General features: G+C 40.9%; 1 protein-coding gene and 1 long non-coding RNA gene across 4 annotated transcripts; one reads left to right on the top strand and one right to left on the bottom strand.

The window, feature by feature from the left end:
- Positions 1-30,038: 30,038 nt before the first annotated feature.
- LOC111091215 lies at positions 30,039-36,821 on the bottom strand. Its single transcript, XR_005374450.1, has 3 exons — positions 36,725-36,821; positions 31,773-31,821; positions 30,039-30,202 (listed from the first exon to the last, which is right to left on the bottom strand). It is a non-coding gene; the product is annotated as an uncharacterized LOC111091215 (long non-coding RNA).
- A 23,097-nt stretch (positions 36,822-59,918) lies between these two features.
- Positions 59,919-68,463, top strand: CCR2 (C-C motif chemokine receptor 2). Of its 3 annotated transcripts, none has more exons than XM_038566666.1 (3): positions 59,919-60,003; positions 60,152-60,259; positions 64,467-68,463. In XM_038566666.1, the coding sequence occupies exon 3, from the start codon at positions 64,478-64,480 to the stop codon at positions 65,594-65,596; it is 1,119 nt and encodes a 372-aa protein (XP_038422594.1). In that variant the 5' UTR covers positions 59,919-60,003; positions 60,152-60,259; positions 64,467-64,477; the 3' UTR covers positions 65,597-68,463. The 3 variants fall into 3 exon arrangements, with proteins under 3 accessions (XP_038422594.1, XP_038422593.1, XP_038422595.1); XM_038566665.1 differs by having other exon boundaries at positions 59,930-60,003; positions 60,106-60,259; XM_038566667.1 differs by lacking the exons at positions 59,919-60,003; positions 60,152-60,259 and adding an exon at positions 62,424-62,553.
- The last annotated feature ends 3,626 nt before the right edge of the window (positions 68,464-72,089 follow it).

Genomic DNA, 72,089 nt, shown 5'->3' with positions numbered 1-72,089 from the left:
CATCACCAAATTACTAAGCTTTCCTTTCTTTATCTCTCGTGGTTATCAACCAAGGTTTATCTCTTCTTCAATTCCTGGAATTAAAGATACCATCACTGGTGATAATGTAATTTCATCAAGCACTGTTTGAAGAAGATGCCTTTGGAACAGTATTCTCAGAAGCCGACTACCTGAATACCTTGTAAGAACCAATTCCAATCTTCTCAGCTTTTTCTGCTGGGGGCTCCAGTCTACCTCACAACAGGTGCAGCCTGGTGGCACCTGGTCCAGGCCAAGGCCATGCCTCTCCCCACCTATCCCAGGACATGTCCATCACACAAGGCACCCACACACGTGCAAGCTGGAAGTGCAGGGGACTTGGGGTCCAGCAGGAAGAGCTTTGAACAATGGGAGAAAGAATTTGGTAGAGAAATGTGTCTGCTTCTATCCCCCAGATGGACAATCCTGAGAAGCACCTTGAATTCCAGCACCCATGGCAGTGGCCACGGTGCATCCTTGTACTAATTGCTCCCTCCCTGCTTTACCTCTGTCCCTCACCTCTGTCACCTGAGATCATGTACTCTGATGAAGTTCTGGCTCAAAAGCCTGGACCTCGGGCTCTGCCTTCTGGCGAACCCAAGTGAAGACACAGGATTGTGATTACCTTCACTTTCATTTTTAAGTTTCTAATATTTTCCCATGCACTTGGAGTTACATATGAGCACTTGAGAAGACTTTGTTCTTAAATCTTGAATCTAATAATGTGCCCTGAAACGATGTGACCACTATTCAATATTTTAAAAAATTGTCTCAGATTCTATTTGCATCTCAGCTCTCATTTGCAAACACAGCTCTGGAGTGGAAGGATAGGACTTTACAACATGTTGAGTCCAAAATACTCGTGCTTTCAAGATGACTTCTTCAGTGGCTTCCAGTAAATCAGTTATTTTTCCACAAGCAACTGATTGTTAGCAAGTTCTACTATGTCGGTACTGTTATCTGTCAAGTATATGATTACACTTTTTTTTCTTTTTTTGAGAGAGAGAATCCTAAGCAGACTCCATGCCCATCAAGGAGCCCAGTGTGGGCCTCAATCTCACAGTCCCAAGATCATGACCTGGGCCAAAATCAAGAATCAGACACTTAATGGACTGAGCCATCCAGACACCCCCTGATTACACGTCTTTTGATCAAGCAGCCTTTCTAACACGTTATGGATGCTATGCTATTTGTTTGAGCATTTGGGATAAATGTGTATCAAAGCAATTTCACTGTTTTGGAGATGCCATATAATTTACTTTTGGCTAAAAACTGAATAATATGGGATGCCTGGGTGGCTCAGTAGTTGAGTGTCTGCCTTTGACTTAGGTCATGATCCTGGGGTCCTGGGATTGAGTTCTGCATCAGGTTCCCCACAGGGAGCCTGCTTCTCCCTTTGCCTATGTCTCTGCCTCTATGTGTCTTTCATGAATGAATAAATAAAATCTTTTTAAAAAAACTGAATAATACAAGCAGTCTTCTATCATTTTGTTTATGCCCAGGATTCTGCTGCATTATGCTGCGTTGTGGTTACTCGGTGAAAGGTGTGAACAAAACATGATATGCTTGTGATCCCTAAACCACTCATAGCACTACCTCATGTTTTGTTACCACTGACAGTTACTTAACACTTGGCATCAATAAAAGTTTTCCATTAAATATGTACTTTTTCCTTCAGATTCACTTTTTTATTATCTGTACAAGACCCGGAAATCTCTTGACAAGCAAACAAAATAAAAGCATAAGAGACTTCAGCGTGATTCCACTGAATCTCCATGACTTCCATTCTTTCTCATCTGCCTTTTAATGTTATTTGTATGCTAATAAATATCTCTCTGCCTAAAGCTGACAGTGTGCTTACTATATTGTCCAAAGGACATATACTCATTACTTGTTTTAACTGCATTTTATTTTGCCTATTTGGGGTTTTTTTTTTTTTACTCTAGAACCCAGGTGTTTATTTATTTATTTTTGTATTTTTTTTATTGATGTTCGATTTGCCAACATATAGCATAACACCCAGTGCTCATCCCGTCAAGTGTCCCCCCCAGTGCCCATTTGTTTAACCATTTGAAACATCTTAATTTTTTACTTAAAATTGACAGCTGGTATTATCATTAGTTTTTGCCACATTTTACTCTTGCAATAGTCAACATACGTCCATATTTCAATTGGTTAATAGGACTTCAACACATAAAGCAGATGAGATTTTTCACTGTCAGTGACACCCAAATGCTCCCTTATATTGGAAGTGAATGTCCTATTATTTACAATGAACTTGTGTTTCTACTGCATTTATTGCTCCAATGGGAACTGGCATGATCACATGGCCACTAAGCAGCCATAAGTTCAGAAATCCCCAAAATGACACTGAGGCAGGCATCCAGATTTTTGCCCTTCCGGTAACTAAGGTCAAAGTTGAAGTCAAAATTAGGTTCTTTTAACCAGGCTTTTTACCCACCCTGTAGTACCTCAACTACATTTTTGAATGGCATTGAATTCTCACCTAAACCATATCCATCCTGGGTACTCGTCAAAAATCTCTATGTGCTGTTTTGTTTCTTGTGACTCAGAAGGAGTTAAAATAGAAAAAAGGAGAGTACCATCTGTGTGGTTATTTCAAGAACTATAGATGTATCAGGAAGTCCTAAAAGATGCATTGGTAGAATGCCTTTCTTTTCCTCACTATGCCTGAAAAATCACTAGATTTTTAAAACTTGGATAAACATTCAACTGAGTTCGCAGCTGAGACAATATCTTGATGATTGAGATAGTCTAACCTCAGAACCAAAGCCAGAAGGCAGAGGTCCAGGAACCACAAGGTGGAGATGGGTGGAGAGAGGTGGGAGATGGTGACACATCTCATGTTTTCACCTAATGATCCACTCATAAATGTGACTTCCTGTCCTCACACCTCCAGGCCCTGCTGGTCTCAAGGTGTTAGTGCCCAAATGACCCAAAAAAGTTCCCCTTCATTGGAAACTGAGAATGCCACCTGACCTTGTCATCATTTCCTTGCACAATTAGAAAAATGCCCCACCCCCTAAAAAGATATGCATTCTGGAAGATTATATTTGCGAAATCTGGGGGAACATTTTATGTATCTTGCATTATTATATCCCCCAAAAAGAGTTAACCAAAACTACTATAGTTCTATACACAGTCTAGGGATGTCTCAGATCCTCCCTGACTGAGGAATGGCACATTAGGCCACTCCAAAGGAAGAGGTGGTGGCCAAAGGAAAGGGGAACATGAAGCATTTGTGGAGGAGGGTCTTAAATACCGGCTTCAAAAATAAGTCTTGTTTCTGCCTATGCTCCTCTTCTTTCTTTACTACTCACTGTATTGTATATCAGTTATGTTGGTTATGGTTAACACCTGTTTTCCAGGCTGCAGATTATCAACAGGATCACAGTGAAACTCCAGTAGAAACTGGCATCACTGGGACAGCACGGACAGTGAACTCAAGAACGTATTTCTAAGTACAGTAGTGGGTGGCAACTTTGGGCAGTACCCTGCCACCGCCATGGAGGAGCTGAGTGCTTTTGAGGTTGACCTATCACCCAGGGTCACCTCTGGATAATCAGGAAGAAAGGCCAAGTGTGTGTCTGCATGTAGCCAATGAGTGGACTATAAAGACCTCCCAGAGAGGGGTCAGTCAGCTCACAAAAAATTCCCACAGTGACTGTGGGCATGCCAGCCAACTCTACTTGCTGGCCATGGAACTGACCCATGCTGCATGACCAGATTTGAGAATTTCAAACAAAATTGTTTTAAACCTTCAAATGAAACCATTCTGGTTTACCATAAGCGGGTAGAAGTGAGTGATCTCAAGGCTCTGGAGAGCATGTCCATGAACTCCAGCTACTGAGGACTCCAGAGTTTTCCCAGTTGCTGTTCTTCCCAACACCAGGCTGCTCAGCTCATGCTTCCATGCTGTAAACTTCCTGTGCATTCTTCCAACAAATCCATTTGGAGGAGAAATGTCAGTATCAGTAGGTTTCTGAAGACACTTAACTGATGCGAGTTATTTCAGGAAGTTTGAGCTGATAACAGAGGATACCAGATTGGACTGGCGGTAGTAGATTCAGAGAAACTGTAGAGTTTTTGTAGGATAAGAAACAAGGACGTGGTCAAGCATGGTGCTCAGACTAGAGTGATTTCAGGACATGTAACTTCTGAGGAACAAGTGTTGAGTGGGGTGTGTGTGTGTGTGTGTGTGTGTGTGTGTCTGTCTGTGATGTGTTTCAGGGCTCCACAACAAAACTCCAAACCTGAGTGGATTTTTTTTCCTGAGTGGATTAAGACAACGAACACTGTCGTATCTCACAATTTTGTGGGTCAGGAATTTGGTAAAGTCTTGGCTGAGCAATTCTTCCCCATGTGGCACTGACTGGGATTACCTGGTGATGTTCAGCTGGTGGTGAGGCTGGTCTGGAGGACCCAGGATAGTTTCACTCCTAGCCTGGCCTCTTAGTAGGGATGGCCAAGAGGCCAGGTTCAGCTGGGCTTTCTCTTCCCAGGCAGTTTCCTGGGCTTCTGTGCATGGCATCTTCAGCGGGGCAGCCAGACTTCTTATATAACTTCCCACAGCTCTGAGAGCAAATGTTCCAAGAGATAAGCCTCCAGTTCCTGAGGCCGAGGCCCAGGAACTGGCACGGCATTACTTCTGCCATAGAATAATGGTCAAGGCAATGACAGAGCCCATTCAGACTCGGGGGAGGGGGGGGGGACATAGAACTCACGTCTCAGTGGGAAAAATGCCAAAGAATCTGCAGCTACCTTACCTGCCATGGTGTGTTTGTGTGTGTCTCTGTGTGTTTGTGCATGTTTCCCAGTATGTGTGCATATGTATGTTTGTAAGTGTGTTTGTATGTTTATGCGTGTTTGTATATTTGGGTGTATTTATGTGTATGTTTGCATGTTTGTTCATGAGTGTTTGCATGTTTGTATGTTTGTGTGTGCTTATGTTTGTGTGTGTGTGTGTGTGTGTGTGTAAAGACTAAATACTGACTTCTGGGGCAGCCCCGATGGCGTAGCGGTTTAGCGCCGCCTGCAGCCAAGGGCATGATCCTGGAGACCCGGGATCGAGTCCCACATCAGGCTCCCTGCATGGTGCCTGCTTCTCCCTCTGCCTGTGTCTCTGCCTCTCTCTCTAGCTGTGTCTCTATGAATAAATAAATTAAAAAGAAACAAATACTGATTTCTGCCACAGCAAGATGACCTAACCAGTAGAGTCCTTAAAATTACTATTGCAATCAAATAGTAGAGGAGAGGGCATTTCTCTTTCTATTTATTAGTCCAGCTAATAGATAAAGAAGAAACAATAGGATGATAATCTCACCACTTTGTAACCCATAATGAATCAGTACATGCAGGCAATAATCATCAGTGGCTGCTAACATCACAAGAAGAGGGACAACCTACTCCTATCAAAAAGTATCCAACAGTCTTTTATAATAAAGGACCAGAAGCGTATATTTTAAAATATTAATAATAATTACAGATTAATTTTTCTTTCTCTTTTTGTGCTTTTCTTTTCCATTTTTGATGGTTTACAGATCACAAAAATAATACATACATGCTGTAGCAAGTGAAATCTTAATATATAATGATGTATAAGGACAATAATAGCAAAGGTGATCATCTCTCCTTCTGCCCTCCCCTTGCTCATACAAAAAAAGGCACAACCATATGCACACATACAGCATTCTCTTTGCCTGCTTTCACGGATATACCATTGTATGGTACTTATTTTGCTTCAACTTTCTAATTTTTCACTTTATTGTAAATTACGGGGATCTCTCCATTCAACAGATAGATATTTAACTCTCCATCTTTCTCCTAGTTTCTTTGTAAAAAAAAAAATACACGTTTGCACATGTAATTTTACATTTATGGTTTCACATTATACATGCAGAGTGAGGGTGTGTTTTCCTTTTAAGCATAGTTTTTGCTTCTCTCTTTTTCCTACCAGTTTCTCCATCCCCTATCTTTGCACCTAGAGTCCTCACGTCTCACGGAGGACCACGTTCTCTGTCTCAATGCCCCACTTCCATACACAGGGTTGTTTGTTTTGTTTTGTTGCCATTGTTTAAAACCATAATACATAGTTATTTGCAACTAACTTCTTCATCCAATAATACCTTGCAGAAAATTTTTCCAAATCATCTGGTTTAGCTTGAATTCCTTCTTTTTAATGGCATAATAATACTTCTGGGGTGGATGGGCCATAATTTATTAAACCTTTCTAGAATTTAGAATTAATCACTTTCCAGGCTTTTTTTTTTTTTCCCTACTTAACTAACCTTACACAAATTACTGGTACTTTTATTTCTGTGGCATCAATTCCAGGAGTGGGATTGGGGGTGGGGAAAGGACACAGGATATGTGTTCTAAATTTGAAAGACCCTGCCCCATTATTTTCTGAAACCATTGCAATAATTTACTTTTTCTACCGATGGTGTATGAGGAAAGCTCCCACTTCTGACTCCCTTTCATACTCTCCTTACCCCAGACATTTCTACCCCTTCCAGTGTGTTTAGGCTGATAGGTATAAAATGGTGTTTTGCTTTTAATGTAACGTTTTGTGTGTTTGCACATGTTTCAGTATTTATTTTTAGCCATTTGAATTTGCCGTTCTGTGCTAAGAAAAGAGACACACCCACAATTGGGAAGGGGATTGCACAGTTACAGGTGAATTCTATATACAGCACCATGGTAACACATTTGAAAATCTTGAGGATGTAGAAAAACTACCTAGAAAGTTTTAAATTATCAAAATTCAGCCAAGAAGAGGGAAATATGAATAGATCAATTAATGATAGAAAATTTGGAAGGTAAAGTAATATCTACTTTAAAAAAATCTACAAGAACCAGATGGTTTCACAGCCAAGTTCAACCTAACCTTTAAAAAATAGATTTTTTATGATATTTCAATATTTGCAGCCATAGAAAAAGATAGAAGACTTCCTACTTAGTTTTGTGAGGTCAGTCTGTTGTTTGTTTGTTTGTTCTTAAGATTTTATTTATTTATTCATGACAGACACAGAGAGAAAGAGAGAGAGAGAGACAGAGACACAGGCAGAGGGAGAAGCAGGCTCCATGCAGGGAGCCCGACGTGGGACTCAGTCCTGGGACCCCAGGATCACATCCTGGGGTTAAGGCGGCGCTAAACCACTGAGCCACCCGGGCTGCCCTGGGTAAATCTGTTGTACAGATAAAATCAACTATATATCGATGTTACTTTTAAGTTTGTAGAAATCCAAACATGATTGAATAAAATTCAGCAGTTCGTCAAAAGAATAATAATCTATGGTCAATGGAGCTCCTGAGTGGCTCACCAGTTGAGCATCTATCTGCCTTCAGCTCAGGGCATGATCCTGTTCCGGGATGGAGTCCCACATCAGGTTCCCTGCGAGGAGCCTGCTTCTCCCTCTGCCTGTGTCTCTGCCTCTCTCTCTGTGTCTCTCAAGAATAAACAAATAAAATCTTTAAATACTAAAAATAAAATAAAATAAATAATAAAATAAAATCTTTAAATAATAATAATCTAGATCAAGTAATATTACGTAAACATGGAAAAGTGGTACAAATTAGGAGCTCCATTTTCTTAATACCTTTGACAAGGTATTAAGGTATTTGACAAATTAAAGAATCAAAACAAGGGGTGCCTGGCTGGCTCAGTCGGGAGAGCATGTTACCCTTGACCTTGAGGTTGTGAGTTCAAGCCCCACATTGGATGTAGAGATTGCATTAAGGAATAAATAAGTAAAAACTTAAAAACAATTAAAGAGCAAGACCCAAATGATTGTAATAATTGAGAAATTATTTGATAAAAGTGTAGCAACTAGTTCCAAAATAGGGGAAATCATGAAACTATTTGTGATGAAATCTGTTACCAAAAATCCTCAAAAATATCCCTCCAAATGGTAAAATATTAAAACTAAGCCAATTAGGTTCAGAAACCACATATAGATGCCTGCCACCATCATTATAATTAATATTATCTTAGAGAGTAACAAATATTATGAGTACAACAAGTAAAAACATTGATAAAACTTTGCATGTTGAGATACCTAGAAAATCCAAGAGAAAGCAATTTCTGGAACACATAAAAATCAATAGCTTTTCCTTAGACTACCCATAGTGGCCCAGGAATTCAGAAGCTATAGAAGAAAGATAAACATATCTGATGGTATAAGTTTTTCAAATTTTTACAGAACACCATAGGCATAGCAAACTCAGTGTAAAAATAATTGGAAAAAAACATGCATTAACATGGCCAATAAAGTGTTGAAATCTACAATGTAGAGTGGTCTAAAAAATTTGCAAGAAAAGCATAAACACCCCAACAGAAACATGTGCTGAAAGTCACACCTTGATGAGATAAGGAGCTTGTCTTTCCACCACAGACAGCAGGTTCCCCCCAGATGGTGGCTTCTCGCAAAGCAAACTGTGCTAGATCATCAGTCAGATTACAACTCTGCTTTTAACACACTTAAAAAATAATAATATAAGAAAAAAATAATAATATCATAAATAGTAAATAAATAATACTGGAAATAATAACATAAAGGGGAAAACATATGTACCTCCTTTCAAATTCAACCAACACCACCTGAAATAGTGTGCCCTCAAATGCTAGTCGCATATCCTGCACCAGGCTGTCTTCACTGCAGAGAAAAGAGAAACACTGGCCTCTACTCCTTAAGTCTCTGGAGCAGTGTTTTCTGGCTCTGGCTTGAGAGTACACCTTGTAAATTCTAGTTCATCTATGTAGTTCATCTATGTGAAATCCTGCTGAGCTATGGAGGTGTTTTCCCCTTGCCCTGGATGCCCCAGCCTTCTTCACGCTCCTGATCCACAGTGTGGCCCTAAAGGACAGATCCTCTGGGTTTGGGATACATATTTAGGTGGTGTCTGTGACTTTAGCCACCAGGTACCAACCATTGCACTGCGCTGTTTGGGTGGAATCCAGAACCAAGGTCAGGACATTCTCATGGACATTGGGTAGGATACTTCACATGACCTTTCTCCAGGTGCAGTTGGGCAGCACAGCCACTTCCTAGACCCCTGCTCCGGGCCAGTCCCCACTTCCTCCCATTATGGGCTGATCCACAGATGCCAGTTAGGATGACCTGGACATTGCCCGGTGACATGAGGTGAGGTGAATAGCAACAAAATGGTAAGAATCCATGGGTTTCTAAGCTGCATTCTGGTCCCAGCCCGTGTGGGGACCCTCTGTCCCCTTTCTCCTGAGGTTGTGTGGGTCTTCTGCAGAAAGCACAGCAAGTGACAGAAAAGTGACAGCTGAGGCCAGGCATGGAAACAGCCCAGAGTGGGGTTTAACAAGGGGTGAGTGTGGGAAGCAACAGCAGCCTCTGTGTTCTGGAGAAGAGGTTGACATGACAAAGCAAGGTGACACAACCTGGGATTGAGTGGGCGTGGGCATGGGCAGGGGACAGGGAGAGGTAGACTTTCAAAAAGCAGAGGGAGAGAGATGAATCGCATAGATAATTCAAAACCTGCAAGAAGGAAATGAAGCAGTGAAAATTGAAGATTGTTAGTTTCAATCCTTCTATAGAAGTTAAGACAGGAAGGCCAAGAATACGTGACTGGGGCGTAGGATTTAGAGACAGGAATCAAAATTGAGGCAGCCTAGGGCTGAGATAGGAGCAAAGAAGCTTTCGTCTAATTCCCCTCTGCCCTGACTCTGGGCCATTGAACCCTGAAGATCAACTGAGGCGGGTTTATGATTTTCTGATAGCTTCCCAGGTTCCCATCAACTCGAGGAAGATGTCCAAGGAGGCAGTACCGAGCTAAGCATATGGGATGTGCCGGGGGGGTGGGGGGGCACGGGAAGAGGGGGTAATGGAAGACCTACTCTCACAGGGCACAACCAGAAGGCAATAAACAACAGTGCTACCTGGCCAGGGTCTCCCTCTTGAGCGTGAGGTCTTGAGGTCGGTGGACCCACATCATCCACATCGCCTGGGAGCTAATCAGAAAGGCTGATTGTCAAACCCCACCCCACACCGACTGAATTAGAATCTGCATTCTAGCAAGATCCCCAGATGGCAGGAAGTCGCGATCAAGTTTGACACACTGCTAGGCAGTAAGGCGGAAGGGAGAGGGTGCCTGGGGTCCAGGTCCTACTGAAAGGTCTGTGGACACGTTGGGTCTGGGCAGACCTCAGATGCAGATGGTCGAATAAACTGAGAAGGGCTGGGATGGAAGAGTGGAGGTAGCGCTGCACACGTAAGAGCTCAGGAGGACACCTGCCCTCGCCCCACCCAGCAAACTTCCCTGGGATGTTTTCAGCCAGGAAATGACTCTGGTTATCATATGTGAGGCAATAATGGGGATCCATCTTCACAGCAGAGATGAGGGGCTGGATAGCTATGAGGCCCCAGCCCTGCCCAGTCAGCAAGAACCACCTGGGACTTGCAAAAATACAGATACCCAGGATCTTCCCTCTGAAAATTCAGATTCAGAGAGGTTTGACGTGAAGCCTGGACATCTGACTTTTTGTCAACCGCTGAGTTTCATACTTTTGGGCACCACTGTTTTAAACCTTTGGTTCATTCCTTGGATGAGACAGGGCATCGAGTGCCTCACCAAGCGCCCGCCTTCCCCCAGGAGATGCCTGCCAGGCTTCTCTCCTACCTGAGGGCCACATGACTTGCACTCCATCCTCACCCTCTGGGGATTAAAGGGAAGAAGAGCCTTAGTTAGCCCCAGCCCGGTAAGACAATAGGCTTGAGAGACAGCCTCTTGCATCTGTGGAAGCTCCCAAACTGATCCACCCAAAGAAACCAGCCTGGGCTGCCAAGGTTAAGGCTTCAGACTGCCATTCCACACTAGCCACACTCCTGAAGTGTGCCCAGGGTCCCTGCAGGAGGCCCCAGCCATGAGCCCGCCACACCAGGCCTCTTTCTCCTAATTGAGTGATCTTCCTGTAGGGTAAAACCATATGTAGTTGTAAGTGGTACACTTCCTCTTCATTAAGGAGTCCCAGACTGTTACTTTTGCTTTGAGAAAACCTATAAAAGACAAATTTCAACTCACGTAATACAGAAAGAGAGGAATAGCTCATACACTAAGAATGGCCCTAATCCCTTAGCAGGAGCCTGTCCTCTGGGCCCAGAAAGAGGAGATTAATCTGCATACATATAACGAGGCAGATGTGAGGCAGGTGCTGCCCTTCATCCCTATCTCCCCGACTTGGAACATCTAGTCCTAAATCGTGCTGCTGCGTGTCATCATCGCTGACCTACACTGGGGAGCATCTCATTTTAAAATAGCTCCTTCCAGTACGTTGCCATATGTACTCAGTAGGTTTTGTTAAGGATGTTGATTACATTGCCCCAGTCATTGCTGTGGTGTGCGCTATGATGCCCCAGTTAGCAGGTGCTGCAGAAAAACAAGGACAGGACAAAGAAGACAAAGGCACCCTCCTGTGCTGTAGAAGCTCTGGAAGCTAGTTTGTTTGCTGTGAGATTTACAGGGCCTTTAATACATTGATGGGGACTCTCCAAAGAGGAGGGCTGATAGATGGGGCTTTCCAAACTTACTTGGCCACTTTTTTAAAGATGCTCTTGTGTAAAATACTTCAGAACAGGCTTCCCCAGTGCCCACATCTTCTCAAAGAAGCCCCATGGAGACATTTCCCTCCTTGAATCCAGTATCACCTTGATCGATTTTGTGAGTCCTGAGAATCTGCAACTACATGCATTTGGCTCTTTTAATTGGCTGCTGGACTGAGACCCAGCTTGCCGGCCCTCTAGCAAGCATGTGGTGCATTGGAGTATACCCTCTGTGGCCTGACTCACTGATATCTACTTGTTCCCCTCCATTTCCTTGTTCATTTACTTGAGGTATTTTTCTGGGCTTTACTTCTGTCTGCAAATCACCTTAAATCTTTTTTCCAAGCAAAGACTCGGAGAGACCATGTGACTTGTCCAAGGTCACACAGCTCACCAGTGAGGAATCCAAGATTCAGACTCAGCTCTGCCCATCTGTGAGGCCCACACTCTCCCATGCCTCCTCCCTAGTCCTGTCTGGAGCCCTTGGAAACAACCATGATTGAACCACAATGACTGAACTTAATCGTTCCCTCTCCCTAGCTCCTTTCACACTGCCTAGCCCTCTCCACAGCCACCCTGTAGAACCCCTTCCCTATCTTCCAAAACTTTTCATCAGCTCCCCAAGTCCAAGACCCATAATCTGTGACCCCACAGATCCAGCCCTTGTGTTTCTGGATAACCGGATGTACCAATGTGTTGAGCATTCAGCACAGACACAGGTCATAACAAGGAAGAACATTCCAGTGTATTCCAATGAGTCTCTCCCAATTGCACACAACAGAATCCCAGCCACACAGGTAGCTTGGCTGGTTATGGTTTTGTCTTACTCATTCAGGCCCCCTAGCTGCTGCAGCCAGCTCTCCTCTCTGCACCGCTGGAGTGTTTTCATGCCCTGGCTGCCACATGGGCTGCAGATGGCCGGTCCACTGGCAGCCTCATATTTGCATTCTGAGCAGGAGGGAAGAAGAAGAAATCAGCTACAAGAGAAGGACTGGGCAGTGACAACATGAGGACAGATGAGTTTCCCAGGAGGGGGTCCCCAGAAGACTCCACTTTGGCCTCATGGGCCAGGAATCTGCCCGGAGCCACCTCTAGCTGCAAGGGAGGCTGTCCTGAACATAATCACAGTTCGCAAGGAAGAAGGAGAGGTGGGTTGGGGCAGTCAGGTGGGGTGCTCTGCACACTTGAGATCACCCCCACATTGAGACCACTTCAAATGCCTGTGATGAGTCCAAGACACAGAAAGCAGGTGGCAGGGACTGGAAGGAGAGCACCAGGGTCCAGAAGGTGGCAGAGTCACCAACGGGGATGCTGCTTCCCGAGCTCCCTGCAGAGCTGAAAGACTCGTGCCCCCTGTTGTGGGGAGTTCTACCAATGCAGGCTCAGCTGTCAGACTTCTTGGCACATCCTTGGCTGAAAGGAGTCCCACCCTCTTCCCAGGACAACACTCCTCCACTGCCTTGGAGCTTCATGGTTTTGCCAGGCCTGCCAGCTCCAGCTGAGTCTCTGCGGTTTGCCGAGACTCCCAGATTCTGTGGCCGCTCCCTCTTCCCAGTCCTGCCTCCGGCCCTTCCTCCACCCCCAGGGTCATCCCCAGGCTTTCCTGATAAACACCTGCAGGGGCACAGCCCACACTAAGGACGAGCCACTTCTTTCTTTCTCTAGTTCACCTAACAGACATCTGCTGAAGGCAGGGTATGTCTGAAGCCTGGAGCCGGGGCTGGGAGTGCAGGCACCCGTGAACACAAACTTGAAGAAGCATCACCACCAGCCCTCTTCAAGGAGCTCACAGGCTCAAGCTCATGCAACGGAGCTGGGAAAACAAGCAACTAAGACACAAGACAAAATACCGTAAGACGAATGTAAGGTGCAGAGGATGAAATCATATGATGCTTGTCTTTCTTTGGTTGACTTATTTTGCATAAGCATAATACCCTCTAGTTCCATCCATGTCGTTGCAGATGGTAAGATTTCATCCTTGTTGATGGCTGAGTCATATTCCACTGTGTAAAGATACCACGTCTCCTTTATCCGTTCATCTGTCGGTGGACATCTAGGCTCTCTCCATAGTTTGGCTATTGTGGATATTGCTGCTATAAACATTGGGGTGCAGGAGCTCCTTGGGATCACTAGGTTTATATCCTTTGGGTAAACACCTAGTAGTGCAGTTACTGGGTCATAGGATAGGGTAGCTCTATTTTTTATTTTTTTGAGGAACCTCCATACTGTTTTCCAGAGTGGCTGTCCGGTTTGCACTCCCACCAACAGTGTAGGAGAGTTCCCCTTTCTCTGCATCCTCGTCAACATCTGTCATTTCCTGACTTGTTAATTTTAGCCTTTCTGACTGGTAAGAGGTGGTGGGGAAGGGAGGGGAAAATAGGGAGAGACAAACCATAAGACTCATAACCATAGGACACAAACTGAGGGTTACTGGGGTGGGGGGGAGGTTGGGTAGAGGGATGGGTGTTGCTGGGTGACAGGCAATAAGGAGGGCACACGATGTGATGAGCACTGGGTGTTATGTGCAACTGATGAATCACTGAAGTCTACCTCTGAAACTAATAAGACACTATATGTTAACTAATTAAATTGCAGATGTTGCTATCAAGTTTGGACCGTAAATCGGCAGAGATTAGGAAATCCAGAGGAGCGTCCCGGGAGAGGGAGCCTTTGAAATGGCCTCTGAGGATGACAGGGCCAGGCAAGGCCCTGCCCAGAGGGTAGCAACACATCCAGTTTGGCCAGAGTGGGAAGTGAAATTGAGTACTAGTTAAGAACACCAGGCTCCAAGTGAGTCAGACAGCTGGGGGCTTGCCTCCCAGCTCTGTGTCCTCTAAGAGTGGACTTGGTTTTTTAAAATTTTTTTTTTATTTTATTGGAGTTCAATTTGCCAACATATAGCATAACACCCAGTGCTCATCCCATCAAGTGCCCCTCTCAGCGCCCGTCACCCAGTCACCCCCACCTGCCGCCCACCTCCCTTTCCACCACCCCTTGTTCGTTTCCCAGAGTTAGGAGTCTCATGTTCTGTCTCCCTCTCTGATATTTCCCACTCATTTTCTCTTATTTCCCCTTTATTCCCTTTCACTATTTTTTATATTCCCCAAATGAATGAGACCATAGAATGTTTGTCCTTCTCTGATGACTTATTTCGCTCAGCATAATACCCTCCAGCTCCATCCACGTCGAAGCAAATGGTGGGTATTTGTCGTTTCTAATTCACAACCAGGACTTTGTAAAACAGCAGTGACACGTCCCCTTTTCCCAAGGGGTTTGGGGGGGCGTGTCAAGCAGTTACAATATGTAAAGCACTGCAGAGATGCCTGAAATAGCATGAGACTAAACTGACTGTCACACAAGAAGAAATACTAAGGACATGGCTATTTAAACTAGGGGTTCTCAAAGTTAGGTTTCCAGACCAGCAGCACCTTGTTACCTGGGAGCTGGTTAGAGAGACAGATTCTCAGGGTCCCACCTTCACCCTATTCAACCAGAAATTCTGGAGGCAGCACCCCATAGTATGCTCTTCACCAGCCCTCTGGGGAAGCCGAGGTGCATTAAAACTCAGCACTGCTGGTTTCAGCCAACAGAGGAATATATTTGAAGGATATGGGGGCTTGTCAGGGGATCCAAGGACAGAAATGCAACAGGACCTCAAAGATGGACGGCCAAGATGGGAGCCCAAGGCAACAGGAGCCTCCTCTCCCTTCTCTTACCCTCGGGCCCCACTCTTCCTGCAGCTACAGAGGAGCTTCCTCTGAGTCTCCTTCCACAGGCCGGGGGTTTCTGCCACAGAGTGGCCAGACCAGGAGGCTCCACTCTTACACAAGTCATTTTGGAAGCGACTCACTGGCCCTGCCAGAGATAGACTGAGTCACTTGATCTGAGCACAGTTACCTCCCCACCGCCAGCCCCCCTAAGTGGATGGAAAGGAGTGTGAGTCTCCTGTGCTTGGAATGCCAGCCACATGCGTGGGAAAGAGGTCAAGGTGAGGGAATGAAATTTAAGAGTTACAAGCTTTGGGCTCAGTCCAACAGAGCAATGGTGTCAGCCACCACCCCAGACCTACGGAACCAGAAACTTTCCAGTGGGCTTGAAAGTCTGTGCTTAGCAAGGACGAGTCAGAGAACCACTCTCAGGGCAGGCTCAGAAAGGGTGCAAAAACCCTATTTGATCAGAGGGACGAATCACCTCTATCTATAACCTCATCTGTCTCTCACCCCACTTCCTTAAAGTCATAGTGAAATAGGCAGAAAGGACATCAGAAGAAAAAAACCATCTGGCAGGGGCGGGGGAGGCTTCCCCTTACTTTTCTTGCTCCAATGCAGCGTGCATCGCCCGAGCTGGCTTCTCAATGCCACGGACCCGGCAGGGCTGGGATGGAGCCTGATGTTCTTTCAGCACTGTTGGGGAAACTGAGGTTCTAAGAGGTCACAGGCCACGCCCTACGTCTCTCATTCATCGACAGAGGAGGACTGAAGCTCAGGCCTCTTGGCTTCAACTTATCATGATGAACAATGGAATTTTTCTTGGTCAGAGAGAAAAGTCACGGAGAAAGTAGATCAGAACAGAATCCCGTGAGACCTTCATGAATAATGAAGAGCCACGCAGAACCAGCCAGTGGAGCTGGCGTAAGGGTTGCATCTACAGTGTCATTTTGTAGAATCCCTAGCCAAAGCGATCAACCAACATCCATTATCAAGCCTCAGATCCCACCATTGTGTTTAAGAGTTTTTCATAAATTGGGCAAGCCTAAACCCAGGGCTACCTCGAAATTAGAATATTCATAAAGCTTTTATAAGAACGGGAAGGAGAAGAGGAGAGGAAAGAGAGAAAGGAAGAGGCATTTTGCAGAGCAAAAGAAAACTAAGCTTCTAAGTTCTCAGAGTTATTATTATTATTATTTTTAAGTTCTCAGATTTAAATGGATCTGGGAAATATTCCACAGGGGCAAGTAGCTGAAACACAGTGGACAGAGCAGTGAAAATGATCTACTTTAAAAATCTGACCTTTGGGAAACTATAAGAAGAAAAATACTCTTGACAGTTATTGTGTCATCTTTAATAAAAGGAAGTGGCAAGTCCAGTCCGAATTACAGTAGGTCAGTGTGGCATGTGTGGGATGCAGAAAGACAGGAGCAGACAAAAGAAAAAAAAATTTAACAAGGATAAAAGAGGAAGCAGACTGAATCCAAACCAAGAAATATCTGTTAGCTCTTAGCAATGGGTTTTACCAAGATGCAGACTAGAGGAGGGTTGGGCAAGGACAGTTGTGCAGGTTGCACCCTGAACACTGCTGGGTTGCCTTTTTGAGATTTGTAATTTGATGTATGTATGTTCAAAGTGACTGCTCGGCAACCCATTCACCTAAGAACAAATAAACAAAACATGATTTGGGTTCTTTTCATAGAATACCTGTATTTTCTTTATAAAGTCCCAAACTCAGGAGATATAAGCAACCATTTAAGCAAGTCAATATCTTGGGGCCGGAACAAAATGATAGAACACTGTGAGTGACCAGATCTGCTCTAGGGAAGGGGCACCAACTACAGGATGGTGCCCTTCTGCTTCTGGAGCCAGAGTCAAAACTCTCCTTACTATTATTATTATTTTTTAAAATGTCATCTTGTTTATTTCTGCAACTAATATTTTCAAGATCTCAGGGATTTTGATGATTTGGGGACTTGCTTTCTTATGTCTTTCCAGGACATCTCCATGCTTTACGCGACTAGGAGTTGTCAGACCATTTCAACTCTTGGAAATCCTTCTCGAACGTCCCCTCTCCATGATCGAAATCCAGCAAACAGAAATAGTAGTGGCTTCCTCACTTCCACAGGGAGTGGGAGGGGAAGGCTGCTCCCCTTGGGAGAAACTGGCCTCCCACAAGGACATACTGAAGGGAGGAGGCTTGTTGGCTGTTTGAAAATTTCTCACCCACCCAACTGGACAGTGCGTGGGAGTGAGGCCAGGGATTTGCATGCGCTCAGCATCAGTCATCCAGGATCTGACCCCGTCTCCCCCACCTCCATTGCCAAGCCACCACGCCCCCACTGCCACCGTGGGTAGGACTTGTTTCTCTGTGTGCTTGATCAGGCTATGTCCAGTGCTGCTTCCAGAGCAATCCCGTAACAACATCAGTCCCTCCTCTACCCAGCGCCTCCAGTAGCCCCCCAGCTGGTGCCCAGTAAAGGGCAAAGCGCCCACGCAGGGCCCAACAGCTCCTCTTGACCTAGCTTCCACCTCCCCTTCTGCCAATGTGGATCCCCCCACGCTCCCCCTTGCTCCCCTCTGCTCCAGCTACCCTGGTCTCCTGGCTGTTTCTTGTGGACCAGTGTTGCATTTCTCCAGGCCAGAGGCATACCTAAAAATGGAAGTGCCGAATCAGAGCATCTGTACATTTTCTAGATATTACCAAATTGCTCTCTTACCCAAGTTATCGAGGGAACTGGCTCTCCACATCATCTGTAGCACTTGGTATTAAAGATTTTACTAATCACATGGGTGGGAAATGTTAGCTCAATACTGTTTCAATTTATATTTTCTTCATTATGATGGAAGTTTAGTGTATTTTCATGTTTACTGACCGTTGATAGCAAATACTCTGGAAATCTGCTGGGGTAGGGAGGAAATTTTAACAATTCAGTTTCTTAAAAGTTTATTCTGTTTTTCTATTTTCAGGGGTTAATTCTGACAATGTATAATTTTCTAGACAATTGCTCATTTTGTCTGAATTTCCAAATGTTTTGGCGTAAAGTCATGCCAGGTATTCTCGTAAGGTGACTATTCTCTCTCCTATGTAGTTATGTATTTTGTTGTTGTAGTTGCTAATATGGCTTATTTGTACCTATTCTATTTTTTTCCCTTCATTGTCTTGCTAGAGGTGAGAAAATGAAGACTGAGTAGGCTCAGGTCAGATTTTGCCACCAGGCGAGTTATGAACTAAAGTTTCAGTTTTCAGAATCTTTTGGATTTCAAAATTGCAGACTGCATGGATTACAGATCTTTGCTTTCATTTTCATTCAGCTCTCATTTCTTGGTGATTTTTGTTCTGCTTTTATTTTGAACTCATAATGCATTTAAAAATGTATTTTCCCGTTTTCAAAAACATGTGGTTTTTTTAGGATTTATATAAGGAGGGTTTTTAATTTAATAAATTACAGTCAGGGAATGCAGTCTGTGTGATACCATTTTGTTCATATTTGCTAATAAGTCTATTATGAACTTGCAAAAGGTCAGCTTTTATCAAAATTCCATATATATTCTGTTTCAGAACTTCCCAGCCAGTGAGCCATGAACGGGCTATGGGTGTGTCGCAACATATGGATTTCTTCAGCACTGGGGACAGATGGGTGGGGCCTTATTCTAAGCAATCTCATCTGGGGTTCCTGGCAGGCAGCCTCTCATCTAGAAGCTCACCTGGCAGCCCCGCGTGGGCAGCAAGCACACGACCTCCCTGCAGCCTTTGTACTCTAAGGTCAGGAGCTGAGCCTGGGCAAGGAGGCATCCCTCGGTGGACATCCACATCGCCCGCCAGCTGCAGAGCTCATGGCTGCCCATCAAAGACAAAGGGTCTACAGAATTATAGGAGAGTTCATTCATGTTCCAGGTGCCCAGGAGGTGGAGCACAGCCAAAGCCTCATGGTTGGTAGAGGTCAGGGGGCAAGAGAGTCTTTGCTGGGGCCCCTGGCAGACACAGCTTTAGGCAATAGCACCAACTCTCTGTTTTACGTTTTTTTCGGTCACTTCTGCTCATTTGTGGCTGATGTGCTGTTTTACTGGCATCCAAACTGGCCACAGGGGTGACTGTTCTCACCATGTATGTATGATTTGTAAAGTAGAGCTGCAGCATTTTTCAAACTCTTAGTATATGACATTTGGTTGCCTCTGATAGTCATTGTATTTCAGTATTACAAGAAATTTCAACATTACATGTGTTAATGAAAGTGAAAGAACTACCAGATTTCTCAAATATAATTTCAATTGTTGCAAAAGTTTGTATGGTTATAACCATTTTGCTTTAATTTTTATCACTTGCTTAAGTGAATAGAATTTCTCATTGATGCTGATGATCAAGGATTTGAAATTATTTCATCAAAAGTCTTGATCTGCAAAAAAAAAAAAAAAAAAAAAGTCTTGATCTGCAATGTGTCCACCAATCTCAAGCATAAAATATGATTAAGGTTTATGTCTGTAGGGGCAACCTCATTTCTCGTTTAAAAATGGGAAAATACCCTATTTGTAAAACTGATAAAAAGTCAATATTTTATATTTTATAATATTTATAATACAGTTATAAAAATAAATTTAAAAGTCAAATAAAATTATAAAAGAAGATAAAGTTACAATAATTTCTAATTAATTAGATGATAATTGTGAATTTTACATTGTTTATAACTACAATATTAACAAATTGAGTATTACTTTCCTAATAGATCATTCTTTTAATATTATATAATTTTATGCTTTTCTTAAAGATTTTGCTTTAAGTTCTATTTTAACATTCTACCTCAGCATTTGTGGAGTTTTTTGGTTAAATTTTTTCCAGAATGTCTCTTTCCTTTTTTTTTTTATTTAAAGATTTAATTTATTTATTCGTGAGAGACACAGAGAGAGAGAGAGAGAGAGGCAGAGACACAGGCAGAGGGAGAAGCAGGCTCCTTGTAGGGAGCCCCACACGGGACTCGATTCCAGATCTCCAGGATCACGCCCTGGGCGGAAGGCAGGCACTAAACAGCTGAGCCACCCAGGGATCCCAGAATATCTCTTTCCTTCTATTTTCAACTTAATGTAGTTTTCTTATAGTTCTGTGTAAGCAGTGCCTGATGATTTATGACATTTGACAAATGATGTCAATTCATTTACTTTTTATCTTTTTTTGTGATTACCAATATAATCAGACTGACCAAAGCCATCTTATTTTGTTTGTTTACCAGCTTTTCCCTTTTAGCTCATCCTTAAATCTCTTTCCCCATCTTTAGTGTTTGTTTCTCTTGTGTTATTTTGGAAGCTAGAGATCATACTCAATTCTCTTTGAAGTTCCTTTTATGTTTTTAAATATGCATAGTTTTTTAAAAGATTTTATTTATTTGAGAGAGACAGAGAGAGCATGAACAGGAAGGAAGGACAAAGGAAGAGAGAGAAGCAGACTCCCCACTGAGCAAGAAGCCCAAAGCAGGGGCTCCATCCCAGGACTCCAAGATCATGACAGCTGAAAGGCAGATAGATGCCCAACAGACTGAGCCATCCAGGTACCCCTAAACGTGCATATTTAATTATAGATTTTTCCAACAGATTCTAAAGTTATTTAATATTTTTATCTTCCTCCTAAACACAACATAGTTTTTGTACAATCTTTTCACTCACCAAGTATCTATCCCCTCTGTACTATGTAATCATCACTGCCTTGAGTGTTGTTTCTATGTTTGTTTTTCATTTATAAACAACAACCAAATTTTCTTCCATCAGAATTTAAATTTGCTGATAGATTTTTATCGGATAGTCCTTTTATTGTTTGTAGATAGTAAAATTCCTTAATCCTTGTATGTCTTGGGATCTTTTAAATTTGTCTTGAATGATAAATTAGCAGGGTATCAAACCTCTAGGTTGACAGTCATTTTCTGTAAACACTTGGATGTTATTATTCTTTTGTCATCTGGCTTAAAACCCATCTTTTCTCTCTGACACCTTGGAAGAGTTCCTCTGGACTCTTGATGTGCTACACTTTCATAATAATATGATTGGACATATTTTGGTTCCATTCAAGATGTGCCTAGACATATTGCTGTAAATTACTAAATATAGTTATTTTAAAGTCTTTTTCAATTAATTAATAATTTCATCCAGAGTACATTTGAAGCAGCATAATTTTAGACACAACTAACAGAAAAGCCAACCAAAATAACAGCTTCAACAATAAGGAGGGTTATTATTTCATACTTTTAGAGGTCCAGAGCTAAGATAATGACCTGACAGTAACCAACCATGCACAATGCTTTAAGATAAATCTACCTGTATCATTAGTTTCTTTTACCTTCTACATTCTTCTACTTCATAAAGAAATTATACATGCCTTTTTCATTATAAGTATTTATACTTTACAAAATCATAAGAGCCATGAATATTATTACCAAGGGCAACAAATGATCAAGCAAAGAATCAATTCACAAATCAGACATTTAGATACTTAAAGCTGCATTTGATAGTGATAGTGATAATAGTATAATGTCTACTGTCTATTGTAATGTCAATGGTTATGTCTAGATGTCTTGAATATCTGTTAGAAGTGCAAAGTAAGAATGACTTTTTATGATAGGTGTAAAAGGTGATCGAAGTTAACGAATTTTCTATTTCTTAACAGACAAAGGAGTAGGACCAATATTCTTGTGAATGTTTCCAACTTAATACATTACTTAGAACTGACTCTTGAACTATCTTTATGGTTCAGAACTTTGCCTTCTACAGCTGCTGAACAGTGGGGTTGGTAGAGAAAGAGAAAGGGAGAAGGACTTCCTTAAGTCTAATTTTTCTTGGACAATTTTCAGAATTGATAACGAAACTTGGAATTGATAACTAAAAGGACCTAAATTCTCAAGGTTAAGGACAGGCCTATCATTACTTCAATTTCTGAGCACACAGTCTTTATGTGACTAAAAAGAGGGCTTTACCTTAAAATCCACTATATTTTATCCCATTGGTTTTGGCCCATTATTCCAGCCTATTATGTGCGTTTGAATTTTGATCTTGTTTTTTAAATCACCAGCTATCATTCCCAACTTTGTGTCAGTTGCTATTCTAATAAAACACACTTCTTTATTTACATACCCTCAATCACACAGTGCAATCACTCATTCATTTGTGTGGTTTTTTAAAATTAGAGTTTTTTATTTCAAGATAATTGTAGATTCACAGGCAGTTATAAGAAATAATGCAGAAAGATTTTACGTGCCCTTTACCTCATTTCCTTTATGGTAACATCTAGGAAAGTCAAATACAGTATTACAGCCAGGATATTGACTTGGATACAGTCAAGGTACAGAACAACAGTGTGTTTCCCCATTCAACCACTGAAGGCCATCTGAATGGCTTCCAGTTTTTTGCTCTTATGAATAAAGCTACTAAGAATATTTATGTACAGGTTTTAGTATGAAGATAAGTTTTCATTTGTCTTCAAAGCTGCAACACATGGTATTTACATGTTTAATTTTTTTAAAAGATTTTTTTAAAATTTTTATTTATTTATGATAGTCACAGAGAGAGAGAGAGGCGCAGAGACACAGGCAGAGGGAGAAGCAGGCTCCACGCACCGGGAGCCCGATGTGGGATTCGATTCCGGGTTTCCAGGATTGCTCCCTGGGCCAAAGGCAGGCGCCAAACCGCTGCGCCACTCAGAGATCCTTACATGTTTAATTTTTTATTTTTTTATTTTTTTTTATTGGTGTTCAATTTACTAACATACAGAATAACCCCCAGTGCCCGTCACCCATTCACTCCCACCCCCCGCCCTCCTCCCCTTCTACCACTCCTAGTTCGTTTCCCAGAGTTAGCAGTCTTTACGTTCTGTCTCCCTTTCTGATATTTCCCACACATTTCTTCTCCCTTCCCTTATATTCCCTTTCACTATTATTTATATTCCCCAAATGAATGAGAACATATAATGTTTGTCCTTCTCCGACTGACTTACTTCACTCAGCATAATACCCTCCAGTTCCATCCACGTTGAAGCAAATGGTGGGTAGAAAATGCTCTGCATCACTTGCCATCAGGGAAATACAAATCAAAACCACAATGAGATACCACCTCACACCAGTGAGAATGGGGAAAATTAACAAGGCAGGAAACAACAAATGCTGGAGAGGATATGGAGAAAAGGGAACCCTCATACACTGTTGGTGGGAATGTGAACTGGTGCAGCCACTCTGGAAAACTGTGTGGAGGTTCCGCAAACAGTTAAAAATATACCTGCCCTATGACCCAGCAATTGCACATGTTTAATTTTTAAAGAAACTTCCAAACTGTTTTTTCAGGATGGCTGTGAGATTTTACATTCTCACCAGCAATGCAGGGTATGAGCACTTTTCCTGCATTGTCACCAGCATTTGATTTTGGCCAATTTGATAGGTATTTAGTGATATAGTTCATCATGGCTTAACAGGAAGCAACACTGAACATCTTTTCATGAGCTTTTTTTGCCATCTATATATCCTCTTGGGTGAAATGCCTGTTAATGTCTTTTGTTCTTTTAAAAATTGGATTGTTTGGTTTTCTACTGTCAAGTTTTGAGAATTCTTTGTATATTTTAGATGCTAGGCCTTTGTCAGGTATGTAAGTTGCAAATATTTTCTCCACTCTGTAACTTATCTTTTCATCCTCTTAAGAGAATCATTTGCAGACCAAAAGTTTTTCATTTACATAAAGTTCAATTTATCCATTTTTTCCTTTTATGGATCATGCTTTCAATGTCAAGTCTAAGAACTCCACTTAACCCTAGATCCCAAAGATATATATATATATATTATATTTATATATAATATATAAGATATATATAAGATATAAGATAAGATATATTTATATATAAATATATATTTTATATAAAATCTTATATAAATATAAGATTTTTATATATATATAAAAGCTATATTGTTTTATGTTTAATATTTAAGTCTATAATCCATTTTGAGTTGATTTTTGTATAAGGTGTAAGGATCTTTTTTGAGGGGGACTATTTGACTATTATTTCTTAAAAAGTTAATTCTTCCTCCATTGAATTGTTTTTGTGCCTTTGTCAATAATCAGTTGGTTATATTTATGTCTTTATATTTGTAATGGGTCTATTTCTGGATTCTGTAGTCCGTGTCATTTATCTATACCTTAGATATCTATTTCTCTGCTAATTCCATACAACATTGATACTGTAGTAATATAGTAAGTCTTGAAATCTAGTAGACTAATTCCTCCCATTTTATTCTTCATTTTCAAAATCATTATAGCTATTCTAGTTCCTTTATCTTGCTCATATCTACAAATAATCCGACTGGGATTTTGAATGTAATTGCATTAAGCTTGTGTATAATTTTGGAGATAATTGAGATCATTACTACATTGAGCCTTTAATCCATGAACCTAGTAAGTCTTTTCATTTATGAAGATCTTTTTTTGATCTCTTCATCAGCATTTTATAGTATTAATATATGCATCCTATGCATGTTTTAGGATACTTATACTTAAATATTTCATTTTTGAAGAATTGTAAAATTGTATTGAACTTTCAGTTTTTGTGTCCACATGTTCATGGTTAGTATATAGAAACAGAGTTGAATTTTATTTGTTTATCTGGTATCCTGCAACCTTGTTGAACTCACTTATTACTTCTATGTGTTCTCTTGTATATTTTTTCAGATTTCTTATGTAGACAATCAAATCATCAGCAAATAAGGACAGTTTATTTCTTACTTTCAGATCCACAGTTTTAAAAATTTCTTTTTCTTGTCTTATTCATTAGGTAAAAGATCCAGTGCAATGCTGAATAAGAGTGGAAAAAGTTGACATTCTTGCCTTTGTTCCTGACTTTATTGGAAAAGCATTAACCCATTTACTGTTAAATATGATGCTAGTTTTAGGGTTTTTTTGCAGTAGCTCTTCATCAGTTGAGGAAGTTTTGCCCTATTTCTGGTTTTCTGAGATTTTTTCCACATGTGCATTTTGAATTTTGTTAAATGCTTTTCTGAATCTATTGATATAGTCATGTGATTTTTATTTTTTATCCTGTTAATATAATGGGTTACATTGATTAATTTTGCATCCCTGGAATAAACCACGTACTCATGATGTATAATTGTTTTCAAATATTATTGAATTCTATTTGTTAATATTTTTAAAGGGTTTTTTGAATTCCATAATCCATAGAGATATTGGTCTATAGTTATCTTTAATTATATTGATTTTTTCTGTTTTTTTTATAAAGGTAATTCTAGCAATATAAGATTATAGCTGTTTCCACCTTTCCTATTTTTTGACAGAAAGTGCATAGAATTGGTTTAATTCTCCACTGAAATCATGTGGACCTGAAAATTTCTTTCAGGGGGAATTATTTTTTTTTAATTTACTTATTTTTAAGATTTTATTTAGGGGCACCTGGATGGCTAAGTGGTTGAAGATCTGCCTTTGGCTCAGGTCATGATCCGGGTCAAGTCCCACATCAGGCTCCCTGCAGGAAGCCTGCTTCTCCCTCTGCCTATGTTTCTGACTCTCTGTATCTCTCATGAATAAATAAATAAAAACTTTGTAAAAATAATAAATATTTTATTTATTTACTTGAAAGAGAAAGACAGAGATAGCAACAGAGATAGCAAAAGAGAGCGTGAGCAGGGGAGGAAAGAGAGAAGCAGGCTCCCTGCTCATCAGGAAGCCTGATGTGGGTTTGATCCCAGAACCCTGGGATCATAACCTGAGCTGAAGGCAGACACTTAACCCGCTGAGCCATCCAGTTACCCCCCTGGGGAAGTTTTCAAATTTTAAATTAATTTAAACTAAATTAATTTCCTTAATAGTAATATGGATATTTAAATTATCAATTTCATATTGGGCGAATTGTGATAGTTTGTGATTTTGAAAGAATTGGTTCATTTTATCTATGCTATGAAATTGATGTTTGTAGAATTGTCTGTACTATTTTGCTCTTTGTTAGTCTTCCTGGAGGTTGTCAATATTATTGATCTTTCAGAACTAGCTTTTGTCTTGATTTTTTTTGTCTTGATGATTTTATGTTTTTCTCTTTTCAATTTCCTTGATATCTACTTTTATTTTTACTTATCTCTTCTTGTTTTGAGTTTTTTAGCTCTTCTTTTTCTAGCTTCTTGTGGTGGATGCTTAGATAATTGATAGGAGATTTCTCTTCTAATATAAACATTTAGTGCTGTAGATTTCCCTCTTGGCACTCCTTAAGCAGTGTCCCAAAGATTTTGATATGTTGTGTTCCCTTTTTCATTCTGTTTAATGTATTTTTTTATTTTCTTTGAGTCTTCCTTTTTGATGCATGGACTTTCTGAAAGTAGATTGCTTAGGGTCCATATATTTGTTGATTTTCCTGTTATCTTCCTATTTTGATTCCACTGTAGTCTGAGAACACATTCTGTATTATTTCAACTCTTTTAAATTTGTCGAGGTTTGTTTTATGGCCCAGGACATAGTCAACCTTCACATGTGCCCTGTGGATGCTTTAAAAAAAAATATGTACCTACAGTTGTTCAGTAGAGTGTACTTTAAACGAAATTAGATCCTGGTAATGAATAGTATTTTTATAAAGGATTTTTTATTTTATTTTATTTTTTTTATTTATTTTTTTTTATAAAGGATTTTTTTTTATAAAGGATTTTTTTAAAAAGATTTTCTTTATTTATTTATTCATGAGAGATACAGAGTTGGAGGCAGAGACATAGGCAGAGGGAGAAGCAGGCTCCCTATAGGAGCCCAATGCAGGATCTCAGGGTCCCAGGATCATGCCCTGAGCTGAAGGCAGATGCTCAACTGCTGAGCCCTCCAGGCACCCTGTGAGGCTGTTATTAAGTCCTTCTGTAAACTTGCTGATTTTTGGTCTGGTTGTTCTATCCATTGTTGAGAGAAGGATGTTGAAGTGTCCAGCTATAATTGTGGATAGATCTATTTCTCCTTTCAGTTCTTTCTGTCTTTGCTTCATTTATTTTGTGGCACTGATTTGGTACATACATCTTTAGGATTTCTGTGTCTTCTTGGTGAAGTGTCCCTTTTCTCATTCTGTCCTCTCTGTCCCTCTCGGTCCTTGTTAATTTTCTTTCTCTGAACTTTGCTTCAACTGATATTAAGATAGCCCATTATTACTTCTTTTGACTGATGTTTGCATGCCATATATTTTTTCCATCCCTTTATTTTCAATCTACACATATTGTTATATTTGAAGTGAGATTCTTAGAAGACCAGATAGTTGGGTCATATTTTTAATCCATCATGCCAATCTTTGTGCTTTAATAGGTATATTTACACCATTGACATTTAATGTAATTATTAGCGTGTTATGCATGCAATTTATTTTTTTTCCTGTTTTTTTTCAATCTGCCTCTCATTTCTTTATTTTCTTTTTTTTTCATTTCTTTATTTTCTTATTCTGCCTTTCTGTGAGGCCTTTGTACATTTTTCTCGAATTTCACTACAATGTTTTTGAAAGCATTTCTTTTTGTATAGGGTGTTTTGTTTTGTTTTGTTTTGTTTTGTTTTTGGTGGTCATTCCAGTTACTACATGATATATGCATCACAGCACAGCTTACTGGTACTGACATTTCACCAGTTCAAATGACATGTAGAAACTTCCTTTTACTTCCCTTTATCCTTCCCTATTTATATTTAAATTATCTTAAATATTTCCTCTACATATTATTTCAAACCACATCAAATAGTGTTACAATTTCTGCTGTGAGTGTCAAACATCATTTAGGAAACTCAGAAGGAAAATGTATTGTTTTGACCCATATTTTCACTCTTTTCATTGTTCCCACCCCCTTTTTAATGTTCTAAGATTTCTTATTTCATTATTTCCTTTATGTTTAGAGAATTTCCTTTAGTCATCCTCTTATGGTGGTCTGCTGGTAACAGACCTTTTCTTTTCTTTTCTCTCTCTTTTCTCTCTTTTCTCTCATCTGATGTCTTGATTTTTTTCTTCACCCCTGAAGGATATTTCCACTGGACATAGGATTCCAGATTAATAGGGGAGTTTATTTGTTTTTATTTTATTTTTATACTTTTCTTTAAAAAAAGATTTTATTTATTTATTTATTCATGAAAGACAGAGAGAGAGAGAGAGAGAGAGAGGCAGAGACACAGGCAGAGGGAGAAGCAGGCTCCATGCAGGGAGCCTGATGTGGGACTCGATCCCAGGACTCCAGGATCACGTCCTGGGCCAAAGGCAGGCACTAAACCGCTGAGCCACCCAGGGATTCTCCAGTTTATTTATTTGTTTGTTTTTGTATTTAGCACTTGAAAATGTTGTGCCACTCACTTGGACCTTTATGATTTCTGATGAGAAATTTACTATCATCCTAATTGTTTGCCCCTATAGATAAAGTTGCTTTCAAAATATTTTCTTCATCTTTAATTTTCAGAAGTTTGACAATGATGTGTCTTGGTGTGGATTTTGGGGGGTATATCTTGTTGTAATTTTCTCAGCTTCTTGAATCTGTGAGTTTCAAACTAGGTTTTTTGCTAAGTTTATAAAACTTTCACCTGTTATTTCTTTGAGTACCTTTTTCAGCCTCCTCCTCTTTATCTTCTTTTGGGACTTTGATGCTGTGAATGTTAGATCTGCTGCCAAGTCATGAAGGTCTGTTCTTTTTTCTCAATCTTTTTTCTCTTTGTTGTTCAACATAGGTCATTTCTTTGTTCATTCTTCAGGTTCACTTTATTTTCTTTGTTACTATCTTTATGCTGTTGAGTCCTTCTAGCAAGATTTTTGTTGTAATTTTGAATTCTGTAATTATCCTGTGATTCTTCTCTATATATTCTATTTCTTTGCTGAAGGATTTTTCAAAAAGGATTTTATTTATTTGAGAAAGAGAGCATAAGCAAGGGAGATGGGTGGTGGGGAGGGAGAAGCAGACTTCCTGCTCAGCAAGGAACCCGATGCAGGGCTCTATTCCAGGACCCTGAGATATTGACCTGAACCAGAGCCAAAGGCAGACACTTAACCAACTGAACCACCCAGGTGCCCTTCTTTGCTGAGACTTTCTGTTTCTTTGCTGAGTTATTTGATTTATTCATATGCTTCTAGTGTGTTCATAAGTGCTCTTTGAAGCCTTTATATGATGGCTACTTATAAATATTTGTATTTCTAACACCACTTCCATTTTGGTGTTGGAAGCCATTGATTATCTTTTTTTCATTCAAGTTGAGATTTTACTGGTTTGTGGTATGACAAATGACCATCTAATGAAAGCTGGACATTTTGAGTAGCATAATATAAGACTGAATCTTATTTAAACCCTCCGTTTTAGCTGTTTTCCTTTGACACTAGTCTAGTGGCAAAGAGTGCTGCTTTGTTACTGTCAGGTAGGGGTAGGAGATTTTTCTGGTTTCCATTGACACCCAAGGCGGAAGAGGGGCTCTTGTATTGCTAGGTGGAACTGGGAGTTCCTACTGGGTTTCAGTTAATACCATTCTGGATGGGAGGGTTGGGTGTGGCTCATTACTGTTCTCCCATGCAGTCTCTGCTGACACCACATTACCACCGGACCTTGTTACTGATGAGTGGTGATAAAAGTCCTGCCTTCCCACTAGCTATCCTCTGACACCACCCCAATGGGGAGTGAGAGGAATGGTTTTATTTTTTATTTTTTAATTTTTATTTATTTATGATAGTCACAGAGAGAGAGAGAGAGAGGCAGAGACTCAGGCAGAGGGAGAAGCAGGCTCCATGCACCGGGAGCCCGACGTGGGACTCGATCCCGGGTCTCCAGGATCGCGCCCTGGGCCAAAGGCAGGCGCCAAACCGCTGCGCCACCCAGGGATCCCGAATGGTTTTATTTTACTGCTGGGTGGGAGTTGAAGTCCAGGCTCCTCACACAGTCTCTGCTGACCCTGCAGGAAGGAGGAGATGAACCTCATTACCACCTGGCTGGGATGAAAGTCCTTGCTTTTTAGCTGGCCTTCTCTGACACAATACCACCATGGGAGGAGGGGAGGTTTGGGCAGTCTCCTTATACCCTGTGGAAGATGAAAGTCTCTGGTCCCCAGTGGCCTTTAATAGCATGGGTGGGGTTGGGACATAGCTTTTTATGTGGTGTTTGGCTGGAGTAGAGCATTTAATGCCTAAAATTTTTTTGTCTTTGTAGTCCTTTGGCTAGAGAGAGTCAGCTTTTGTTGGAGTTATTTTTTGTCTGTGTCTGTTATCATTTCCAGGTTTCTAGCTTCTCCAGCACCTGGGGATATATGAGACACAAGAAAAAGCCAGAGAACTCACCACTGTATTGTTCCTTGCAAATCCTGAGGTCTCAAGCTGGTCTGCTTTCTCTCCACCTTTGAGAGTTTCCTTATGTTTGTTTTTTATATGATGATCATTGGGGTTTAGTCATACTTAGTGTGAGGAATAGGGAAAAAATACTCTTGCTTCAACTCCTTGGAAGTTTCTGTTTGTATACTTTTATGTCTTTTTCCCACAGCTAGACTGTAAGACCAGACTGTAAGTTTGTGAATATCATAACTTGGATATCATTTTTTAATTTCCACCTCCAATCTCTGGCCTAAACTTCCTTGCAATGATTCCACCATTCTTATGAACTCTCTGGTTTAGCCCCTCTTGTACGTGCTTAAGCAATAGCTTCTCAGTTCCACCCCACTTGCCCACCTCTGGTTTTGTTGTTGCTTAATCCCTTGGCCTATTGCCACTCCCCTCCTTTGGCAGAGCAACCAGCTCCTCCACCATAAGACAACATAAATCCCCTAACAACAGTTCACACCACACCAACCACATTTCCCTTTTTTAACGAAGTTACTCAATTGGTAAATCCAGGAATGCCTGATGAACCTCAGTGCCAACAAGTTATTTGGCAGACTTCCTGCTGCTTAGTATGTATTTTGGCATTTGAGGCTTAAATCTTGACAAAATAAATTTAATTGCATTGGATTGGATTGAGTAGAGCCTATGGGATAGCTTAAAGGTGAATGAAGACTGACTGGTTCGACACTGGTCTCTAATAGTAGTTGATTAATGGGCTAATCTTACCCTCAAAGAAGGTCTTTAAGGGTAAGTTAAAATGCATCATATTGAACTATTTCCTAGTCAGTGATTTGTCAGTTACTTGAATGAGGACACTAAAGCTGTGCCTTATTGGAGTGACAATTGGCACAGTTGGGAATGATAGCTAATGAGTTAAGTAACAGAAACAGATTTCAAAAAACATCTTGACAGCCTGAAATAACTAGTTAAAACTAAGAGGATAAACTGTAATTGGAATAAATAAATGTAAAATCTGGTTTTAGAGGCATAAGAACTAACCTCTCAAAACATCAAATGTAGTAATAGCTAATGTTTATGAGTTTGTAGTAAACATGACCCATTCATATTTCATAAATTTTTATGAAATTCATATTTCACTGAAAATTCATAAACATCATTGGAAAGTTACTGAACAAATGTTTCAATACTCACAAACTATTTTTCCTCTTTGACACAGTAACTCCATTCCTAGGACTTTATCCTGCAAAAAATAGTTTATGAGTATGAATTTCATAAAAATATCTAAAAAGAGGAAAATGTTAAATACAAAAAGACTTATGACAGCACTATTTATAATAGGAAAAACCAGGAGATGAAGGTTCAACAACAATGATAATATTTAGTAATTTGATATGTATGTCAACCACATTGTGCAGCTTTTAAAAAGGAAGTTTTAAAAGGAAGGGGTGTTATTCTAAAGACAATATAGCAACAGGAAAAGATCTTACAGTACACGATAAAAACATAAGATTAATTATTTCCTATTCTGTGTGTTCAGTTGCAAAGTTAGATGTGCTTATGTATATTTTGAATGAGAATTATAAACAAGAATTGCACAAAAACAGAAAAATGAAAGCAATCTGTGTTAGGCTATTCAGTAAAGTATCTGATCAATATTTTTAATATGAAGAACAAAAGACTGATAACGAGGTATAATAGAAAAGGTATTGATATCTGATAGAGCTTACTTCTTGTAGTATTTGCCTCAGACAAACTACAAAACTATCTGAGCCTTAAGTTTCTTATGTTTAAAATGAGAATACTGGGTGCCTGGGCAGCTCAGTCAGTTAAGTGTCTGCCTTTGGCTCAAGTTGTGTGCCCAGGGTCCCGGGATCAAGCCCCATATTAGCTCCCTGCTCAATCAGAAGTCTGCTTCTTCCTCTCTCTCTGCCTCTCACTCACCTCGTGCTTTATCACTTGCTCATGCTCTCTTTCTCTCAAAAATAAATAAATAAATAAATAAATAAATAAATAAATAAATAGGCAATCACACCAAAGGCTCTGACTGATCTCCAAACATAAGAGACCCTCCATTGCTTGAACATCATAAGCTGTAGGCACCTAGAGTGAGAGCCGACCTGGACTAGACCAAGGCCTCCCTATCATAGGGCCTTCAGGGGCTGACTTCAAGTTTGCTCATGAAGTTCTTACTTACTGTTGTACCTTGTTTGTTGTGTGACTTTGTAGTGTACTTTCTTTTGTGTGACATGTATGAAGCCAAGTTAAATGCCTAGTGAAATGTCATTGAGCTTGAAATGACAATCCTGAACCTGCTTAACAGTTAAGCTAAACTTACTTTATGAGTGAATAAAGCTGATGTTGTAAAGTCACAACTTGTGTAGGCACCTTTCTAGTGTGCTCGTGACAAATAATGAAAATGGGGGATACCGGTGCAGAAGTAGGCAAACAAATGAAATGAAATAGTCAAAACAAACTTACATGTATATAGAGATTTAATATATACTAAGAGGAGTATTTCAAATTAGTCAAGAAGAGATGGGTTATTTAATAAGTGGTGTTGGGAAAACTTGTTATACATTGGAAAGAAATAGTTCAACTCTCCATACAATATATAAGAAACAAATTCCAGGGATGCCTGGGTGGCTAAGCAGTTGAGCCTCTCTGCCTTTGGCTCAGGGTGTGATCCCAGAGTCCTGGGATGGAGTCCCCCACCGGGATCCCTACAGGGAGCCTGCTTCTCCCTCTGCCTATGTCTCTGCCTCTCTGTGTCTCTCATAAATAAATAAATACAATCTTTAAGAAGAAAAAGAAAAAATATAGACAGCTTAAATATAGAAATGTATGAAATAAAACTCTGTAAGTACTTGAAAAAATATAGAATATTTTTATTCCTTTAGGGTACAGAAGGCCTTACTAACAAAAACATAAAATCATAGTAATAAAGGAAAACAGTCAGACACAATAAATCCATTTAAAAGGCAATAGAGCAGAAGAAAATGTTCGTTTAATAGACTGAAGATTATTATCCAGCCTCATATGATAAGAACACCTCAACATAAAGATGCCTCTTTAATTTGTCCCACATGGATCCTCAAAGCAAACCAACTGCTTCATTTTGAGCAAAGCTGAAAATAAAAATAAAAATAAAAATAAAAATAAAAAAGATCTGTTCCAATAGTGAAGGAAAATATTGGTGGAGCAGCTAGCTAGCACCTTCAGGCAAATTAGAAAAAGCTATTTCTTCTAATGAGCCACAGTTGGCATTCAGCTTGATGAGCAGAGGCAGGGCTGTATTTCAACTTCCAGTAGCACCCCAACCACACAATCATTCTCAGAGTTCCTGAATGTTGCATTTCCCAACAAATTGTTCAGTTTGCCCTCAGTCATATTGTGATATAATAAGAATATAGATGTTTGATCTTCTTCCTGGCTTCTGGCCAGGGATCCTAAACCCCTTGTAATTTCCTAAGTGATAAGAAAGATAAGAAGATATCTTTCATTATAACATTTGATTTTTGTTCCCAGTTCCTGAAATAGCACAGGAATGAGAAAGCTGAAAGGAGTATTTTTGTTATTCATAACAAACTCCTTTCAACCGCACCTGAGTTTATGGTAATGAGGTGACTTTTGGAAAACCTCTAAGGATGAGGTGATGGTTGCCAGGGAACCAATCATGATTCCCTAGATTAGAAGGTTGGAACTTTTTGTCCAACCCTCTACATATCCTCTCTGTTCTCCTTCACACCTCAACTCCTGGGATCAGAGAGGGGCTGGAGATTGATTTCAATCACCAATAGCCAATGTTCTAATCAACCATGCCTATATAAGAAAGTCTCCTTAAAAACCCTAACCAAAGGAGTTTGGAGAGCTTCCAAATTGGTGAATACATTGAGCTGCTGGGAGGATGGCACATCCCGAGAGGACATGGAATCTCCACATCCCTCCCCCCATACCTTGCTCCATGCATTTCTGTCATCTGGCTGCTCCTGGGTTGTATCCTTTTATAATTAACCAGTAATCTAGCAAGTAATTCATTTTCCAAAGTTGTATGAGCTGTACTAGCAAATTATTGAACACAATTTGCAGTTAGTATCTGAAGTGGAAGCAGTCTAATGGACTGAGCCCTTAACCTGTGGGGTCTACGCTAATTCCAGGTAGCATCAGAACTGGGTTGTAGGACACCAAGATATCCAGAGAGTACTGGAGAATTGGTTGGTGTGGGAAAAACTCCCATACATTTGGTGTGAGAAGTATTCCATGGGAAGAGGAAACAGGGTTTTCCTTTATTTGAAGTGTGAGCAGAGACAAAAAAAATCCTTTTCTTTTAGTCTTCCTGAGGATTTTCAAGGGTAGTATTTCTTTGCTTTTAATTAGTTTTTTGTTTTACTCTATGTTGTGATCTATCTGTGGGATGCAGCTAAAATAGTGCTTAAAGGGAAATGAATAATATAAAACAATATAGAAGATATAGAAAATAATAGAAAAAAAAGGTCTCAAATCAATGACCTCAGCCTACACCTTAGAAAACTAGAAAAAGTTGAACAAATTAAACCCAAAGCAAGCAAAAGAAAGAAAATAAGATAAAAGCATAGATCAATGCACTAGAAAGCAAAAAAATATATAGAGAAAAATTGACAAGCTAGTTCTTTGAGAAGAGAAAGATTAATACAACTCTGGCCAGATTCATTGAGAAAAAAAAAAACACAAGTTAAAAGAAAGAAGACACAATATCAAAAAAGAGAGGGAGCATCACTACAGACCTCACAGATAATGAGGGACTATTATGAACAATTTTATGAGTAAGTTAAACAACTTAAATAATAACAAATTATCTGAAAGATACAAAGATCACCTACAAAGAAACAGATAAACTGAACAGCTACATAGCTATTAAAAGAATTGAAACTGCACTTAGCCCCCACCCCATAATGAAAACTCTAGATCCAGATGGCTTCAATTCCACTAGATATTTAAAGAAAAAAAATTCTTAACAAACTTCTTCATAAAATTGAAGAGGAAGGAATACTTCCTAACCCATTCTATGAGATTAGCATTACCCTGATACCAAAATCATACAAAGAAAATCTAAGAAAACTACACATAAATATTTTCTCATGAATGTAAATAAAATCAATCTAGCCCCATGCATAAATTGACACTTTACTCTTCTACAAATACAAGCAATCCAGCATTGTTGAGTGTCCTTCCAGTTGTGTTAAATCCTGCCTCTTTCACTTGAAGGCATCCTTCTTAAGGACACATATCAATATTTCCCTCCTTACAACTCCTTCCTCAGTCCTCAGCACTTGCTGACCTATCACTACAAGGATAAAACATAGAATAATTTCATGAATTATTTTAGGGAAAAAATAAGAGGAGAAAAAGAATTTTGTATGGGAGAAGAGGGAGTAAATCCTTGTGTTTTTTTTTTCCTTGTGGTTTTGTACAGATAGAGCCAAGGGAAAATTATAGATGTGAAAAGAAAGAATGTGTAAAATGGTGTCCTTGGTATCTCACATATAAAATGATTTCACTCTTTTTTTTGAAAATTACAAATATATCAGTGCTTGGTGCTAAATCTTTATTGAATGTGTAATATACACTGGTTCCTCATCCTGAGGTTGGAGATGATAACTTCCTCTTTTCATTTGATTATATTTGGTGAAACAATTCAAAGGCTGAGATTTAAACACATTCTATTTCAGGTGCATGACCTTACAACTGGGCTTATCACAAGGTGAATTACACTTGAAGGTGCCAGAACTTTTCAGTTAGAAGTTTAACAGAACTTTTCTTATAACCCTGACTTTGGCCATATAGCTCTGGTCCTTAACATCAAAGCAGACAAAAGCCAGAGGAAGTGACTCATTTCTGCTTGAAGTAAGTTGAAGCCTTCTAATGAGGAAAGGCAAGATGCACATCTTCTAGCTCTGGTGTGTAAAGTCCATATAATTTAGGACTTAGGATCTATCTGGATTTGAAATCCATAATCAAGCATTGGAGCTGGAGTGATTGGGAACAACACTGGTGGCATCATGGTCCATGGAATGTCACAAGAAAGTGAAACCCCATAAAGATTAAATATCAAAACTCTCCCCTTCACTTTCCTGGGGGATGTGGATTATGGCCATAGACTGACATACCTGGGATGGAATTGGAGAAAATATTATTAAGTAGGTGTTTCAAAATATTTGTGAGAGCTAGCTTCTTTGAATAAGAACCCATCCTGTTTCCATGGTGACTCACTAAGCATCAATTCTAAGAATCCATGGGTCAGAAGAGTCCTTGTCTTCTCTATCACCTGGGACTCCAGGGAAGCCCAGCATATGAACCTTTTCATATTCCTTTTTTTTTTTTCCTGCCAATAGTCTAGGTGTTTCTAGAGGGCAGGAGTCAAAATCATGCCTAATGGGGTCAGTCCCGGTGGCCCACCAGTTTAGTGCCGCCTTCGGCCCAGGCTTGACCCTGGAGACTCAGGATCAAGTCCCGCGTCGGGCTCCCTGCTTGGAGCCTGCTTCTCCCTCTGCCTGTGTCTCTGCCTCTCTTTCTCTCTCTGTGCCTCTCATGAGTAAATAAAATAAAATCTTTTAAAAAAAAATAATGCCTAATACATGGTAAGTACTCAGTATGTATTTGTTGAATGACTGAATGCATGAGTAGATGAATGAACCTTAACGACCCTCCCTAAATTTGATTTGTCAATCATACCTCAATAAAGCTGGGGGGAGGGGATCCCTGGGTGGCTCAGCGGTTGAGCGTCTGCCTTCCTCGAGTCCCGGGATCGAGTCCCACATCCGGCTCCCTGCGTGGAGCCTGCTTCTCCCTCTGTCTGTGTCTCTGCTTCTCTCTCTCTCTCTCTCTCTCTCTCTCTTTCTCTCTCATAAATAAGTAAAATCTTTAAAAAATAAAAATAAAAAAATAAAGCTGGGAAAATGAGTCCTCCTTGTTTCTGACCAGAAGATTAGTTGTTTTGCTATTTTCTTACAGGCGAAAGCTCAGCACCTGGGGCATCTAAAGTGATCTAGCAGTACAGTGGCTCTCAAACTTTGCTGTTTCAGAACCATCTAGAGGCTCAGGTTCTTTGAAGTAGAATAAGTCCTAAGCCTTTGTAGTTTTACCAAGTTCCCCAGGTGATTCCAATCTATGCAAAGTAGAAAACCAATGCTTTTGTGTCATACTTCTCAACCTTTCCATGCCATATCAGTGTAGAAAATGATGCTTATTCAGCATAGTAAACAAGGAAGCTACTTGCAGCCAGAGGACTCAGCCTCTTGGCCCACGCAGGATCCCGTGGCTTACTGAGAATACCAATTGGAAAGTTCTGCCTGACCTTGATAATCAAACAGTGGTTGGGAACCAGCAGCTTCAGTCAGGAGCTTGTTTCAAATGTGAATCTCAGTCTCTCCCCCAAACCTGCTGAAGCAGAATTAGCCTTCTAACAAGATCTCCTGTGGATTCATGTGCATATCCGAGATTGAGAAGCACGTGCCTTGACACCCGTAACCCTGAAAGTCTAACTCTTCTCTGACCTAAACAAAACTTATGTATGTCCAGGAAAAGGCATGACTCCTTCCTCCCTATAGTTGACTCACAGACACAAGGGAAGTGGGGCCGAAATCTGCTGAGCTCAGCTACAACCACTATTCACACTTGAGGTTGTGTGTATGTGTGTGTATGCACATGCATGCATATGTTCCATTCCTGTCAGGGCACTATTGAGCCAGAGTGTAATGAGTACAGTCTTAGATGTTTAAAAAAAGTCAAAATGCTAAAAGATGCTGAAGAAAATTTCACATTGACCCTTAAGGTCTCTGTCTGCAGTTGAGACTCAGGACAAAATTTTCTTTTCTTTTTTCTTTTTAAATTTTTTTTTATTTTTATTTATTTATGATAGTCACAGAGAGAGAGAGAGAGAGGCAGAGACACAGGCAGAGGGAGAAGCAGGCTCCATGCACTGGGAGCCCCACGTGGGATTCGATCCTGGGTCTCCAGGATCGCGCCCTGGGCCAAAGGCAGGCGCCAAACCGCTGCGCCACCCAGGTGTTCCATTCCTGCTACCATGACTTCAGTTCATTCATCCACTCATTCATTCATTGAGCATCTATTCTGTACCAGGCAAAATGTATACTAGGCACCAGAAATACAAATGTGAAACAACACAGATCCTCACTCAACTTTCTGCCCTTAACTTCTCATCCTCCCGATTCATATCACATAGTGCACCACACTAACTGTCTTAAAATTCATATTTCATTGTGTCACTCCTCTGGACCAGATCCTCCCATGGCACCAACATTTGTTATTTTATGGCCTATCTCCTAGCATGTTCCTATATAGACCTATCAGTCCCAGAAGTTGGTCATTCACTGTCCCCCAAGTGTGTTGAGCACACTGTTGCTGCAATCTGATTGAGCTGAGTCTAAGGAGAGGCCTGAGCATGTTATTTCTGTACTATTCCTTGCCTGGGGCTAACCCACAGCCATGACACAGAATTGCTTGTTAACAAGATCAGAGACTTGACCTTTGTCTTTTAGATATTCGTGGTCTAGCAATGATACAAGAAGGTGGGAAAGGTGTTACTCACCACAGGTTGACATCAGCAGGGGTGGGGCTGACCCTGGACGGGTCCTCCAAGAAGCTGCCCAGAGGAGAGGATGTCTGAAATGGTGTTTTGTAGGTAGATGAGAGGAGGAAAGACATTTAGGCAGAAGATGTGGTATGAGGCTGCATAATAACTTCAGGGTCCTGGAATGGGTTTGGTATGGCTGGGGCTCATGTGGGGTAGTGGCAGGAAGAGGGGGTGGGGAGGGAGAGGGCCAGATCTCAGGTCTGCTATGCCACTTCTCTAGTGATTTTAAAAACATAATGGGGCCTGGGAAAGCAGCGTGGAAGATTTAATCTGGGGAATGGACTGTGGATCTGAACTGTAATATCATCAAATGAGCAGTCTGGAGGTTTTACAGAGGACATGCATAATATGGGGGCTGGGAGCAGGTAGCAGGGGAGTCAAATTGGAGAAGGCTAATTGGAGAAGCCACATATGAGTTTAGTGTAGTATAAGAGAAGGAAAGCCGTCAGGACTTGGCTCTGCCACTAGTGGCTATGCAGCCTTGGTCTAGTAGCACCTTCTCAGGGCTCAGTCTCTTTAGCTATAACATGGGCAGATTATATCATGTAACCAGAAAGATCACTCCCAGCTCTACTAGCCCATAATGTGGTGAAATTTAGTCTGAGAGACATTTTTTTAATTGTGGGGAAAATACACATAAAATTTAGCATTTTATCCATTTTTAAGTACACAGTTCAATGGCATTAAGCACATTCACATTATTGTGTGGCCATCACCACCATCCATCTCCAGAACTTCTTCATCTTCTCAAAATGAAACTCTCTTCCCATTAGGCATGCAACCCTCATCCCCTCATCCCCTGCCCCTGGCACCCACCGTTCTGCTTTCTGTCTCTATGAATTTGACTTCTCTAGGACCCTCGTATTAAGTGGAATCATATAGTATTTGTTTGTCCTACTATGACTGGCTTATTTCATCAGTATAAAGGCTTCAAGATTCATCCATCATATAGAATTTCCTTCCTTATTAAGATTGAATGATCGAGGATGCCTGGGTGGCTCAGCGGTTGAGCATCTGCCTTCAGTTCAGGGCATGATCCCTGGGTCTGGGATAGAGTCCTGAATCCGGCTCCCTGCAGGGAGCTTTCTTCTCCCTTTGCCTATGTCTCTGTCTCTCTCTGTGTGTCTCTCATGAATAAATAAATAAAATCTTAAAAAAAAAAGACCAAATGATCTTCCACTGTATGTGTATACCACATATTGCTTATTCATTCATCTGTTGGTGAACAGTCAGGTTGTTTCCACCTTTGGCTTTTGTGAATAATACCATTATGAAGACGGGTGTACAAACATCTGGGGCAAGTCCTACTCTCAATTCTTTTCAGTATATACCTAGAAGTGGAATTACTGGATCATATGGTAATTCTATGTTTAACTTTTTGGGGAACCAGCATACTATTTTCCACAGTGGCTGCAGCATTTTACATTCCCATCAGCAATGCACAAAGGTTTCCAACTTTCCTACAGCTTTTTAAAAAATATTTCATTTATTTATTCATGAGAGACACACAGAGAGAGACAGAGACATGGACAGAGGGAGAAGCAGACTCCTTGCAGAGAGCTGGATACGGGACTTGATCCCGGGACCAGGATCATGCTCTGAGCCGAAGGCAGACACTCAATCGCTGAGCCACCCAAGTGTCCCCAACTTCCCTACATCTTTATAGACACACACTATTTTCTGTTTTTGTTTTTGTTTTTAGTAATACCATCCTAGTGGGTACACCTGTACTTTATACCCTCTGTACCTCATTGTGGTTTTGATTTGCATTTCCCTACTTATTAGGGAAGTGAACGTCTTTTCAAGGACTTAGTATTCATCGTCTTTTTTTGAAGAAATGTCTATTCCTTTGCCTAGTTTTAAATTGGTTTGTTTGGTTTTTGTTGTTGAATTGTAGTTCTTCATATGTTTTGGATATTAATCTCTTATCAGATACATGATTTACAAATTTTCTCCCATTCAGTGGGTTGTCTTTTCATTCTGTGGATGGTGCTCTTTTGATGAACAAGGTTTTTAATTTTGATGAAGTCCAGTTTGTCTATTTTTTCTTTTGTTGCTTGTATCTTTGGTGTCAGATCCAAGAAGTCACTGCCAAGTCCAATATCATGAAGCTCCCCACCCCCTATGTTCTCTTCTAAGAGGTTTATAGTTTTAGCTCCTACACTTAGATCTATTATGAGTTAACTTTTGTATATAATGTAAGGTAAAGTCCAGATTTACTATTTTGCATATAGAGACCCAGTTTTCCCAACACCACACTGAAAATACTGTCCTTTCTTCACTGAATGGTCTTGGTACTCCTGTTAAAAATCATTTGACTGGGATGCCTAGGTGGCTTAGCAGCTGAGTATCTGCCTTTGGCTCAGGGCATAATCCCAGGCCTGGGGATGGAGTCCGGCATCGGGCTCTCCGTGGAGATGGGGAGCCTGCTTCTCCCTCTACCTGTGTCTCTGCCTCTCTCAGTGTGTCTCCCATGAATAAATAAAATCTTTTTAAAAATAAAAATAAATAAAAATCACTTGACCATTGATTCCATTGATCTTTATGTCTGTCTTTATGCCACTACCACTGTTTCGATTTTTGTAGCTTTGTATGAGTCTGAAATCAGGAAGAGTAAGACCTCTAATTTTGTTCTCTTTCAAGACTGTTTTGGCTATTTAGAGTCCTTTGAAATTCCATGTGAATTTTAGAATGTATTTTTCTATTTCTGAAAAAAAAATACCCTTAGGTATTAGGGTTTTGACAGGGATTGCATTGAATTTATAGATTGTTTTAGTTAGTATTCACATCTTAAGTCTTCTAATACATGAACATAGATGTCTATTTATTTTGTCTTCTTTAATTTCTTTCAGTAATGTTTTGTAGTTTCAGTGTGCAACTGTTTTTTATTCCTTTTTATGCTATTATAAATTAAATTGTTTTCTTAATTTCCTTTTTAGTTTGTTCATTGTTGTTATATGAAAATGGATCATGTTTTTGTGTACAGATTTTGTATCCTGCAACTTTGCTGGATTCATTTATTAGTTCTTACAGGTATTTTTACAGAACCTTTATATATAGGGTTTTCTATATATAAAATCATATCATCTGGGTATGATAATTTTACTCCTTTCTTACTGTTTTTGATGGCTTGGGTTTCCTTTTCTTGCCTAATTGCTCCGGCAACAACTGTCAGTACTATGTTGAATAAAAGTGGTGAAATCAGGCATCCTTGTCTTTTCCTAATCTTAGAAAAAAGCTCTCAGTTTTCCATGATTTGAGAGACTTTTTAATCTATTTTTGGATTTAAAGAACTTCAGAGGTTTGCTAAGTAAGAGTTCATTTTATTGGCTTAACTAGCAATAATGTGGAGACATCAGAAAGGAAATAGAAGAGATTGGAAAGCATCTGGTGAGTATAATGCATTGAGTGTGCTGCATATACTTCTAGTTTTCCATAGGTATTAAATGCATCACAAAAGAATGAAAAATAAAGCAAAGTGCTAAAAGTTGACGGAGTATCACTGAATGAAGTGGCTTTTCCTTTACCCCCGTGGATAACTTCCCAAGGAGACTCCAGCCTCGATTTTAAGCTAAAACAACAACAACACCTAGCATCTAAAACCAGAAGCCAAAAAAAAAAAAAAAAAAATATATATATATATATATATATATATATATATATATATATATATATATATATATAAAACAAGAAGCCTTGGAAGAATAAAGAAGGACTTCAGTGACCCAGGCCATGTCTATTCCAGAACAGGTTTCCTTCTGGGGTTCTAGCCCCTAAAGAGCTATGCAAAAAGTACCCTTGCCACATCTGTTGAAAGAAGGAAAGTTGATCTAAAAATACATGAGAGGGAACTGAAACACTTCAGAGAAGGCAGGGCTCAAGAGCCAGAAACAAAAAGAGGAAGGTAAAATTCTAGTTACAAAAAAAAGAGGAATGGAAATTGAATTTTCTTACAAAGAAAGTCCAGAAGCTTCCCCCTTTTCCCTGAGTACTCCATCAAAAAAGGGGAAAAAATAGTCAATGGGAAACAGCTCTGAGAAAAATAAGTCTGCACCATTACAGTTGAGAATTCAAGCAACCTGACCTGAAAAGCCAGGCAATTTTCCAACTACAGCTGTGTTAGAGTTGAAAGGGCTTGTCTTGAAAATGTCCATCCCTTCCATCTCAGAAAAGGAACTTCTGATGAAGGCCTTCTGAAGCTCCTCCAGGGTCACAGAGCTAATGAGGGTCAGGTCAGGCTGGAAGATCACTTTTGGACATTTGTCCTGTGTTCTTTTCATTGGACCCCCATATCAATATAATGTACTTCTTGCATTGAATTAACATCTCACCTTGAGCTTTCCTCAGTGCTGGGTTTACATCCAAGACCATGGTTCTCAGAGTGAGGTCCTCACTCAGCAACACCAGCAGCACCTAGGAACTTGTCAGAAATGCACCATTCTCAGCCCCACCCTAGGCCCATGGAATCAGAAACTCTGGGGATGAGGGATGGTCCTAAAAAGCCCACCAGGGAATCCCGATGCACTAAGGTTTGAGAACCGCTGGTCCAAGAAGTAATATTCCTTTTATTCATTATAATATAGCATAAGTAATAATCAGCATGTGTTTCACAACTTACAAAAGAGCTTTTAACATGCATTCTTTTTTATTTGAGGAGGGCCATTTTTCCTTTAGCTATTCATCTATTTCCATCTCTCCTTTTATTTCCATTGCCTTCTCTCCAGTTACTTCATGCCAACTAACTCTTATAATGGCCTCTTAGCTCATCTACTCTGTAGGTTTGTTTGGCTTCAATCCATACTGCCCACTGCCATCGGATTTACCTTGTCAAAAGACTAATTCATGAAAGGCAGGTTTGAGATAACAAATCTCTTCCTCCTCATTGTCTAAAACTCCTGAACTTTTCATTCAAAGTCTTCCATAACTACCATGAGTCAACTTAATATTTTAGCCTCATCCCCAATGTCTTCACCACATACTTCATGCTATCACTCTTTCTCTACTCATAACTTTGCTTATGCCATTTACTCTACCTGAAATGTACCTCCCTTACCATCTACCCAGATTTAAATTCTTTGGAGCTCATTTCAAACACCCTTTCTTTCATGAAGTCTTTCATGAAAACTCCCATCAGGAGGGTCTCCCTTCTCTGAGCTCTGCAAAACATGGAGATATACATTTGTGGCTATTATCCTATGTTGCCTTGTATTAAAACTTCCCCAGCTTGCCACATTTTCATTCCCTTAAAGACAGAACCTTATCATGCTTTATGCATCTTTGTATTTCATTACCACAGCATCCAAAATGCTTTAAGTACTCACCTAGTATTTGATGAATGAAGCATATATTCTATTTCCAGTCATATTTGCATATGTTTTGAGTGAACCATTAATTTTTCCTGATAGGGACCTAAAGAATGAATGATGAAAGTCAGTGCAAGTCATTAACAAATATAGAGGACGATTTATTGAAAAATTCTACAGGCTGATCTTTACATATTGTAATACCATCCACCTGACTTTAGAGCCAGTGAAATATTGGCCATGTTAATGAGTGAAAGAAGAAAAGATAGTAAAATATAATGAAAAGTGCCCAGCCAGCCCAACATCCCCCTTGAGCCCCAGGTAATAAATATGACCCTATGATAATACTTTTGAACACTAAAATTCCTGGTTCTCTTGACAGTGAAGCAAGAGCTAAGAGAGAAGTCTGCAAAGCCTTTGTATCTGGCTGCCAGAACTTTTGAGAACAATGGTCTTTCTTCTCTTCTGCTTTCCAATTAATAGTCAAATTGGCAACCTCTAACCATATAGGAAAGGGAAGCTGTATAAAAGCCATTCAAAAAGAGAGATTCTTGGAGATGTAGTCTCTTGTTTCCATTGTACATTTTCCTGATCAAAAACCTTTACAATTTTTTACATTAGACTTAAATTCCTGTACAAGGCATTATACACTCAAGTGCCTCCAACCCCATAAACCCTCACATTACACTTTGTGCTCTGGGAATACTGTCCTTTTAATTCCTTGAAAATGGTGGTTTCAGATCCAGATGGCTTAGAAACTTCAATTCATTTTTTGGTTATATCCTTTCTGCTATAACAATATATATATATGAGAGAGAGAAAGAGATGTATACATATGCGTAATATACCTCCAAAACAAAAATCCAGGCTTGAAAACAAGCATCTCTGGGAAACAGAAGTGGAGCATAAAAACCAATGTGGTGAGTGGAGTTAAACCACAAGTTTGTTGGGCCCAGGTCCGAAAATAGGCAATGGCAGCCAGGAGTGTGGCTTCTGATAGGTAGTAGTTACTAAAAGTGTCTACTTGAGATAGGAATAGGAGCCCAGGCTGAGTCTTAAAATTAAAAGTGGAATGAAACTCTTTAACTCCAGACAGAAGGCTGACATTTTGTTGCCTACACTTTCCTAGGGTTACAGTTGTATAAAGCAGCAGATTAAGGAATCAGGAGTTCCAGACAGCACCTGGAATCCAGGCACTGAGCCAAGCGACTTGCTGTTATACCCCCAATATCCTATTGGGGCCAGTGCTTCAGGTCACCGGACAAAGCCTGGTTCCACACTGAGGAACTAGATGAAGACTACCACAAAGTAGCTGGACAGGGAAAGACAAACACTAAAGAAGGAAGACCAAATATTATTTTATTCAAAATGAGGTTACAATTCAAAATCCCACAATTCATGAAGAAATCAAGTGGTTATTAAGATAGCCAAGGCTTATCTCTTAAAGTCAGAAGCTGGGATAAGGTTCTAGGACTCCTGAGGGATAGAAATACATTCAAATGTCTGACTCTAACAGAGACTACTGTGGGCCTTCTGAAGGCTCTCCTTCCTTAGGAACTGCATCTTGCTTAGAAACAAAATCCTGGGCAAGGAAATTAGAGCCAAACAAAAGATGACTTTTCACAGCTTCCTTTGCTACTAGATATCACTAGTCTGGCCAGTGAGAAGTGAGCAGAAGCATTATGAAGAACTTCTGCAAATTCTCCTTAAAAATGAAGGGAAGATTGCCATTTTGTTTTTCTTTCTCACTTGCTCATTCCAGCCATTTGAACATGAGCATGGTGGCTGGGCACACTTTTGACCACCAAGTGACCCTGGGGATAAAAGCTTTGTGCCAGAATGGACGGAGGTGGAGGAGTAGAAAAAGGAGAAGTGATAATAAATTTCAATATTGCTAAGACAGCAGTATTTCCCACACTGAGCTACAGATTCAACTCAACCTCTGTGAAATTCAGCTGACGTTCTTGTAGAAAGTGACAGACACAGTGATCACAAAATTGACATGGGAATGCAAGGGACCCAGGAAATTCAAAACAATCTTGAAAAGAAGAATGAACAAAGTTGGAAGATTCATACTTACTGACTCAAAACTTACTAGAAAGTTTGGGTCAGGCAATGTTTTCTTAGATATGACACCAAAATCACCAAGAACAAAAGAAGAATAGATGAATCGGACTTTATCAAAATTAAAAGGACTTTTGTGCTGTAAAGGATACCATCAAGAAAGTGAAAAGACAACTCACAGAATGGGAGAAAATATTTGCATGTTATATATCTAATAAGAGACATGTCTCCAGAAGTGCCTGGATGGGATAGTTGGTTGAGCATCAGTCTCTTGGTTTCCACTCAGGTTGTGGTCATGGGTCCTGAAGTCAAGCCCCATGTTGCTGAGCATGGAGTATGCTTCAGATTTTCTCTCTCTTTGCCCCTTCCTCTTGCTCTCTCTCTTTCTCTTTCTCTCTCTCACAAATAAATAATCTTAAAAAAGAGATAGATTTATCCAGAATGCATAAAGAATGTCTACAACTAAACACCAAAAAGATAAGTAACTCAATTAAAACATGGGCTATGTTTAGGGGATTCAGGGGATATGAATAGGCATTTCTCCAAAGAATATAAAAATGGCCAATAAACACATGAAAAAACATGCAACATCATGGTTGAGGAAATGCAAATAGAAACCACAATGATATGCTAACTCACACTTACCCAGATGGTTATAATAAAAAAACACAGGTAACAGCTATTGTGGGCAAAGATGTAGAGAAACTAGAACCCTCACACATTCCTGGTAGGAATGTAAAATACGCAGCAGCAGCTTTGACAGTGTGGCAGTTCTCAACAAGGGAGCCATATGGTTACTATATGAACTAGCAATTCAACTTCTAGATACAGATCCAAGAGAAATGAAGACATACATTTACACAAAAACTAGCATACAAATGTTTGTATTAGAAATATTAATGTAATATATTAGACAATGTTATACAAATTAACATATTAGTTTATATTATATATAAATAATATATGATTGCATCAAATATAAGACTATATAATTATAATATAAACAATATAATATACAAGGTTATGTTAATTACTATAATATTATAGTACAAATAATATGAGACACATATTTATTGTTAGCAGTATTACATTATCAATGAATAAATAGTCAAAAAATGGAAACAAACCAAATATTCATCAACAAACCAAATATTCATCAGTGAATAAATAAAAGGTGGTTTAACTATAAAATGTAATTTGGCCATAAAAGGGATAAAGTACTGTTTCATGCTACAAAGTGGATGAAGCTTGAAAACATGATACTAAGTGAAAGAAGCCAGTCACAGAAGACCATATATTTCATGATTCCATTTTTATGAGATGTCCATAATAGACAAATTGACACATATAGAAAGTAGGCAAGAGTTTTCTTGGTGCTGGCATGGCAGGGGGACAGGGAGTGGGAAAGATAATGAAAGGTGATTGATAATGAGTAGAGGGTTTCTTCTTGGGATGATGAGAATATTTAAAAATTAACTTGTGATGGTAGTTGCACAACTCTGTGAATATACTAAAAAACCATTGAATTTTGCATTTTGAATTGGCGAATTTTATGGTTTGTGCATTACGTCTCAAAAAAAACATTAAAAATCGGCTCAGGTCGTGATCTGAGGTCCTGGGATCAAGTCCTGCATCAGGCTCCCCACAGGAAGCCTGCTTCTCCCTCTGTCTATGTCTCTGCCTCTCTCTGTGTGTCTCTAATGAATAAATAAATAAAATCTTTTTAAAAAATAGACCCTTCCCTCAGTCTACATTCAAAAATAAGTTCCAAATGAATCAGGTGCCCAAAAATGTAATCCCTTAAGAAAAGGATTCTTTAAAAAAGACACAAAAACATTAATCATCAAGAAATATTTTAGTGAAATGCATTAAAATAAAAAGTTCTGTCTACAAAATAATCCAGGAGTAAAGTTAAAATAAATCACAGTAAGAATATATTTGCCAATGATATGTTTTAAAGAAAGATCCAGAATTTATAACCATCTCCAGCAAGCTTCATTAGTAATCAGGGAAATGCAGATCAAAACTATGGTTAAACACTGCTAACCACCAGACTGGCAAATATATTTAAGTCTGATGAGAAAGATAAATACTGTCTGGTTTCACTCATATGTGGAACCTAAAAATAAATAAATAAATAAATAAACATACAAAAAGCAGAAAGAGATCTACAAATGGAGAGAACAAACTGATGGCTGCCAGAGGGAAGGGAGGAGGGGATGGACAAATGGAGGGAGGAGAGTGGGAGATAGAGTCCTCCAGTCCTGGAATGAATAAGCCACAAAGGCACAGCATAGGGAATGTAGTCAATGATGCTGCAATAGCGTGCTATGGTGACAGGTGGCAACTACACGTGCTCTGAGTGCAGCACAACGTATAAACTTGTCCAGTCACTATGTTGTACACCTGAAGCTAATGCAACATTTTGTGTCAACTATACTCAAATTTTTAAAAATTACAAAAAGAATACATTCAAGTTTGATAATACACAAAACAGTACTGAGTTGGCCCAACAATCCCACCCCCTTTAGCAGTATTGCCTAGAGAAATACTACTAAATAACTAACTAGTGTTCATGGTTACATTATTTAAATAGTGAAAAATTGCAATCAGTTAATATGTTCACAAGCAGGAGCCTTGTTTTAATTGGGATTTGTTCATCTAATGAAATATTACATGAAGTAATAGTTCTTTCATTTTACCAAATGGAAGCCTGCACAAGAGGACAATTCTAACCATGGTTTGACCACTGGGCTTCTCTAGTATGCATAAAAATTTAAAGTGAACGTATTCTTTGGTCTAGTACTCCCACTTTTACCAATTTTCCAAAAAGAGGCGATTATAACTAGTGACAGTAGGTACACGGCCACTCTGTCATTTTAAAAAATATTTATTTACATTTAAATACTCCATTTTATTTTTTTAATTTTTTTATTTATGATAGTCAGAGAGAGAGAGAGAGAGGCAGAGACACAGGCAGAGGGAGAAGCAGGCTCCATGCACCCGGAGCCGGCCGTGGGACTCGATCCCAGGTCTCCAGGATCGCGCCCTGGGCCAAAGGCAGGCGCCAAACCGCTGCGCCACCCAGGGATCCCCTAAACGCCCCATTTTAAAAACAAAAATACAGGGGTGCCAAGGTGGTGCAATCAGTTAAGTGTCTGACTCTTGATTTTGGCTCAGGTCATGATTTCAGGGTCTTGAGATTAAGCCCTGCCTTGCGTCTGCCTGAGATTCTCTCTCCCTCTTCCTCTGACCCTCCTCCCACTTGTATTCTAAACAAACAAATAAAATCTTAAAAACAAAAACACACATGTAATTTTTTTTAATTGGCTCTTTTCTGCTTCTTGGCTTCCCTGACCTATATGGCTCTCTCTGCCTGGATTCTTCAGGCTTTAGTGAAGAGCAGGTTGTTGAGAAATACTACCTGGACTGGAGTTCCAGTGCTGAGTTGACTTAGGGAGAGATTCTAATCTCATTGCTTCCGTTTTTTTCCAAAAATTGAATATAATAATAGCATTGAGCTCATAAGGTAGTTACAAAGATTAAATGTGGCCCCTATATGGAGAGCACTAGAGCAGTGTCTATAAGCACTTAATAAATTTCTGCCTTTACCATCATCATCATTGATATCACCATTATTATTAAATCTCTTTGTCCAGTCAACTCCTATTTACCTTCCATACTTTAGAGATCAGTTAAAATATTACTTTTCAAAGAAGTCTACCCTGGATCTCCATAATAAATTAGATATCGTAGGAACCTGTTCATTTTTGTACCCACATGTATTAAAATTTGTATTTTGTACGTGTATGTATTTTTATTTAACATTTGTTTGGTAGGGACACAAAAGTTTGGGCATTGGACAAACTCCACATTTGGACACAAAAGTTTCCTGAGGGTATGTTTGCTTCATCTTTTTATATACGTGGTCCTGTCTCAGGCGGACAAGGAATAGAAAGTGATATAGAGTCTGAGTATTTATTTACTGAGTGAATGAGCAGATGAACTATTTTATCATTGAATGGTATGCAGCCATCAAAATTATGTTTACAAAGAATTTACAGTGGAAAACGTTTTGGCCTGCTTGGTGGAAAAACTAAAAGGTACAAAGGTGTATATGTGATGTGACTCTAATGCCATATAAATAGCACCAAAGACAAACCTATATATTAGGGGACAACAAGAGAGGTATATGTTCACAATGTGTGCAACCACCTCAATCTACTTCAAAACATTTCATCATCCCCAAATAAAACCCTGTACCCATTGGGCTGTTATTCTCCCACATTACCTTCCCCAGCTCCAGACACTACCAATTCGCTTTCTGTTTTCATGTCTGGTTTACTTCCCTTAGCATGGTGTCCTTCAGGCTCATCCATGTTGCACCATTTATCAATACTTCATTCTTTTTTATGTAACTGTATGTATATATCATGATTCGTTCATACATTCATCTGTTGATGAACATTTGGGTTGTTTCCATCTTTGGGTTATTGTGAACAATCACTGCTATGAACATTTGTGTATCAGTATTTGGCTATTGGCTTTCATTTTGGGGGAGATATCTATCTAGGACTGGAATTGCAGGGTCATGTGGTAATTCTATGTTTCTTTTTAGGAACTGTCACAATGTTTTCCAAAACTGATGTGCCATTTTACATTCCCACCAAGCAACGTAAGAGAGTTCCAATTTCTCCACATCCTCACCAACACTTATTATTTCTTTTCTTTTCTTTTTTTTTTTTTTTAAAGGACTAGGGATCCTGGGTGGCGCAGTGGTTTAGCGCCTGCCTTTGGCCCAGGGCGCGATTCTGGAGACCCGGGATCGAATCCTACATCAGGCTCCCCCTGCATGGAGCCTGCTTCTCCCTCTGCCTGTGTCTCTGCCTCTCTCTCTCTCTCTCTGTGACTATCATAAATAAATAAATAAAAATTAATAAAATAAAATAAAATCTCCGCAATGATGGGCAATTTATAAAAAAAAAAAAAAAAAAAAAAAGGACTAGGGATCCCTTGGTGGCGCAGCGGTTTGGCACCTACCTTTGGCCCAGGGCACGATCCTGGAGACCCGGGATCGAATCCCACGTTGGGCTCCTGGTGCATGGAGCCTGCTTCTCCCTCTGCCTATGTCTCTGCCTCTCTCTCTCTCTGTGTGACTATCATAAATAAATAAAAATTAAAATAAATAAATAAATTAAATAAATAAATAAATAAATAAAGGACTATAGCCATCTTAGTGGGTATGAACACTTCTATACCTAATGGGTGTCTCAATGTGGTTTTGATTTGTAATTCTCTGCTGACTAATGATGTTAAGCACCTTTTCATGTGCTTACTGGCCATTCGTATATCTTCTCTGGTGAGCCATGTCTTTAAGTGCTTTACCCATTTTTAAATGGGGTTGTTTGCCTTTTTGTTCTGGAGCTATAGGCATTCTTTGTACTTTCTGGAAACTAGACACTTAGCAGATACACAATTTGCGAATATTTCCTCTCATCCTATGGATTGTCTTTTCACTTTACTGGTAATATCTTTAATGCACAAAGGTTTTTAACTTTGATGAAGTCCAATTTTATTTTGGTTGTTGTTATGCCTTTGGTGTCATATCTAAGAATTCATTCAAAATCAGAGGTCATAAAGATTTACCTCTATATTTTCTTCTTCTTTGTTTTAAATACACACTTTATTAACCCAGGCAATACAACAAAACTTATTTTTAAAAAATTCAAACAATACAGAAAAATATAAATAAAAATTGTAGTTGCCGTTCTGTCCCATTGTACTTTCTTTGTTAAACTAAATACAATTTAATGTATGTACATCTTTAGAAATCTTTATGTATTTACAAACATGCACATGCATATGTATGTTTAAGAGGAGTGTGTATATAAATGGGATATTACTGTATATCCAGTCTTGCAATTTGTTTTCAACCTGATAGTATGTCATGGGGATAATTCTATGTTGATACATATAACAACTCTCCTACCTTATTTAATTGCTGCATATATTCCTTTGTAGGATTATATCATCATGTATTTAACTCTCTCCTTTTTCTAGAAAACTATGTTTTTCCAGTTTTTCACTAATCAACAAATACTGAAATGTACACATATATCTTTGTTTTGATATAGACCAGTGTGTGTGTGTGTGTGTATACAAGAAGGCTTGAGGCTAGATTTTTTGAGGTAGATTGTCTGGAGCTATATTTTCTTCTAAAAATTTTATTGTTTTAGCTCTTCTATTTACATCATTGATCCACTTTGAGTTCATTTTTATATACGCTGTGAGAAAGGGATCTGACTTCATTCTCCTGTTGTCCCAATGCCATTTGTTGAAGAGAATTTTCTTTCTCCAATTAGTGGTCTTGACACCCTGTTGAAAATTAATTGGAAGTAGGAGTTTATATCTGGACTCTCCATTATAGTCTGCTGATCTATAAGTCTGTTCTTATGCTAGTGCCACACTGTTTTAATTAATGTAGCTTTGAAGTATGTTTTGAAATCAGGAAACTGAAGTCCTCCAAAGTGTCTTTTTGTTGTTGTGACTATTCTTTTTATTTTTTAGGATTGTTTTGGCCATTCAGGGCTCCTTGTAATTCCATATGAATTTGAGGATCAGCTTTACTGTTTTTGCAAAGGCAATTGAAATTTTGGAAGGAATTGCATTGTATCTTTTAGATAGTTTTGGGCACTACGGACATTTCAACAATGTTAAGTCTTACAGTCCGTGAACATGTATTGTCCTTCCATCTATTTAGGTCTTCTTTAATTCCTTTCTGCAATGTTTTATGGTTTCAGTACAAATATTTCACCTCGTTGGTTAAATTTATTTCCAGATATTTAATTTTTTTGATGTTATTGTAAATGTAATTGTTTTCATTTCCTTTTAAGATTGTTCATTGCTGGTATATAAAAATACAACTAATTTTTGTGACTTGATTTTATTTTCTGCAATTTTGCTGAAGTTGTTTATTGGTTCTGGGAGATTTTTTTGTGGATCCCTTCAGATTTTCTATATATAGGACCATGTCATCTGTGAATACAGATAGTTTTACTTCTTCCATTCCAATTTGAGAATACAGATAGTTTTCTATCTTCCATCACTCACTGCCCACTCAGGGTGAGGCCTCAGTGATGCCCAGTAGTTCCTTTTCTTTCCTGATTTCTCTTAGAGGGGAGGCTTTTAGTCTTTTACCATTGAGTCTGATGCTAGCTGTGAAGTTTTACAAATCCTTTATGATGTTGAGGCAGTTTTCTCATATTTCTACTATTTTGAGCACTTTTGCTACAGAAGAGGATTGAATTTTGTCAAATGCTTTTTCTGTGTTGATTGAGATGAACGTATTTTTTTCTTCATTCTGTTAATGTTGTGTATGGCATTGGGGATTTTTCCTATATTGAACCACCATTGCATTCTTTGGATAAATCCTACATAGCCATAGAGTATAACTCTTTTATTTATTTATTTTTAAGATTTTATTTATTTATTCATGAGAGACAGGGAGAAGGAGAGGCGAGATAGGCAGAGGGAGAAGCAGGCTCCATGCAGGGAGCCTGATGTGGAACTCAATCCCAGGACTCCAGGATCATGTCCTGGGCCGAAGGCAGGTGCTAAACCGCTGAGCCACCCAGGGATCCCCAGAGTATAATTTTTTTAAAGTGCTGCTGGATTCAATTTACTTGTATTTTGTTGAGAGTTTTGCCTCTATATTCAGAAGATATAAGTCTGCAGTTTTCTGGTGGTGTCTTTGTCTGGCTTTGCTATCAGGGTAATTCTTGTTTCATAGAATGAGTTAGGAAATGCCCCCTCCTCTTCTATTTTTAGGAAGAATTTGAGAAAGACTGATGTTAATTTTTCTTCAAATGTTTGGTAGAACTTACCAATGAAGCCATCAAGTCCTGGACATCTATCTGTTGGGAGATTTTAAAATTTTTAATTTAATCTCTCTTTTTTTTTATAAACCATTTCAGATTTTCTACTTCTTCTTGAGTCACTTTTTGGTAATTTATGTTCCTAGGAATTTTTCTATTTCATTTCATTTGCCCATGTTAGTGAATTTGTTAGTGAACATTGTATATAATCTCTTCTAATCTTTTTTATTTTTGTAAATTCACTAATAATATCCCCCTTTCACCTGATTTTAGCTATTTATGTCTTTTCTTTTTTTCATAGTTAGCATAGCTAGAGGCGTGTCAATTTTGTTGATCTTTTCCAAGAGCTAACTTTGCTTTCAGCATGCATTATTTTAAATATATGTAATATACCTGCATTGCATTACAAGAATTGTCCTCCCCAAACTTATCTTTCCCCACTACCAAGAATTTATGCTTCCTGCAAAGCCAACAGCAGTTAGGCACATCTTCAACTAACCATACTTGGGAAGAGTCTATCTTCCATCACTCACTGCCCACTCAGGGTGAGGCCTCAGTGATGCCCTCCAATCAGAATCTCTGCCACATCCAGATTTGTGGGTTTCTTGTCATGACACCAGAACCTTCAAAGAACACTATGTGGGCTCTTTGCAGATGACCACAGCATTGTGCCCCTCCCAAGGACACCTCAGAAGCTATAGTCAGAAGGTAGATGATGTCAGAGGTGGGAGAAGAGTGACTATAGCCCTTAATGCCATATCTGAAACCTCATCCTGTAGGCAGTCACCCCATCCTCCTCTTACCACATCTTGGGTGGAGGGCAGGTGATGGCGGTGACAGTGAATTCTAGTTTCTGATTCCCCAGAACCAGCCCTCCAACCACTACTGCCATGTCCTGGGGGTCTCTAAAAATGCCTTCCAAAATGCTATGTCCTGACTCATCCCCAGCCATGGCTTCCTCCCCAGAGCTAAGGTCTGAGTCTAGTCACAGAGTAGTTTAGTAGTAGTTCTTCTGGGCTGTAGAAGAACAGAAGATTATCTCTCTACTACAGGTTCAAACAACATCCTCTTAAGTCACGTGAGAGGGCTTTTCAGCAACTGGATGTATTAAAGATCTTGACTTCACCTCTATTTTCCAAAGTTGATTTTTTCTCAAGGTATAGAAACATCCCATCTGCTACCTTTACACTTTCAGTTAATGGAGACTTAAATTACTTGTTTTTATGACTTTTTTCTTTCTTTTTTTTAAATTATCTATCCTTGTTTGTTCTTGGTTCACTGGAGATGGTGGCAAACTTTGAGAAGGAGAAAAATAAGTGCCCATCTTCTGTTACTTGGCACCTTCCCTTTCCAAAAACATTTGGTTTCTGGACTTTCTTGCTGCTGTGTTACTATGTCACTTGGGACAATAGCGGAAATATTTCATATTCTTTTTATTAAGGAAACATGACCAGAACATGTAGGAATGTATAAATGTGCTTTTTCTGTGGGTATCCTATTTGTCGAGATTAATGTTCTTAGCCAAAACTGAAGATGTAAAATCCTAGAACACGCTAATCTATTTTAGTAGGTCACCGGAAGCATGAAAACCATAGAAACCACAATCAACCAAAGCATCTGTGTTTAAAAAAAAAAAAGGCAAGAATTTATCTTTTAAAGGTGCCAACTGAACAAATCCATCACAGATAAGTAAGGGAGTTAGAAACAAGGGGAGTCATCAATGTAACCTGAGGCGAATGATAAACATTTCCTGACTTCTTGCCCTGGCAGCAATTCTTTCCAGCCACACTTTTCCCCATGTTTTTCTTTAGCTGAATATTGCCATCTGTGCAAGGGGAAAGAGATTCTTAGGACTAACTTTAAGCTTCAAATGTCTGACCCCTAATTTGCTGTTGACCTTCAGACTACAGATAAATAAGAACTCTTAACCTTCTCATGACTGGTGTTGGTCTGGTTCTTCCCTCTTCATTCAGGAAGCATGACCTTTTTTTATTTCTTTGATTTACAGAAACAAGTGTCCCCTTATCCCTGCCCCAGGACACCTAAAGGTGACCACAGCCATGCCTGCTATTGAGATAAGAGGCTGATGACACGCCTTCCCTCAACTCTACTCAAAAGATCATACCTTTCTCCCATACTGAGAATTTCAGTGCCAACAGGTGAACATGAAGCTTTCAAACTGCTGGAAAGCATTGTTCCTAACTCTCTTCGTGTGCATAAAGAATTCTAAGGTGTACTTACCCTGGTTCCCAATTTTCGGATTATCTGCATGGACCAGGTGAGAATATAGTGACCAAAAAAAAAAAAAAAAGTTAGACTTGATAGCTGGTTACAACAAATAGAAATCTAGAAAGGACTTCTGGTTTGCACTGAGTATTTTGTTGTTGTTGTTGTTGTTGTTGTTGTTAATTCCTATTTGTTGAATACCTTCTTTGTACCAGACACTGTACTAGCTGCTTTGTATCCATTTAAATCCCACAGACCCCAGAGGCCTTATTATATCTATTTTATAGTTAGGGAAATCAAAGCTTAGAAATTTGCCAAGGTCACAGCATAAGGATCCTGACCCAAGATCTGAGTTCCAGAAAATCTTTGGAGCCAAGTCAAGTGACTCAATGTTCCTGTAGGATCTGAGGAATATTCCTAAGTGTGGCTCCCTAAACTGCAAAATTTGTACTGTTAATGGCAATTTCTCTTTTTCTTTTCTTTTTTTATTGTGATAAAATAAGCATAAAGTATATTATGTTTATATAACATAAAATCTTACCATTTTAACCGTTTTTAAGTGTAAAGTTCAGTGGCATTAAATACATTTGTAATTTTTCCAACCATCATCACCGTCTATCTCCAGAACTCGTTTCATCTTGTAAAACTGAAACTCTGTACCCATTAAGCACTAACTCCCCATTAACCCCTCACCCTGGCACCTGGCAACCACCATTCTACTTTCCATCTCTATGATTTTGACTAAGTGTCTCACATATGATTCTAAGTGGAATCATCCTGTCTTTTTATGACGGGCTATTTCACTCAGCATAAGGTCCTCAAGGTTCTTCTGCGTTGTAGCAGGTGTCAGAATCTTCTCGTAAGGCTGAATAATATTCATTGTACATTGTATGCATGTACCACATTTTGCTCATCCATTCATCCACGGGTGGACAGTGGATTTCTTCAATGTTTAAGTTATTGTGAATAATAATATGGCTATGAACGTGAGTATATAAATATTTCTTCAAGACTCTGCTTTTGGAGCACCTGGGTGGCTCAGTTGGTTAAGTATCTGCCTTCAGTTCAGGTCATGATCTCAGGGTCCTGGGATTGAGTCTCGCATTGGGCTCTCTGCTCAGCAGGGTGTCTGCTTCTCCCTTTCACTCTCCCTCTGTGCTCTCTCTCTCTCAAATAAATAAAATCTTTTTAAAAAAGACTCTGCTTACATTTCTTTTGAGTATACAATCAGAAGTGGAATTGTTGGATCACATAGTAATTCTATTTTTACGTTTTTGGGAAACTACCATACTGTTTTGCACAGCAAATGTACCATTTTACATTTCCACAAGAGCACACAAGAGTTTCAGTGTCTCCACATCCTCTCCAATGCTTGTTATTCTCTGTTTTTTGGATTGCACCCATCTTAAAGGTAGTGCGGTGGTATCACATTGTAGCGCTGTTTTGCATTTCCCTCATGATCACTGGTGTTGAGCATAATGTGCTTATTAGCCATGCATGTATCTTCTTTGAAGAAATGTATTTTCGAGGCAGGTCCTTTGTCTAGTTTTGAATTGAGTTTTTGTTCAGTTACAGCCTCTCCTGAAAAATATCCCATACATTTGAGAAGAGTGCATGTGCTATTGTTCTTGGGTAGAGTATCCTGTATCTGTCTGTCAGATCCAGCTGGCTTATTGTGCTGTTCAAGCCCTCTGCTTCCTGACTTATCTTCCATCTGGGTGTTCTATTTGTTATCAAGAATGGGGTGTTGAAATCTCCAACTGTTATTGTGCAACTGTCTTTTCTCCCCTTCAGTCCTGTCAGTTTTTGCTTCATATATTTTGACGATCTGTCATTAGGTGTAAATGTAGCTGTTATATCTTCTGGCTGTATTGAACTCTTTATTAATATCTAATATCTGCCTTTGTCTCATAATCTTTTTTACTGATTTTTTAAAAGACTATATTTATGTATTCATGAGAGACGTACAGAGAGAGAGGCAGACACACAGGCAGAGGGAGAAGCAGACTCCATGCAGGGAGCGATGTGGGACTCGATCCCGGGACTCCAGGATTACACCCTGAGCTGAAGGCAGGTGCTTAACAGCTGAGCCACCCAGGCGTCCCCAATCTTTTTTTATTTACAATCTATTTTATTATTATAGTTATATTAGTATATTAGTATAGTTATCCTTGTTCTCTTTTGTTTCACATCTTTTGGTAAATATTTTTTTCCATCCTTTCACTTCCAATATATTTGTATGTTTGGATCAAAAATGAGTCTCTTGTTGACAACATATAGTTAGATTGTGTTTTGTTTTGTCTTGTTTTGTTGTTATTCATTCTACCATTCTCTATCTTTTGATTGGAGAATTTAATACATTTACATTTAAAGTAATTACTGTTCAGGAGGGACTTAATTCTGTCATTTTGCCATTTTTTTCTATGTGCATACTTACAGCTTTTTTGTCCCTCATTTCCTGCACTGCTGTCTTCTATTGTGTTTGGTTGATTTTTTTTTTTGTAGTGAAATGCTTAAGTTCTTTTTTATTTTCTTTTGTGTATATTCTAAAGCTATTTTCCTTGTGATTACCATAGGGATAGCATATACCAACTCAAAGTAATAGCAGTCTAATTTAAATTTATACCACCTTAATGTCAACAACACACAATACTCTGCTCTTTACAGCTCTGTCCTCTGCCTTCACCTCACACATCTTTATATATTGTGTGCCAAGGGGAGGAGTTGGGGGATTGGTAGCTGCTAATGTGCCAAAAACTATAATCTACCAAAGTTAACTGCAGCTGATCATCCAAGCCTTCCCCTGACAGCTGTGGCTTTTAGTACATTCCAGAGTTCCAGAATAGTTAGATTAGACAGATGCTGTCAGTGCATTTGTTGTCTGGGTAGGGAGAGAGACTTCTGATGCTTCCTATGCCACCACCTTCCCAGAATCTCTGTGCTGTTTTCTTTTAGAAAAACTTCTTTCTGAGAAGTGGGACCTATAATAACTGAGGCCCTTCTCAATAAGGACATCTCTGATACAAGAGACCATTTTGCATTCCCTTTTCAATAAAAATCTCTGCCTAAATAAAATTTCCAATCAGACCCCAAATCCATGATGTCGCTGAAGCCAGTGTGCATGGTCACATAAAACTCATCTTGTTTTCCACAACAGTCCCCTTGTTAAAATCAAGTTCTGCTCATCTCATGCAAATTATCACTTGTAGAAGAGAAAGGAAGATTTCCTGATAGAGGGACTCACAAGATAAAGAAGCCCAGAGTCATTAGACACAGGAGCAGATGTACCCTGTACATCTGCTTGACTCACACTCACGGTTGCATAAGTAAGATTTCAAAATTAATATTACTCTGGAGACCTCAACCTAGTGTACAATGCTCCTGGTTGGAAAAGAAGAACTATATCATTCTTTTTTTTTTTTTCTCAGATCTTTACCATTACTTGCCGTTGTATCTCCGCCTTCTTTTCTGCAGGAAACATTATTTCCTACTTCTGCACACCAAGTTTCTACCTCTAGATCTGTTTGTTCAGTTGCTGTGAAGCCTGACCTTCCAGTGCTACTTGGAAGAAGCCATCCACTGGTGAGTTGTGGGTGCTTTTTCCATTATTTTATGAATCACAGGCTCAAAGTATCCCAATACTGGAGAAGCAGGGACTGGGAGCACCCTGAAGGTTGCATAGCTCCGGACCCTGAGGGATGGTTCTTGGGGGTAGAAAAGGGTGGAGGGTGGTGTCTGTATCAGAAATGTTGTAGAGGCCCTGATGGCAGTGAACAAGGGCAGAGCAGAGTGAGACCATCCCATAGGGCTCAGGTGAGAGGACAGTATGCTAAAGAGGACAGTCAGGAAAGTAAGGACACTCAGGCTTCTCAGCAGTTTCTCCTCTCACTCAATCCCTGCCAGCCCCTTAGGGCTTTAAAGAGCTGGAACTTTCTATCCAAAATACTCCCCCTCCCTCCTCCAGTCCATATATGTGATGGTCCAGGCCCTAAACCAAAATGGACTTCTTGCCTCAATTGAGAAGGCCCACAGGGTCTGAAGTGAGGAATCTACTTTTCCGACAGGCAGCTTTGAATTGATTAAGGAAGTATTCTGACACTTAAAAGTGACACCTTGCAAGTGTCTGCTGTGCCAGGAGTTAGATGTGCTGGAAGGGACTGGGGAAAAGTAGTAGAGGAGGAGGTGGCTGGTGGTTGAGAAACCAGTGTAGGTAAACAACAAAGCAGAGAGAACACACAGTGGAAGTGGTCAGGGCAATTCGCCCCCTCTCACCATACCTTCTCCCCCTATCTGAATCACCAGAGGGTCTAGGCTGTGCATTTCTGACTATCAGACTTCCTGTGATACTGAAGCCCAGCATTTGAAAACCACTGGTCCAGTGCATACTTTCCCGTCCAGATGTGGAGGTTAGCCCTGTGGTTGGTTACAGAGCAGCCCAGAGGGTGTGCTGCACTTAAGGGGATATGTGCAAGGATACCCAAAATTTTAGTCTTTATACGATCTCACACTGGATTACCTGGGAGGCTAGTCCACAGTGGGACATTGTGTTTCTTGGTAACTTGCAGCCTGCTGGTTCTCTGTCAATCACTTACTAAAATGGTATTTATTTAGCAGCCTCTAAGTGCCAGATCGGACTCTGGGGCACCAAGACACCTTATTGCAAGACAAAGGTCTTGGCTCCTGTGGAGCTTATTTGTGTGTGTGTGTGTGTGTTCTGTGCACGCACACACCTCTGCACACATAGGTGGGGAATGCTTGTATGGGTGAATATGTGGGTTTTAAGTCTAAATGCCAAAGAAGTTCTGTTGAGGGCATGGAAGCATATCTACAAAATTGTTATCTATTCTATATCCATCCCTGCTCTCCCAGACTGGAGATAGGAGCTCCTGAGGTCTTTTGTAACAGAAAACCCCAGATCCAAAATCCAGCTTAGCTATTACTTGTTTTGTGAGTTTGGGAAAGTCATTTAACTTGTCTTTGTTTAAATTTTGAATTACTTAACTTGTAAAATGTATAAACACTTGCTCACAAAATTTTTGCAAATATTCAACTAATTAATGTATGCAAAGTATTCAGCACAGCACCTGGAGCTTTAGGTGCACATAATTAATGATCATTGCTGTAATTCTTTAGGTGGATACTACCCCACCCCTCGGACCTTGATTAGAGGTCTTATTTAGTTTCTGCAGATTTCCAAGAATCTGGCTCAGTGAAATGCAAGATCTATGAGATGAATCGATCATAAGAAAAATAGGAGAATAAGGTGTGTACAAAGATAAAAACCAATTCACAGTCACTAACAAGAAAGAAAAAAAAGAATATTCTTTTTTCTTTTTTTAAAAAAAGATTGTATTTATTTATTCATGAGAGATACAGAGAGAGAGGCAGAGATATAGGCAGAGGGAGAAGCAGGTTCCCTGCAAGGTGCCTGATGCAGAACTCAATCCCAGGACCTTAGGATCATGACCTGAGCCAAAGGCAGACGTTCAACCTCTGAGCCACCCAGGTGCCCCCCCCCCCAAAGAATATTCTTGAGAATCAAGCCTAATGATGTTAGATGTCATACTTAGTATAAAGGCTTTCATGCATTCTTTCAATGAATATTTATTGGTGTTTCCTTCAGCCAGATAATATCATAAGAGCCAGAGACAGAAACATAATCTGGACTTCAAGGGGCACACAGTGTGTGGGAGATCATGTGATAAGGGCTTGTTTAAAGGCATGCACAGTGTTATGAGATGATTCGATTGATTAGAGGAGGCAGGCTTGTCTCCACAGAGAAGGAGAATTTGAGCAAGAGGCACTGGCGGATGACTAGGAGCTCACCAGGCATTTTACACAGAGCGGGCAAGTGTATGCAAAAACCACAGAAGCTGGTGAGTTTGCAGGAAAATAGACAGAAGATGGTCAGGGTGGGAGCACAGGACCTGGGGTTTGAGAAGTGACTGGCGATAAAGCTGGGAAGATGTGAGTGTAGAAAAGACGGACGAGTGGTCTGGGCATTGCCTTTGAGGTCCACCACTTCAAATGCATGGGACCACTGCAGTTCTCAGGTGAGAAGCACCCGCACAGTCCCATTGCAGTGTTGGGGAAGGCAGGTTGAAAGGAGTATGGTCAAGAATAAGCTGTAAGCAAGGCAAGACCATAGCAAAGATGAAAGTGGGGAGCATTTAAGGCAAGGCAGTGGCAGCTGACAGAAATGTAGAGGGGCTGAACCTGGAGGTGTTTATGAGTCAGAATTCATGTGGCAATATTAGTGACAGTAGCACAGAGCACGTTGTCATGCCAGGTGCTGCACTGAGTCCTTATCTCCGTCCATCTTCATGGCCACTCAGCATAATTAATGTTTTAGACATAAAAAAGGGGGGAGGGGTTAAAGAAGTAATTAGCCCCAAATGCCACAACTTGTAAGCCGGAGGGTTCACATCTGGGTCTGTTGGCCCCTAAAGTCTGCCCCTAACCTTCTGAAGAGGAGGGGACCCGAGACAATGCCCAGTCTAGCTTCCTAGACGCTGGAGTCAAGGACATTAGCCAAGATAAAGAGTCCATTAGCTGAAGCACATTTCTGGGGATGTTGAGTTTAGGGTGGGTTTAATTGGAGGTACCTGTGTGATACCCACTTTGCTCACTGCTGTATCGCTAGTTACCTAGAACAGAGTAGGGCTCACGGTAGATGCTCAGTAACACTGGCTAAATGGGGAGCTATGCAGGAGGCTGTAGAGGAAGTGATGGGGAATTCAACTTCAAGATGTAGGGGTTGAAAGGTGGGACCGGAAAGCAGAGCTTTGGGCTGCATTGGCACTCAGGGGGCCTGACACCCTGCAATTAGACAACAGGACCCAGCAAGCACTTCAGAGCGAGAATAAAGAGGTAGCAGGTAAAGAGGTGGCAGCAAAGGATGGTGGTGCCCGGGGCTTCTCTCAGTGCGGGCAGGTGAAGGAGACACCAATAGAGAAAATGAATGAGGCAAGAGGCAGGGGCTAACCTCCTAGAAGCCAAATGAGTTTTAAATGGAAGAACTTCGCAGAAGGATCCAATGTCTCGCAGAGGATGAGGCTGAAGCAGAGCCAGGGCAGTCAGAAGTTGGGTAGTGTTTGCAAACGTTCCAGGAAAGAAAGCTTCGGTGGGGATGTGGAGGCAGAGAGTTGAAAGGGGAGTCAGTGAGAAGGCTTTCAGCTGCAAGTAACAGAACACAGGATTCACAGGAGCTTAAAAACAAGGACTTTTTTTTTTTTTTTTTTTTTTTTTTTTTCAAAAACTCAGAGGATGGGCAGTTCAAGGCTGGGCTTACGACTTGGTGGTGTTGGGACTCAGCCTTGTGTTGTTGCTCCAGTTCTCTGAGTCTTTTGTTCAGGGCCCCCAATAGCAAGCCCTCACTAGACAAGCGCCAGAAGCAGAAGGGTCAGGCCCGGGCTTCCGGTGCATCTCTCCTGTCAGAGCAGAGCATTCCTGGAGGCCCCCTCACAGATCGCCCTTCCTCAGGTCACAGGCCTGTGTGCCCCCTGCAGAGGAGGCAGAGAGGCAAGTGTGCAGCGCGGGGGAACTGTATCATGAGAAGTCGGATCCTCCAAGAAAGCCCAGCCTGTTGAGAAATGGCTGGTGGGGAGAAACAACGAGCATCTGCTCCCAGGAGTAAAGGGAAGTGACCAGCCAGCATGAGAGCTTTCCAGGCTGTGGCTGCAGAGCAAAGACAAAGACTGGGCCATCGCTGAAGCGGAGCCAGGCTATTTTGCAGGTCAGGGATGGCAGCCCTTACGTGACGTGTTATCATTTTGTTCCCTGATTACAGGTCGGAGGAAGATGGGTGACAATGGCACCTTCTCCCAGGTCAGCCACAACATGCTGTCCACATCGCATTCTCTGTTCACAACCAACATCCAGGGCAGCGATGAACCCACCACCATTTACGACTATGATTACAGCGCGCCCTGCCAGAAGAGCAGCGTGAGACAGGTCGCCGCCGGGCTCCTGCCTCCGCTCTACTCACTGGTGTTCATCTTTGGCTTCGTGGGCAACATGCTGGTCGTCCTCATCCTCATCAACTGCAAAAAGCTGAAGAGCATGACTGACATCTACTTGCTCAATTTGGCCATCTCGGACCTGCTCTTCCTTCTCACCATCCCATTCTGGGCCCACTACGCCGCGAACGGGTGGCTCTTGGGGGAGGTGATGTGTAAGTCATTCACGGGGCTATATCACATTGGGTATTTTGGCGGGACCTTCTTCATCATCCTCCTGACCATAGATAGGTACCTGGCTATCGTCCACGCTGTGTTTGCTTTAAAGGCCAGGACGGTCACCTTTGGGGTGGTGACAAGTGGGGTCACCTGGATGGTGGCCGTGTTTGCCTCTCTGCCCAGGATCATCTTCACTACAGTGCAGATAGAAGATTCCTTTTCCTCCTGCAGTCCTCAGTTTCAACAAGCATGGAAGAATTTCCATACAATAATGAGGAGTGTCTTGGGCCTGGTCCTGCCCCTGCTGGTCATGGTCATCTGCTACTCGGCCATCCTCAAGACCCTGCTCCGCTGTCGAAACGAAAAGAAGAGGCACAAGGCCGTGAAGCTCATTTTCGTGATCATGATTGTTTACTTCCTTTTCTGGGCTCCCAACAACATCGTCCTTCTCCTGAGCACCTTCCAGGAGTCCTTTAACGTGAGCAACTGTAAGAGCACCAGTCAGCTGGACCAAATCATGCAGGTTACAGAGACCCTCGGGATGACCCACTGCTGCGTCAACCCCATCATCTACGCCTTCGTCGGGGAGAAGTTTAGAAGGTATCTCTCCTTGTTTTTCCGAAGGCACATCGCCAAACACCTCTGCAAACAGTGCCCTGTCTTCTATGGAGAGACTGCAGATCGAGTGAGTTCCACATACACGCCTTCCACAGGGGAGCAAGAGGTCTGGGTTGGCTTGTAAATGAGTAGCAGTTTGTTTCTTACTTTAAAGGGGGGATGGCAATCTGTACATAATAAGCCTCGACGGTCTATTGCTGAAGAGAGGCCTGTGAGTCTCTGAAGCGAGTCCCCGGGGCCTCAGGGTATGGAGCACCACCTACAGACTTCGTCCCTCGCTGTGTAGCCAATGCGCACTCAGGGGATATTCCAGAACAACCGTGGATAGAGACTGACTTCTCCAGCAAGCTCCTCCCAGTTCCTGGAAAACACCACATCTGGAAAACGCTTCTGTGCTTCCCTGAGCCTTCACCTTTGATTGCTTCTCTGGCTCGGCAATGTTATACCTTTGGTCAGGGGCCCAGCTGGACACTGACGGATGGCATGAGGGCACATGGGGTCAGGGCTGAGTGCCGGGGGGGGGGGGTGTGGTCAAGGTGTGAGCCTGGGAGAGGAGGATGGCAAGGGCTTCCCTGAGCCCAGCCAGACAGCCCCGCCTCCCACCCTTGTTAGCTTGGAAGGCCTCACCTGCTCAGGGAGAGCTTGGGGACTGCAAAACTCTCTGACAGCTTCATTTGGGTCTGATCGTCCTCTTCTGTGTAAATACACGATCCATTTTTTCTTTGTTGGCGATTTATTTGTGACAACCACGCACCCTACATTTGAAATGTGTTAAGTATCAGGCACTACTGTTGACGTGCGTCTTTAAGCCACATCCCCCTATGTAAAAATGTATGAACAGTTTTGTTTATAAAATAGGTGTCAGCTATGATGAGATGAAAAATAAGCTCTTGTTTGCTGTGCCCAGGGAAAGGAGAGGTTTGCTGGTAGTGATGGGGAGAAGGCGTGAAGGCAGATGAGACCCTGCCTCAGGAGGGCAGGGGCTGTAGTGAGAGCTCAGGAGGATGTGTGAGGCCCAGCCCAGCAATGTTTCCAGAATCAGCTAGGAGAAGAGGCCAGGAAGGATGCGTCAGAACCATAGAAGCCCCAGGTCTTTGGATCTGCCTGCTTCCTGCCACCCTGGCCCCATCTGTCACCTCACCCCCAGCCCCCAGCCCCATCTCCTGCCCAGAGGACTGCCCTACACCTGAGCCACTTCGTGGAGGTCCAGAAGAGTAGCCTTGGGGAGTATAAAACGGTACAGCCAGAACCCTCAGGGGGCCCTGGAGAGGGGGGCAAATATGTGGGGGCCCTGGGATGTATTGCCAGGCTGGACAAGGAGCCAAGACGTGAGAGAAGTCCTTGCCTTAGAAGTCATATGCCAGCCTGTGAATCTCAGGATCTAACCAGATGGGGCAAAGCTACACAAGAAAGACTCTGGATGGGTCGGGGAAGTGTTTTCCAAACTCCCTTCGAGCCCCTCATTTTTGGATACAGACATAGAGTTTGCATATGTTAAAAAAATCATAATAAAGTAAAACACAGAAGTAAAGCTGAAACTATAACTTACAAATGGGGCAGAGTATCATTTTAAGAGTTGCTATTATGTCCAGCCTGAAAATACTGTATTAGTCCTAGAGAGAACTCTGGTTGTGAGCTTAAAATGTTGGAGCCTGTGGTATGTTTGGGAGACTACCAATTCAACATAAATAGTTGATCAGAGAGTCCGGTGTCTGCGGTCTACTGCCTACTAGCTTATGATGACGTAGAGTCTAACTGGGACCATTTGGATCGTAGCACGCACTCCACAGGTCGTATCTTGGCCTTGCTGCCTCAATCCTTGTGTGTCATTATGATGCCTAGGAAGTCATGGATCTAATCACGTTCAAATGCTTCAGTGCTTTGCAGACCATTCATGTACAAACTGTCTGGTTGGGTGTGGGAACTCCTAAATCACACTGACCCCTAATCAAACTTTTAAACTCGATTTGTAAAGGAAGGGAGTTGGGTCACTAAGTCAGCAAAGACTTTTGTCTTGGCTGAACCAAGTTAAGAACGGGCACACATGTTACCCAGTGTATTTCTGATATGACCCAAGCAGGAAACACAGGACTTCTGGAACCTGGCAGCTTGGGAACTGTAAGTGACAATGGTTCCCCTTTCCTTCTTTGTGGCTAGAGGTTTCAGAAAGAAGTGTGTATCTTTGGGGTTAGGGAGAGCATGCTTCACTTTCCAATATCTGTAGCATCCTAATGAATGCATGAAAGTTTGTTTGGATGATGAAATGTAAATATTGGGGTTATTTTTGTTTTTTGTTTTTTGTTGTTGTTGTTTTTTAAAGATTTCATTTATTTATCATGAGAGGCAAAGAGGAAGACAGAGACATCGGCAGAGGGAGAAGCAGGCTCCATGCAGGGAGTCCAATTTGGGACACATCCCAGGACTCCGGTAACATGCCCTGAGCTGAAGGGAGATGCTCAACCACTGAGTCTCCCAGGGGTCCCAATCTTGGGGTTTTTTAAAGCTATGATTTGGAAAATAAAGTAATGCCCTAACTACATTGTTGTTTACAAAATTATCTGATTAGGACTCCCCCCTGCTGCACCCCCACCACAGGCTCTGGCAACCACTATTCTGTTCTATACATCCATGATTCTATTTTAGATAACTCATAGAAGTGGAATTGTGTAGCTTTTGTCCTTCTATGATGGTTTTATTTCACCCAGCATAATGTCCCCAATGCTCACCCATGTTGCTGCATATGGCAGGACATCATTCTTTATAAGGGCAAATAAAATATTCCATTGCATGTATATGCTGCATCTAGTTTATACATTTATTAATGTGCATTAAATTTCAGTTATACAAGGTGAAACATTCCAAACACCTGCTGACAACGTTGTACGTGTTGATGCAATACTGTATTGTACACTTAAAAATCTGTTAAGAGGGTAAATGGCATGTTAAGCATTCTAACCATAATAATAATAATAAAAACTGCCTATTTTGTTATTCTGTGGTGTGGTAGATTGTCTTACTGTTCATCACTTTTCACTCCTTCCCTTGTGTGATGACACATGTCTGTCCTTGCGGTGTGACTTGCAGTGTGCCCTACAGGTGTCCTCCCCTGCCCTATCCATGGGAGGCTCGGCCACCAAAGAGTGAGCAGAAGTGCCATCTGTTTCATCTACACAGAGTAGTAGAAGTGACTGGGCTGAGGCTCTACTCTCCATGCTCAGCCACGGGAAGGTCCACCCCAGGCAACGCCAGGTCCCATAAAGAGCCATCAAGAAGACACAGAGAACAGAACCAGAGCCCTGAACACAAGAGGTCCATGTTTGCTCTTTTAAGCCACTGTGGTGGCTGCTTGCCGAGAAGCACAGAGGCTAATTAGTACATACAGTGCATAGTGGCTTCATAAATGCAAATTGGAAAAGTATCCATTTGTCATTCCATCATGGAATTTGGTGTGGCAAACACACCTGAGGATCTATCCTGTACTGGTCTGGGTCCGGTACATAAAGATGGCTGTGTTAATTCCCATGTTCTTAGATCCCTCTAAGTGCAGGGACAGGGAGAGTAGGAGGGGCAGAGAAAGGGGAGCCCAGAGGAGAGAGTCACTAACTCAATGAAGGTCCTACATCACCATAGTAATAGCTACCATAGGTTTTATTGCCACCAGAGAATCCACCACATAAAAGCTGCCTACTATCTCCATTTCTAGCAGTGGGAGCCTGGTCTTCTTTATCCCAAGGTGAATGTTTGAGTGGGCTGAATCAAGCAGATATCAGGGAAGATAAGCATCCCCAGGGATGGGTGGCTTAAGACTTCTGGTGGAGCCACCTCCTGGGAATGAGCCACCCAGACCCCATCTTCTCGGCTTTGCCTTTTCACATTATTAGGATTTCCCTAACAAGTTGAAATGGCTTCGGGGTGGATTACCAGTAGCAGCAGCAATGGGCACCAAGAGGAAGCTGGTCAGAGAGAAGAAGTCTCTGGGCTGGCATGAAGATGATCACTAGGAATCTAGGGAAGGACTGGCCCTGCGTTTGGTGAGTGACTGAGGCTAGAAATGTCTTCAGACATTGTTACTTTGACACTATGTTTGTGACTTGACCCAGGGGTGTTCTCCTGTCCTCAGGACCTCCTTGTAGCCTTGCTGCTATGCCTTGTCTCCTCTCTCTCCTCTCTCCAATAACCTCTTCGCCTGCTCAGCCAGCTTGCTGTCTAGTGGACGCCCCTCCCAGCAAGGAGATGCTGGCCTCCCCTTTTTGCAAGTCCCCATCCTTCACCTGATTGTCTCAGACTCTGTGCCCTTGGATTAGAGGAGAAGACTCCCTGCCACCCACCTTCCGCATCAAGCCCACCCATTTCTACAACCCATTCCGGCACACGTTTGTCTCCTTATAGGACAGGGGTGGGAGAAGTTGACATGGCAACCATGGGCACAGAGCTGATTCTTTCACCCTAGGAAACCTCTAGGAAGATGTGTGACCCCAGGTGTCAGTGGTTTTCCTTAGAACTCTAAGGTGCTTAACACCTCTCTGCCCTCAGCCTCAGGCCATAACTGCCAGTTCTAGGGCAACAGGAAAGGTCCTGCATGATATCCTGTTTTGCACAGAGTTGAATACAGAGGTCAGGTGGATCCAATCCGAAGTCACAATGGGCCTATTGCACACCTGAATCAGTGTACTGCATTGCAAAAGCTCCATGTCTGGGCTCTGATTTGAAAGAAATACCCAAAATGCATAGAACAGACTTCCCAGATGAGTTAAAGGGTTTCCACCACATGTGGACACAGCTAAGTAGCAAGGAGGTAGACAATTCGCAAATGTCTACTTGGTTTGGTGGTTTGCACAGGGCCTGGGGGTTGTGGTGCAGAGGCCGGGAAGGAGGTCATTCCAGGAAGGACCTGGAGGACAGAGACACTGGGGGTAGAGAAGACAGCATGATGGTCTCCAGCCCCACTTGCCATGAACTCTATCTGAGGCTAAAGGTTAAGAGGCAAGGGGAGCCATGTCCCCTAGCATCATTGCTAAGGCACACAGGTGACCAAATGTGACACTCATGGTCGAGAGGGATTCTTCCTCTTTCTTGTGGACCATGGGGATTCTCTGACTGTCTTGGAAAAGATGACTTTGGGGACACTGGGAGCATCCTCCTTGGTGTGGTATCAGAGCACTGCCCGCTGCACTGAAAATACATAGGCAGTCCATAATCCTGATCAATGGAAAGAACATGAATGTCTAATAACAGAACTCTGTCAGGTATGGTTATGGTATTATATGGAACAAAAGAAGCCAGACACAAAAGAGAATAGCGTCTATGATCCCATGTATATAAATTTAAAGGAGAGGCACATGATGATCTGTGGCGATAGAAGTCAGAGCAGCCCTTACCGCTGGGTGTGGTGCAAGGGCACGTTCTGGGGTGACAGGATGATTCTCTATCATCTTGATGTGGGGGGGTTGGTTATGTGAGTATATGTATATCAAAACTTGACCAAGTTGTGTACCTAGGATTGGTGCACTAGCTGCATCTAAATTATACTGCCATAGGAAGAAAAGAAAAAAGAGAAAGAAAGAAAGAAAGAAAGAAAGAAGAAAGAAAGAAATAAAGAAAGAAAAAAGAAAAAAGAAAGAGAAGAAGAGAGAAAGAAAGAAAGAAGAAACAAGAAAGAAAAGAAAGAAAAGAAAAAAGAAGAAAGAGAAAGAAAGAAAGAAAAATCTCCCCCCTCCCTCCCTCCATCCCTTCCCTCCCTCCTCTCCCTCCCCTCCCCTCCTCCCCTCCTCCCTCCCTCCCCCCCTCCCTCCCTCCCTCCCTCCCTCTCCCTCCCGCCCCCTCTCTCTCCCTCCCTCCCTCCTCCCTCCCCCTCCCTCTCCCTCCCTCCCTCCCCCCTCCTCCCCCCCCTCCCCCCCTACCCTCACTCCGTCCTTCCCCTCCCTCTCACTCCCTCCCTCCCTCTCCCTCCCATCCCTCCCCTCCTCTCTCCTCCTCTCTCTCCTCCCTCCCTCCTCCTCCTCCACTCATCCCTTCCCTCCCTACCCTCCCTCCCTCCCTCCTCCCTCGCCTCCTTGCTCCTCCCAACACTTTTACCTGCATGAAAGTAACGATAACAATTATATAGGGAACTTTTTATTTATTTTTTTTTAATTTTTTTATTTATTTATGATAGTCACAGAGAGAGAAAGAGAGAGAGGCAGAGAGAGAAGCAGGCTCCATGCACTGGGAGCCCGATGTGGGATTCGATCCCGGGTCTCCAGGATCGCGCCCTGGGCCAAAGGCAGGCGCCAAACCGCTGCGCCACCAAGGGATCCCCTAGGGAACTTTTTAATAACATGGAGAAGTGCCTATATTTTTAACTTTTTTAAGATTTTAAAAATTTATTTAGAGATGGATTGAGAGTGGGAGGAAGGGCAGAGGAGAAGGAGAAGCAGACTCCCCGCTGAGCATGGACCTCCATCCCAAGACCCCGAAATCAAGACCTGAGCAGAAGGCAGACACCTAACTGACTGAGCCACCCAGGCATCCCCATACTGGAGAGAGACAGAGGGAAGTATATAGAACTGGTTTATGTGTGGGAACAATTAAGCAAAAAAGTATACATGGGAAAATGTCTGGATTGAAGCACATTGTAT

The sequence above is a fragment of the Canis lupus genome, chromosome 20, assembly GCF_011100685.1.
Source record: "Canis lupus familiaris isolate Mischka breed German Shepherd chromosome 20, alternate assembly UU_Cfam_GSD_1.0, whole genome shotgun sequence".
NCBI lineage: Eukaryota > Metazoa > Chordata > Mammalia > Carnivora > Canidae > Canis > Canis lupus.
Note: the sequence above shows the minus strand (reverse complement) of the source record. Positions and strands in the feature narration are given on the sequence as shown.

What these genes read in the sequence shown, in the direction of transcription:
- CCR2 (XM_038566666.1), top strand. Translation starts at nt 64,478, where the DNA reads ATGGGTGACAATGGCACCTTCTCCCAGGTCAGCCACAACATGCTGTCC.